The 72,089-nt window shown below is 45.0% G+C and overlaps 3 protein-coding genes across 3 annotated transcripts in view; all 3 read right to left on the reverse strand.

The window, feature by feature from the left end:
* Positions 1-2,619, reverse strand: part of LOC138769589 (phospholipase A2 inhibitor and Ly6/PLAUR domain-containing protein-like) — a 7,029-nt gene extending 4,410 nt beyond the window's left edge. The window contains exons 1-3 of the mRNA XM_069948162.1: positions 2,528-2,619; positions 895-963; positions 103-219 (exon numbers count right to left, since the gene is read on the reverse strand). Of these exons, the coding sequence (XP_069804263.1) occupies positions 103-219; positions 895-946 (169 nt within the window). The 5' untranslated portion in view covers positions 947-963; positions 2,528-2,619. The remainder of the gene's footprint in view (positions 1-102; positions 220-894; positions 964-2,527) is intronic.
* Positions 2,620-28,016: 25,397 nt separating this feature from the next.
* LOC138768821 (phospholipase A2 inhibitor 25 kDa subunit-like) lies at positions 28,017-36,234 on the reverse strand. Its single transcript, XM_069946777.1, has 6 exons — positions 36,185-36,234; positions 35,588-35,639; positions 31,170-31,275; positions 30,574-30,720; positions 30,192-30,329; positions 28,017-28,210 (listed from the first exon to the last, which is right to left on the reverse strand). Exons 1-6 carry the CDS (start codon positions 36,232-36,234, stop codon positions 28,017-28,019), a joined length of 687 nt encoding a protein of 228 aa, XP_069802878.1.
* A 30,021-nt stretch (positions 36,235-66,255) lies between these two features.
* LOC138768822 (phospholipase A2 inhibitor NAI-like) lies at positions 66,256-70,325 on the reverse strand. Its single transcript, XM_069946779.1, has 5 exons — positions 70,274-70,325; positions 68,645-68,764; positions 68,143-68,289; positions 67,714-67,851; positions 66,256-66,485 (listed from the first exon to the last, which is right to left on the reverse strand). The coding sequence occupies exons 1-5, from the start codon at positions 70,323-70,325 to the stop codon at positions 66,256-66,258; spliced, it is 687 nt and encodes a 228-aa protein (XP_069802880.1).
* Between the last annotated feature and the right edge of the window lie 1,764 nt (positions 70,326-72,089).

Genomic DNA, 72,089 nt, shown 5'->3' on the forward strand with positions numbered 1-72,089 from the left:
AAGTCTTTTTAAGTTACAGAACTTTATGCAATGATAAAGCTTTATATACATGAACCACCTGTAGAACATGGAACCAAGGCTGAAGTTAATCCTATGACTCACCAACAGAGGTTTTTGTGTATGCGGATCCGCACTGATGACCTGGAGAGCAAGACACACTGGGGCCCGAGCATGATGAGGATGAAACGGACATACACTGTGTACACGAGAGAGCGTCACCTAGAGAGACATCACACAGCACAGAGATCAGTCATCCTGTAATGTTACTGAGATCAGATGTATAATCCTTATCAGGAGGGAAGAGCTGTCCTACAGACCAGGCATTGTAGAGATAACAGTTCTTATTATTCAATTATTATTATTATTATTATTATTATTATTATTATTATTATTATTATTATTTTCGTTCAATAAATTTTTATTACAATTTTTCAAAATTTTTTTTTCATTGTAAACAGTACAAATGTACAAATATGTCATATCATGTATCCAAGTATAAATAATAATAATAATAATAATAATAATAATAATAATAATAATAATAATAATAATAATAATAATATTTATACTTGGATACATGATATGACATATTTGTACTGTTTACATTGAAAAAAAAAAGTTTTGGAAAATTGTAATAAATATTTATTGAACGAAAATAATAATAATAATAATAATAATAATAATAATAATAATAATATTAAATACATTTTTATTACAATTTTTCAAAACTTTTTTTTTTCAATGTAAACAGTACAAATATGTCATATCATGTATCCAAGTATAAATATTATTTATGCTATATTTATTATATTATTGTCCTTGTTATTTTTATGCACAATATTATAAATAAATACATAAAAAAGATAAATACTTGTAATTTTCTAAATAACTTACTTGTTGCTATAAGAGCTGAGAGAAGACTCAGGATTCCGGTCAGGGACGTCATGGTTCTGCTCCTGTAGACTGTGAGATGGAAACCTTGGCTGAAGCTCTTAATTTATTGGTTTTTATTGGGGCGGGACCTGGGGAGGGCTGAGGGATTTTTAAGAAATGAAACCTAGAGTCATCCCCACCCCACAAACACACCACCACCAGCCTTCATTTTTATCTTACTTTTTTTTTTTATTATTATTGATTATGTTTTTACATTTACAGAAATTCCAAAACCAGAAGAAATAATTTACTTCCAAGACGTGTTACTTGTCAAGACTTGTAGTTAGAGATGAGTGAAGCTATGTTTAACTTTGTAAAAAAAAAAAAAAAGCAGCCCTGGCATACAAACCCTACCAGCCCACATACAATATCCACCTCTGAATGTATCCCAAAGGGGTTATCCAGGGCTACAAAGACATGGCCACTTCCTTCGGGAGACAGCACCGCACATGTCTCCAGTTTGGGTGCAGGTTTTATAACTCAGTTCCATTGAAGTAAATGGAGCTTAATTGCAAACCACACCTGAGCTGGAGACAAGACTGGTGCTGTCTCTGGAAGAAAGCGGCCATGTTTTTGAAGTACTGGATAACCCCTTTAAGTACAAAACTGTTACCTCATGGGTAATACACAGGCGCACCATAACAGACAAGGTCAGTATAGGTGATTCATCCCCTATAAATTTAAAGCCCATGTTCAATGTGGACCAAGCTCCCCTAGGCGATTGCACCAGATACCCCATCAGGAGGCGCTGTCATTACTACTTTTTACTCAACAAATTTAGTGAAGGTGACATCTTGGACTCTTTCCTTTTCCCCAGTGGAAGTGTGAACCCAGCCTAACTACACAATACACTACACAATAAAGTGACCTGTCCCCCACATCCAACATGGGCCAAGTCAAAACACCCCCACAAATGCCCCCAAAAGCCCCCGCCAAATTAACCCTTTCAGTTTGTCAATAAACCGTATTTTTCGCTTTATAAGACGCACTTTTTTTCCTCCCAAAGTGGGAGGAAAAACTAAGTGCGTCTTATAAAGCGAAGACGGCTGCAAGCAGTGCCGAGCACCACCGCGTCCCACCCACTACTCTGTGAAGGGAAACAAGGAAGCTGTCCCGCCCGCCCAGCCTGCCCCCTCCATCGCCGCTCACTATGCTTATGCATAGTAAGTGGCCTAGAGCAACCCCCTCCACCTGCCCAGCCCGCCCCCTCCATCGCCGCTCAGCTGACAGCCGATCAGGAGCCCAGGAAAGTGCTGCTCATTGTCACAGTTTGGAGATAGCAGCAGTGGGATCGGGAGCCTGGGCTGAGGTGGATGGTAAAGCTCAGCCCAGGCTCCCAGCGCCATTTTTCTCCTCTAAAATCAGGGGTGCGTCTTATCAAAAGGTGCGTCTTATAAAGCGAAAAATACGGTACTAGTAATAATAAATTGATTCATCTGCACTATTGCCTGCTAATGGCGGACATATTCACTCACATATAAACACACATAGACAACTATTTACACATCACCCATAATCATTCACATCCATTACACTACAGCCCCCCCCCCCCTCCTCCTCCTCCTCCTCCTCCTCCTCCTCCTCCTCCTCATACCTTGTCTGCTCTTCTGTAGAAACTTTTCTCTTCTATCTCAGAGTGGGCTGGATCTGCTGCAGGACAGAGAGGCTGGAAAGAGCAGGTCATGTGTTTCAGGGGTCATGACCTCTTGGGCAGCAGAAATACACGTAATTTGTTATCAGTATACAGATAAAGCACTGTATGCTGAGGAATCCTGCTGCTGCCTGTGCACTGATCTATGTGAACGGATGGTGACTGCTCAGAGAGCCATAGTGTAGTTCCTGTATGTACTGCTGCTGACATGTGGAACTCTTAAGGGCAGTACCATCTGCAGAGGACAGGTAAAATAAAAACTAATTGCCAGGCTTTCTGTTTCCCTCTCCATCCTGCACCCTAGGCACCTGCCCTGGCGGCAGCTTCTCCACAGACCAAAGCAATGATAAACCGTGGTTTTACTCCCCATATTACCTGAACTATCAAATTCCCCATGCACTGCGATTATCACACGATTAGCTTCCTGGATGTATTGGTCATTAAAGAGCAGGGTCGGTCTTAGGGTAAATGGCGCCCTGTGTGAAACCTTTTTTTTTCCCCCCCCCCCCCCCCCCCTTAAGGTAACATAAAGCTCCTTCGGCCTCCCATGCCTCCAGCCAAAACCCATCACTTGACACCCCCCCCCATCATACACACAACTACCACCCCCAGCCTCCCCAAACAACTACCACCCCCAGCTCCCCTAACAACTACCACCCCCAGCCCTCCCCCCACAAAACTACCACCCCCAGCCCTCCCCCCACAAAACTACCACCCCAGCTCCCCACACAATTACCACCCCAGCCTCCCCACACAACTACCACCCCCAGCCTCCCAAAACAACTAACACCCCCAGACCCCCAAACTACAGCCCTCACCCAACTACAGCTCCCCAAACAACTACCACCCCCAGCCCCCCAAACAACTACCACCGCCAGCCCCCACCCAAGTACAGCTCCCCAGACAACTACCACCCCCAGCCCACCAAACAACTACCGCTGCCAGCTTTGAACCCAATTACAACCCCCAAACAACTACCACCCCCAGCCCCCCAAACAACTACCACCGCCATCTCCCTACCCAACTACAACCCCCAAACAACTACCACCCCCAGCCCTCCCCCCACAAAACTACCACCCCCAGCTCCCCACACAATTACCACCCCAGCCTCCCCACACAACTACCACCCCCAGCCTCCCAAAACAACTAACACCCCCAGCCCCCAAATTACAGCCCCCACCCAACTACAGCTCCCCAAACAACTACCACCCCCAAACAACTACCACCGCCAGCCCCCACCCAACTATAGCTCCCCAAACAACTACCACCCCCAGCCCCCCAAACAACTACTGCTGCCAGCTCCGAACCCAATTACAACCCCCAAACAACCACCACCCCCAGCTCTCCCCCCACACAACTATCACCCCTTAGCCACCCACAACTACTTCAAATTCAATCGAGTAGTGTGGTGAATACGCGGGAAACATTCAAAAGCCCTCCCATCGCAGTTGTCGCTTTTTTAATCCAATCACCATGCAGGGAGGCGGTGAGCGACCCTGGGAGTACGCACACAGCGTGAAAACGGCGTCTACCCTCATTGGATAGCTGAACCACATGACCTTGAATATTTAATACTTGACTTCCGCCGCTCGACCGCAGATGAGCTTTCAACCTAGCCAGGGAAAGATCTTGCAACAGGGAGAGATAGAGTAATCACCGGCGTATGGGTACCACTTAGGACAACCTAATACTTAACTTTTAATAATTCATTAAAAATTCTACAACAAAAAGGTCCACACTAACGACAAAAAGACATTCACTAATGTGCTCTATATACAGTGAAGTAACCTAAAGGGCCAAAATTGACATAGGGGAGATATCCCACGTTCCTGAAGGGATGCTACTACTTAGGGACTCACGTCCAGGTACAGAAATACCTAAGATACAATTTGATAGTCGGGGAGAAAAAGAGAGAGAGGAAAGTGGTGGTGCGTCCTGCTCTCAGCCCTAATAGCCTCTTGCCCTGCCTTTTGGGGAACCCACCTCCTTAACAGGGTGGCCCCAACCACGATGACAGTCCCTTCCTTATTGTACGTGCCCAGTAGGAAACAAGAAACACAGAAGACAGAAAAGAGTGAAAAAACAGTGTAAACTCAAAACCACCTAAAAAACAACCAGCAAGAGATATCATAATATATACACAGTACCTATTGTATAAGCTGTGCTCGTTCCTACACAGCGCCTATATCAGAAGCTGTGTTCGTTCCGACGCGTTTCAGCCATCCCAATTATGGATGGATTCATCAGGGAACACACATAGCACTCCAAAAGGATGTGCCTAAACCAATTCCTGCTGTGAGGGATATCCTTTCATCACAAAAAATACATGGACCTCTTAGGAATGGTAAAACATAATATAGTAATAAATGATTCGTACTCAGTATGGTGACAGCAAAATATGAGAATAACAAAAGAATGACCCCATATAGATAAATAGATGAATATAGCAAATAGTTGTACTTAGCTATATAAATGGACTGAAGTTGTGCTGCCTGCGAAGGTCCATGTTCACCCCACGATGAGAGGGTGACACTGAATCAGAGGCTGGTCAGGCTTATATACCAGTGATAGTGGTATTACTTCCGGGTTATGACAAGTGTATTGGTACGGTCATGTGATCTAAATGCGGTCACCTGACTGGATTAATGCGGTCACATGACCGAGATGCGGTCACGTGACTCTGCTATAGTCCTGACTAGATGTTAAATAGCCACTGCTTATATAGATGGCGCGCAAGCACCACTTACCAGCCTCCAGAGGGTAACACAGGGCGCCGAAAGTGTCAGAGATGCCACTGATAATACATATGGTGATATTCGGCGGCCACTTCCGGTTGTTGGAACGCAAATGCGTTCCAAACAGCGGAAGTGCGTCACATACAAGATCCAGGGCTAGGGGGTGGAGCGCAAATTGCGTTTCTCCCACAACTTTATTAAACAGGACACAATGGTGACAACCAGGGCAATACAGCCCATAGTGAGTGCCCTGGAAAACTCAATAGCAATACAAATGATAATCCTATATAAATACCTAATAGTATACATAAAGGCAGAAAAAAAAAAAAAAAAAAAAAAATTAAAAAAATATAAATAAATAACTGGTAATTCATGATTTATAAAATATAATGAGAAAACAGTAATAGCCCAACGTACACCATTCACACCCATATAGAATAATGTGATGAGTAGCGAGAACATATGATATAGATGCCATTATATGGGGTAACATTCACTCAAGATACACAATATGATATCAATAACCAAAGCCCAGTCACCAAGAGCACACAATATGGGCATTTTTAACCAATGAATGATGAAAACACAAGTGCTTCATTGAGGCCCCCTGGACTCACAGTCCCAAGTCTGTAAATCCACTGGGCCTCTTTTTGGAGAAGGCGTTTATCCAGATCACCCCCCCTGGGTGAGGGTCGTAACACCTCAATAACCTGGAACTTGACCGTCCATGGGTCATCTCGGTGGACCAATCGCATGTGTTTGGCAAGAGGTTTATCTCGACTATGGGAGATGTCTCCCATATGTTCCAATATACGTCTGCGTAGTTCCCGCTTCGTTTTGCCTACATACTGGAGGGGGCAAGGGCAGCTTGCCATGTATATGACCCCAGAGGTCTTACAATTAGCAAACTCTCGATTCGTGTAATGCTTCCCATCTGCCCCATGGAAAGAACGAATCTGCAAAATATACTTACAGGCCTTACAGGTCCCACATCTATAGGTACCCTCCATCCGGGCCTGTCTCAGCCACATGTGCGTAGATGGAGGAGAGTAGTGACTATGCACCAAACGGTCACCTAAATTTCTGCCCCGTCTATAGGTGACAGCCGGTCTGTCATCAACTAGTTGGGAAACCACCGGGTCAGATTTAAGGATTGGCCAAAAGCGATTAAGTATGTCCCTAATCTCGGTCGCTGATGAGTCATAGGTCCCTATGATTCTTGTTTTTGTCAATCCCTCTGTTGGTGTATCCCTAGGTACCAATAACGTCCGTCTATCACGTTGCTTAGCCTCCTTATAGGCGCTTTTTAGTACATGGTCAGGGTAACCACGATCGCGGAAACGCTTATACAGCGTTTCAGCTTCTTGTTTAAATGCACTCGGGGAGGAACAGTTACGCCGAGCCCTGAGGTATTGCCCCTTCGGGATACCTCGGCGAAGTGGTTGTGGGTGATAGCTTTCCCACCGTAACAGGCAATTGCCGGCCGTGGGTTTTCGATAGATGGCCGTATTCAGTCTGCCATCAGCCCCCCTCTTAAGAGTAACATCCAGGAAACACAATTCTTGTTCCTGGACCTCATAAGTGAACCTCATCCCAATATTATTGGTATTGAGGCACTGCATGAAATCCACGAACTCACTGCGCGTACCCGACCAAATTACTGCCACGTCGTCAATATACCTAGCCCATAATTGAATATGCTGCTGGTATTCCGATAGGTGATCACCGAAGACCATGGCTTCCTCCCACCAGCCCAGGAACAGATTTGCGTAAGTAGGCGCCACAGGGGCGCCCATTGCAGTGCCCCTGAGCTGGTGGAAGATGTGGGAAGCAAAAAGGAAATAGTTCTTGGTTAGAACAAATTCCAAGAGTTGTAAAATAAGTAAATTATGTGGTCTATCATGGGTGCTCCTGCTATTTAGGAAATGACCCACCGCTTTCAGTCCTAGTTCATGATGAATGGAGCTGTAAAGGGCCTCTACATCTATGGAGCAGAGCAGATGGTGTTGTTCTAGGATAATATCCTGAGTGCGTAGCAACAAGTCAGTGGTATCGCGTAGGTAAGATGGCAAAGAGAGAACGAACGGTCTAAGAATTTTATCCAGGTATATCCCTACATTCTGGGTAAGATTGTCAACACCTGAGACAATGGGACGGCACTTTAAGGGTGTCAGTCCCTTATGGACCTTGGGGAGTCCATAAAAGGTTGCCACCTGTGGGGAAATTGGGTACATAAAATTAAACTCATTCTGATCGATGAGTTTATTGTTTTTAGCTAGATCCAGAATATTCTTGAGCTCCTTTTGGAATGCTAGGGTAGGGTCAGATCGTAACAATGTGTAATTGGACCTATCCTTGAGGACCTGTTGGCACATCGTGACATAATCATTGTGGTCCATGATCACCAAATTGCCCCCTTTATCCGAGGGTTTGATGACCAAGGACCTATCTCTCTCCAAAGATACCAGGGCCTTCCTCTCCTCAAAGGACAAATTATGTCCAACATTAGGGGGGCTAGTGTCCAGTCGTTCGATGGCCTGTGTGACGACCTGTAGAAATGTATCGATAACATCATGGTCCCCCACTGGTGGCATTCTAGTGCTCTTGGGTCTAAGATCAGTGAAGGGACCCGTCCCCGGAGTCCTATGTTGTTCATTAAGGAGGGAAGACAACGTGTCGATATTGGCAAAATCCAGCATGTCCAATGTTGGATCCTGATGGATCCTTTGATTTCTCAACAGGAAGAACTTCTTCCACCTGAGTGACCTACTAAACATATGAAGATCTTTAATCCAACCAAAGGTATCCCTTCTGTTGGTGGGGATAAAGGACAATCCTTTCAGCAGAAGTGAGGTCTCTGCTCCTGATAAATTATGATGTGATAAATTAATAATTTGGTTATCAGCTGGAGTCCCTCTGTGTTCTAGCCCTGTGTGGGTGGTAGTGGACCCCTGTCCAAAAAAGGCACCATGGGAGTAGAGGAGGAGGCATTGGAGAAAGAACGTGTATTGTATCCCCTTCCCCAATTCGTGTTTCCCCTTCCCCTCTGTGAGTTCCATGTTCCAGACCCTCTACTTCTATTATAATGTGTGTACTTTTTATTCCCTTGTTTTTCCTTCCTTGACTCGGAGTCCGAGATATCCGTGTCCGAGGAGGTGTAGTCAGTATCGACACCCCTTTTCTGGTTAGATTGTAATAGATGGGTGTAGGCCCTGTTTTCTTTAAATTCGTTAATATCCTTAATGAAGTGCCGGTGCTTTCTCTCCTTCAATGTGTATTTAAATTTCTCAATCTTATTTTGTAATTCAGTCTCCTTCTTGGAGAAGTCCTGGGTGTCTCTAAGAGTGGTTGCTAAATTAATTGTTTCTTGCAGTTTAGTAGTCGTATTTATGAGAATTTGCTTCTCCCGATCCAATAAGAGATTCATAAACCTCAGTGAACTAATGGTCGCCTCCTGTTCCCATTTACGCATAAACTCAGGGGTTTGTGATCTTTCTGCCGGGACAATGTTGATCCTAAGGCCTTTAGGGACTATATTGTGCGAGATATAGCTTTCAAGTGATTTCACCTCCCACCAAGACTTGATGTTATCCTTATAATTCTGTTCTAGATCTTTGAACACATTGTGGAGGGTAGGTGTCGCCTGATTAACCAAATTAATGTTTTTATCTGAAAAAACTTCACGCGCCTCCTCCGTCCATGTGTCTGTGTTAAGACAACTGGACAGATAACTTGCCATGCCCAATGTAAATACAACACACTGTTAAATCAGTGGAAAACAGCATAAACATGAAAATCCAAATAACGGAAATACAGGTGCCGTTACACCATAGTAGCGTAAGGTCCAGTGGTCAAGACAAACTAGAGTAATCACCGGCGTATGGGTACCACTTAGGACAACCTAATACTTAACTTTTAATAATTCATTAAAAATTCTACAACAAAAAGGTCCACACTAACGACAAAAAGACATTCACTAATGTGCTCTATATACAGTGAAGTAACCTAAAGGGCCAAAATTGACATAGGGGAGATATCCCACGTTCCTGAAGGGATGCTACTACTTAGGGACTCACGTCCAGGTACAGAAATACCTAAGATACAATTTGATAGTCGGGGAGAAAAAGAGAGAGAGGAAAGTGGTGGTGCGTCCTGCTCTCAGCCCTAATAGCCTCTTGCCCTGCCTTTTGGGGAACCCACCTCCTTAACAGGGTGGCCCCAACCACGATGACAGTCCCTTCCTTATTGTACGTGCCCAGTAGGAAACAAGAAACACAGAAGACAGAAAAGAGTGAAAAAACAGTGTAAACTCAAAACCACCTAAAAAACAACCAGCAAGAGATATCATAATATATACACAGTACCTATTGTATAAGCTGTGCTCGTTCCTACACAGCGCCTATATCAGAAGCTGTGTTCGTTCCGACGCGTTTCAGCCATCCCAATTATGGATGGATTCATCAGGGAACACACATAGCACTCCAAAAGGATGTGCCTAAACCAATTCCTGCTGTGAGGGATATCCTTTCATCACAAAAAATACATGGACCTCTTAGGAATGGTAAAACATAATATAGTAATAAATGATTCGTACTCAGTATGGTGACAGCAAAATATGAGAATAACAAAAGAATGACCCCATATAGATAAATAGATGAATATAGCAAATAGTTGTACTTAGCTATATAAATGGACTGAAGTTGTGCTGCCTGCGAAGGTCCATGTTCACCCCACGATGAGAGGGTGACACTGAATCAGAGGCTGGTCAGGCTTATATACCAGTGATAGTGGTATTACTTCCGGGTTATGACAAGTGTATTGGTACGGTCATGTGATCTAAATGCGGTCACCTGACTGGATTAATGCGGTCACATGACCGAGATGCGGTCACGTGACTCTGCTATAGTCCTGACTAGATGTTAAATAGCCACTGCTTATATAGATGGCGCGCAAGCACCACTTACCAGCCTCCAGAGGGTAACACAGGGCGCCGAAAGTGTCAGAGATGCCACTGATAATACATATGGTGATATTCGGCGGCCACTTCCGGTTGTTGGAACGCAAATGCGTTCCAAACAGCGGAAGTGCGTCACATACAAGATCCAGGGCTAGGGGGTGGAGCGCAAATTGCGTTTCTCCCACAACTTTATTAAACAGGACACAATGGTGACAACCAGGGCAATACAGCCCATAGTGAGTGCCCTGGAAAACTCAATAGCAATACAAATGATAATCCTATATAAATACCTAATAGTATACATAAAGGCAGAAAAAAAAAAAAAAAAAAAATTAAAAAAATATAAATAAATAACTGGTAATTCATGATTTATAAAATATAATGAGAAAACAGTAATAGCCCAACGTACACCATTCACACCCATATAGAATAATGTGATGGGTAGCGAGAACATATGATATAGATGCCATTATATGGGGTAACAATCACTCAAGATACACAATATGATATCAATAACCAAAGCCCAGTCACCAAGAGCACACAATATGGGCATTTTTAACCAATGAATGATGAAAACACAAGTGCTTCATTGAGGCCCCCTGGACTCACAGTCCCAAGTCTGTAAATCCACTGGGCCTCTTTTTGGAGAAGGCGTTTATCCAGATCACCCCCCCTGGGTGAGGGTCGATAGGTTTTAGTAGCGTTTTGGTTAGGCAGGATTACTACAGAACCCAAAAGTCCTTTTCAGGGCTAAGATCCAGCGAAAAAGTCATCTCTGCATCCAAAGCTTCTCAGTGCTAAGAAATAGATGATATAACAGCATCAGCAGGTGTATTCATTCCAGTACCCTGTGTGTACAAGTGACTTATAGTGTCTCTGGTGTACGGATTTGCCACTGGGCACAAGATATAGCAAGTGTTCTTGTACCCACTGCGGGCACCTGATACATACTGTTCCAGAAGCCCACTGAGGGCACGTGATACCATTCAGTGAAAAAAATCATCTTTGAATCCAAAGCACTTCTCAGCGCTACTACATAGATCTTAGCAGCAGCAGCACATTGGAATCATGTATGTAACGCTGCACAAGAAATACGAAGGAAATGTGTGAACATTGCCATAAACGTTCGTAAAGCGTTCACAAATATTTTTCCTTTGCAACTGCGGAGAGTGGCATTATACTGCGATTTTGGGGTGTTGGGTGCACCCAAGCATGCTCCCCCTGATGTCCCAGTGTCATTCCGGAGGTGTTGGCATCATTTAGGGAGGGTTCATGGGGGACTTGGTGACCTCCAGATGGTCGAATTTGCAGAGATTTTTTTCCCCATAGACTTTAATGGGATTGAATATTCGTTCGAATAGTCAAATCTCGGTGACTATTCGATTCGAATTCTCGAAAGTCGATTATTTCACTACTCGCTCATCTCTAGTAGATGGAGGTTAAATACAGAAGTCACTGTCTATTCACTCATGGAGGCATGGACTTTGGGGGGCTTTGATAATGTAAGTACCCTACTATCTGGACTACAGTACGTATTTTTTAGATATCTTTAATCAATAATGGGCATCCCTCTCCAGGAATAATGAGTGACAATTAGAGATGAGCGAACCTGGAGCATGCTGGAGTCCATCTGAACCCGAACTTTCGGCATTTGATTAGCGGTGGCTGCTGAAGTTGGATAAAGCCCTAAGGCTATGTGGAAATCATGGATATAGTCATTGGCTGTATCCATGTTTTCCAGACAACATTAGAGCTTTATCCAAGTTCAGCAGCCCCAGCTAATCAAATACCGAATGTTCGGGTTCGGATCGACTCAAACCCGGTTCGCTCATCTCTAGTGACAATGCTCACGGACATATAATGTCACTCATGTAGACGTCTTTATAGCATTAAAGCTGTGGGATTATTAGACACATCCCCAGAGACACTCGGCTGCAGAAAGTCTCACTCCGCTGCGGCTTTGGTTTTAGATCAGATTCGTTTTTGGAGAAGTGAAACTCATCTTGGTGCAATGTATAAAGTAACAGCGGGTTTCATGGTTCACTTACTTGGCTACAATACATTGGGTGTGAATGGCGGATGTGGGTTCTTTAGAGACACAGAGCTGTAGAGGTCAATTATCTGCTACTTCCACTTCAGTTAATACCGAGCTGTTTCCTTTTCAGAGAATTGAAAGTGATTTTGATACATTTCTCACACAATCGAGTCTTGTCTCGTTCACCTTGGCTGCAGTACAGATTACAACACCGCAGAAGCCGGGGGATAGCTAGTCTTATCCTGCCCCAAGCAGTTTTTTGCACCTATAAACATGTCTCCCTCTCAGGAGTCTCTGGAGTTCTTAGTTCTCCTCTCCTCCTGCCTCCCATTATATTGTAGTTCTCATCTGGAAAGAAATGCCTAGTCATGCTCAAAGTTTAATACAATACAAGGGTGAGCCAAAAGTTTCAAGACCCCCCCTTTATTTCAGACCTGAATAACCCAGCAATTTATGGGTAAAGGACGCCATCTTTATGGTTTTGTCCGGATCATGACCGCCATCTAGAAAGCTGCCACACTGGATCAAGGGCGACTTTTTCAAGGTGGTCATGAAGCATATCCAAGAAAACTAGAAAGGACTCAGAAATTGATTGCTGCAATTTGATTTTCAATATTTCTCATGCTTTAAAAGTTATCAATACAGAAATTTGCTTTGCGGTTAGCGTCAACTCTGTGTTCCAGAGACAGCACATTGAACACGTCAAATAACTTTCTTTATTGTTAACCCTTTGAGGACCAAGCCCAAAAAATGACCCAGTGGACTGCGCCAATTAAAATTTTTGTTTTTTCCTCTAGCACTTTCAGTTTTCTACCTACAGGGCCATGTGAGCGCTTGTTTTTTCAGGACTAGGTGCACTTTGTAATGGCATCTTTAATTCTACCATAACATGTATGACGGAACCCCAAAAATATTATATATGAAAATATAAACTGGTAAAATCGTAAAAAACAATGCAATATGGTAACGTTTGGGGGGTTGCTGTGTCTACGTAATGCACTATATGGTAAAGCGACATGATACCATTATTCTGTAGGTCAGTCCGAACACAACCATATGCAGGTTACACAGATTGTTATATATTTTATTTGAAGAAATCCTTTTTTTTTCCCCGCAATTAATTATTAATAAAATTGCCCTATTGTGACTCCTATAACGGTTTTAGTTTTTCACCTACGCGACTGTATGGGGTGTCATTTTTTTGCGCCATGATCTCTAATTTTTATTAATACCCTAATTGTTTAGATTGGAAATTTTGATCACTTTTTATTATATTTTTTAAATATATAATGTAACAAAAACCTTCAATCCTGGCGTTTTTTCCCCTCTTTTCGTTTACGCAGTTCACTATACGAGATGGCGATTGGTATATTTTAATAGACTGGACAATCACGCACACTATGGTATATAATATGTTTATTTATTTAAATATTCTTATATGTTTCATTTATATAATGGGATAGGGGGGTTATTTTAATCTTTATTAGGAGAGGGGCTTTGGTGTATTTATAAAAACATTTTTATTTTTTATAAAAATCATTTTTTTTACACATTGTAAGTCCCCCTGGGCATTACTTAGATTGCATTCACTGATCACTGCTGTGCCATAGGCATAGCATTGATCAGTGTAATAAGCGTTCTGCTCATTGCGCCTGTCTGTGGCAGATTCAATTAGCAGAACGCCGATAGGATCACACGGAAGAAGGTAAGAGACCTCCGGCGGTACATTAAAATGACCGGGACCCGATCGGTAAGTAACAAAAGCTGCTACTATCACTTACACTTAAACGCCACAATCACAGCAAAGGGGTTACTGACAGGCTGCAGCGGGATCGATGCAGTCTGTTATTAATGGTAAGGGCCCGGCTACTGATTGCAACCGGCCCCCACCTGCTATGAAGCGTGCTCCACTCCGGAGCGCTCTTCATAGCTTCTTAAAGACCCAGGACGTACAGTTATTTCATAGGTCGTCTGGTGACAGGGGTTGAAGGGGTTATCCGGGTAACAGTATTCTAAACCATCCTCCTTCCCAATACCACCCTATGTCTAATATACATGTATAACCTATCTTGCATCCTCTTCCTGTTTTTTTCTCATATTTACCCACTTTGGGTGTCTAAAATCATCTTCTCTGTGTCCACTCTGTTAACACGCTGCTACCTCTTCCCCCTCCTTTTGTAGACACAGATCATGCGATCTCCTCTGGGGGGGGGGGGGGGGGGGGGCAGGTTAACTGTTGACTTGGTAACCAACCCTCCAGGAAACATTATGTGCATCATCTCCATGCACCCGTGCTACTTCCATAGACTTACATGTGTCCCTGAGCCTAGGTTTCTGTAATATGAAAAGTTATAGTTCTATCTCTGCTTGCTGTCAGTGAATGCAGGCATATGTACTTGTCTTTGTGTCACAGCTCTGTATGTTGTAAGTGTAATGGATGTTCTTAGAGTCTGGATAGAACTAGAATGTTTTCATTCACAGTCAGCAAGCAAAGATCTAAACCTACACTACACCCCCACCGCCTGGTAAAGAGATGCTCATCATGCAACACATAGCCATACCATGCGCATCAGCTCTGCTACACCATGTGCGTGTCAGCTCTGCAACATCATCAGCAGTGGGCTGGAAAGAAAGCTAAGGGGGCGAGTACGCAAATGGACCAATCAGGGAGATGCATGATGGGAAATGTAGTTTCCTGGCCGGCACCATCTTGGATATAGATTGGCTTTTAGAAAAAAAACCAACTTGTAACTCAGGCATGACAGCAGCTAGAATGGCAGAAGACAGCTCAAAATACTCAGGAGGACTTGGTGAGTAAGGTTCAGCTAGGTTTTAAAGCATATCATTTTTTAGCTCTTAGGCGGATAACCCTTTAACTTGTCCTTGATCCAGTATGGCAGTTTTCAAGATGACGGCCATGTACCGGACATAGGCTGAAAAATACCCCCCCCCCCCCACCCATTACTCTCTGGGTATACAGATTCTTTATTTTCATTATCTCTTTTGTTTCTGAAATAAGGGTCCTATTCCACGGGCTGAGCAACAATGTAAATGAGCACCGATCTGCTAGATTGGCGCTCGTTTACTGGGCCTATTTCACGGCCCCGATGATCGTTAAGTAAGGGGTGCAGGGACATCATTACCGATGTCCTTGCAGCCCTTTCAGCAATACATTACCTGTCCGGGCTTCTCCTGCACTCCGTCTTCCTCCCCGGGTCCTGTGGGACGGCCTGACTGAGCTACCAGACCGCTCAGCCAATCACTGGCCGCGGTGGTCCCGGACAGTGATTGGCTGAGCGTCTGACAGCTCAATCAGGCCGCTCCGGAGTTGCTGATGCTTTGCCACGGGACCCGATCCAGGACCCGGAACAGATCAGTAATTTCTTGGTCTGATGTGGACGGCTACTTTGTTATTTCATGACTAATAAAGGGGTTATCTCAATATCCATCCATGTACCAAGGGACCCCATCGGTCAGATACTTTACACTTATACTATGGATAGGTGTGCAGGGTCTGGAGTTGATTTCAGGTTCTGACTTTGCATCGAATAGTTGTTCATGAGAATTATTAATATGCAATTTAAAGAGGTGTCAATGCAAGTAAAGTGTTGTCATTTGTCTGTTCTCCCTGAGTTCAGCAATCTGTTTCTCTTATGGCTGTACTAGGCATTGCTCCCACCTAGCCAGAATCCTGCTCCACACTGTTGAGGGGCAACACCCCGAAACAGCTGTCTGTGGATGGTTACCTAGCCTTGGTTTATCCCTTGTCATTACACTGACTTATAGGGCCACTTAATATGGTGGATTTGGTGGTTTCCTAACAGGAGCTGCCACTTGGCTGGGTCCTTCTCGGAGGGATATCTGGCTAGTCCTGTGTTTTGAGACTCTTCAATGAGGCTCCACGGCTCTTCTTTTGCATACCAATGCAAGTAAAGGAAGACCTCTACAGACACAACAAATCCGAGAGGAAAATTAGAGCGATAACAAAGACTTGAGTAGTGGTGTATTCCTAGAAATTGCTATTGAGCTCAACACTAGTGATGAGCGAACATGTTCGTAAATGTTCGTATGTTTGTACAAACATGACGCTATTTGTTTGTGTTCGCCGATCATGAACAATTTGTTTGATGACCGAAATGGTTATAATGATCGTTTTTTAACATATTCGATCTTGCGAATGCTCACAACTGCGTAATTTACACTTTGCGGCTGATAACCTGTACGCATGTGCGTAATTCTAGATCGAAGCGTACGCTTCTACTGAGAGTTTGTTATTTGTTTGTGAATGTTCGGCGAACACGAACCAATCCGAATAATTATTTTTTTTATGTTCGTGTTCAAGAACTGAACACTGGGATTTATGCTCATCATTACTCAACACCAATGAAAGGCCTGGAAAAGCCCATAAGACAGCAAATGGGCGGTGTATTCATTCCTTGGTAAATAAAACTCCCTCCCCAGAAATTTGCCTACAAATTCAGTTTTTATTAAGGGAGAATAGTACAACCTACATACTGTAATTGGCACATGTAGCATTTTGCTCAGTATAGCACAAGAGTGGCATTACAGTAGATATACGATGCAATGTTGTAGCTTTTCCTGTAACTGTTGAGCAGAAAACATCCCCAGCTTTAGGGAACCTGCGATGCCCTGACCCATGAGGGTCACTTCGCAATGCAGGTGTTGTGAGTGGGCAGGAACTGGGGCAGCTGCAGGGTATAGGATTGTCACAGTATAGGGCCTGAGGATGGCACAGCTGAGGGACCGGTCTGCAGATACTGCGGTATAATTGCTACTGGGCATGCGATTCTTCGCTGTACCTAGTCAGGGCACCAGTAAACGGACACCAATGCCAGGGTTCAGTAACAGCGGTGGTTACACTTTTATTGTAACTGAGGTAACTGGTAGCAACAGTCTCTTCCAGATGCAACCGGGTATATAGCAGACTTATATAGACAGAGCTAAGGTGGTGCTGCATAGGCTGAGGTGAAACGTGCCGGATGATGGGAGTAGTAGTGAGAGAGGAATAGAGGAGCTGGGTGGATTTAGAGTACTTGCGGTATAAATCTTGATTTGATGAGGAGATGAATAACAGGAACGACACCCAGATGAGAAGATACTCCAGGCACTTGAGCAGACGGACAGCCAGGATCTGTTACAGCAGAGCACCAGGTCCACTCTTCCGAAGATGAAGAGAGACACACACACACGACCTCCTTACTTGGGAGCAGGGGCCGGAACTCACACGGACAACCTATCCCCTTTGTGGCAGGGAATAGACTGACTTGCAAGAGGAAGTCACATGGTAACCCCTGGCCAAAGTTCAACCGCCATTGGAGGAACCATGGTTACAGGGCACGGTCACGTGATCCTCAGCCTCTGCATACCACTGCACAGAGTTAAACACATATACAATATACATGAACCTGAGAGTAATAGGGACTACATAGTCACAGTTTCAGTGCAAATAGTTTCCAGAACAGGCATGGCTGTAAAAGCAAAAAGTAAACTAACAGTGAGAAACAGACAGCGTGTTCTGGGACACTGCATACCTCCCTAGCAAGTTTGAGCCGACCTCGGCGAATCTCGAGGCGTAGCAAACATGAATAGACTGGACAATTAGACAACAGGACTGAATGATGATTGTGACTGCTGAAGTGTGTGTTTCCCACGCTCAAGGCACAGGTGACAAAGTGAAACTAAGAAGAGAGAAAACCCTGGTGGCAGGCCTTCACCTAGGGGTGCCTAACGTACTCTGGTTACAGGTATTTAGTGCATGAACCATCTGACATGTAAGCCAGGACAACTTAACTGCTGGCGGGTGACCCTCAATATTCCAGCCAGTTAGACAGTAGGTTTTCAATATAAAGTGTTACCCTACTGAAAAAAGAGAACCGTGAAGACCTGTGTACTGCCTTGGGTGTCTGTGTGAAGTGTCTTGGACACCTGGAAGAGAAAGAATAAAATACCAAAAGCAAGCATACATTTGGGCGCCCATGCATACTGGTCAATCATACAACACACTTACTCAATAGGCCGAACACACGAAATGGTATCCAAGGTGCAATATGTATGAACCAGTGGGAATGTTAAGTAGGACTATGTGTAGCAACTACGGTGTGTAGGGACAAGACAGAGGTGAACAGACACCGGAAACAAAAGGAAGGGAAATATAAAAGACAACAAATACTGCGAGGTCTGGAGGAGAATTGGCTCACATAACTCTGAAGACATCTGAAGAAAACTGGCTCAAATAATCTTTCCAGCTGTAGATATAATACTGTAATGATAAATACAAGACTTGTTAAGAAAAGACACTCCTGCAAAACTATACTTTCTCTGAGAGGTATATAAACTGACTTCTCTTACTCAGAGGAGGAGCTATCTGACTCTGACACAAAAATATAGATAGATACTGTTTCCTTTTCAAAAGAGGCACTCTACTCTGAGGCTATCTCTGTGACCTTTTGCTTACTCAGAGGAGTAACATACACGAATAACCTTGATACTACTGGAATATGATACTAGAAATAAGTGCAATACTGACATAAGTGCAATGACAACCTGTTGATACCACATAATTGGACAAAAGTGCTTTAGGAAGGAATGGGTTAAGTGTCTCTGTTAGGTAGAGTCTCTTTTAGGCAATTGAAACCACCGTTCATGTAAAAGGATCTGGGACAGGCACAAGAGAACAGTTTTGTAATGGTAAGTGTCCATCAGCTCATGGCTGGTTAGTACAGGAAACTTGGTCAGGAGGACCAGGCACAAACCTTAAACGTTGCATAGCAAGAACTAGAACAGCAACAGTCAAACAACAACAAAAAAACTGTTTAATTACTCTGGTCTCTGTAGTGAATTGGAGGAATCCCTCTCGTAGAGCGCTCAGACCGTCTCAGCGGAGGATCCTCTTCAACAGTGATCGGTGCAGGTACGGGTTGAGGATCACCCCCAGTGGCTGGTTGTGGAGGTGGAGCTGTTGGAGGCACAATTGGAAGAGGAGGGCCCACTTTAATGTGCACAGGGACCGCTGAATAGCCTATGGGTAGGAGGAATGGTTCAGCTTGGAACATTTCTTCCAGAGAGAGAGGTTTAGCTGGAGCCGCTGAGGGAACCGGAGGTGTTGGTGCAGGTACCAGACACTGGGTTGTAAGGCCTTGTAGGTCCTCCTTAGTGCAATGCTTTATCCTATTCCGGTGCACTGTCTGTGGGGCTAGCCCTGGCTTTTTGACCTCATACACATCAGTCTCTGGGTAAGGGATAGAAGAGATGACATAGGGCTCAGGCTCCCAAAGACTCTCAAGTTTGTGAGAGCGATGATATTTCTTTAGCCAAACTTTATCTCCCACTTGTAGTGGTGTGGCATTCGCCCTTTGGTTGTAGACATCCTCTTGGCGCTGTTGATTTCCCCATCCTCTTGTCAACAATTTCCCGGGCATCCTGGATTCTCCTTTGATGCTCCTGAACCCAGTCAGTTTCAGGCAGGGTGTTGAAGGCGTCAGGAGCTTGGACTCCAAGAGCACGGTCCTGAAGAAGTTGGCCTTGGCTCCCGAACATCAGGTAGAACGGGGAGTAGCCAGTGGAACAATGAGTGGTATTGTTATAGATCTCCACCAGTTTATCCAACACGTGGGGCCACTCTACTCTCTTCGTCACTTCGGAGCCGTTCGGAGCATGTTGATAAAGACCTGGTTAACTTTTTCACATAGACCATTCCCTTGAGGATGATAGGCCATGGTACGGAGTTTCTTACACTTGTGGTAGGCACACAGCTCCTGGAAAAGTTGCGACTCGAAGGCCGGACCCCGATCCGTCAGCAGAGACTCTGGGCACCCATAGTGCTTTACATACTCCTTGTAGAAAGTGAGGGCGGTGGTTCTGGCGGTCAAGTCTCTGACAGGTACCACGACTACCCACTTGGAGTAATGGTCGACCATGGTGAGGGCGTAGGTATACCCGCATCTTGTAGGGGCCAGCTTCACATGGTCTAGGGCAACTAGCTGATTCGGACGGTGGGAGGTGAATGGATGCAAAGGGGCCCTGACTTCTCTTCCCCCAGGCTTGGAGATATTACAGGCAGGGCACTCAGCGCACCAGTTCTCAATGTCAGCCCTCATCCCGATCCAATAGAACCGCTGTCGAATAGTTGCTTCGGTCTTGTGTACCCCGAAATGACCGGACCGGTCATGGTAGGTATCTAGCACCATCTTAGCGTCTCGCCGGGGAATTAGGATCTGATGGCACCTTTCCCCAGAGACCGGGTCGAGGGAGTTCCGCAGGATCAGCCCCTTCTGTAAGAAAAGCCTCTTCCTTTGCCTCCAGAGTCGCCTTAGTTCGACATCGGGATAGGGCCTCTTGATCCGCATGGGGACCCGACCAGTAGAGAGGTAGTCATAGATCTCCCCCAGGACACGGGACTCTTCCTGGATGGTCTGCCACCTAGCCAAGTCTTGCGGGGCCCTAGGTGAAGGCGGAGGCGTTTCAGGCCTAGCTGCATCAATCGCACTCTGAGTGGCGAACCTTTGATAGAAGGTAGGCATTTCTACATCTTCCCAATCACTGTCCTCTGGGGCCTCTTCACCCTTGGGTAACCGGGACAGGAGGTCTGCATTGACGTTAGCTTTGCCACTGCGATACTTGATTTCAAACTGGAAGTTGGCCAGTCGAGAAGCCCATCGCTGTTCCAGGGCACCCAGCCGAGCTGTGTTGAGAAGCGCCAACGGGTTGTTATCCGTATAGATAGTAACAGGGGTGGCAGTGAGGTAGTCCTTGAACTTTTCAGTGATGGCCCATACTAGGGCTAGTAACTCCAACTTGAAGGTGCTATTATTGTTGTCGTCCTTCTCAGCGCCCCGCAGACTCTGGCTGGCATAAGCCACAACTCTCTCCTGGCCATCTTGAACCTGGGAAAGCACAGCTCCCAGGCCTTGGAAGCTGGCGTCCGTGTAGAGCCGGAAAGGAAGGTTATAGTCCGGGTAGGCCAGGACAGGAGGCGTGGTCAACAGGCGTTTCAGGGTTTGAAAGGCAACCTGCTGCCTTTCGGACCACTCGACGGGGAGTCGTCGGTTGTAACTTTCTCGAGGACAACCCCGGAGCAACTCATTGAGGGGCTCGGCCGCTTGCGCAAAGTGTGGAGTGAAGCGGTGGTAATAGCCGGCAAATCCCAGAAAACTTCTCACCTCCTTGACGGTTTTAGGAGTATCCCAGTGTTCCACAGCCGAGATCTTTTCTGGATCGGGTCGTATCCCCTCAGCACTCACAACATGCCCCAGATAGTTCACTTGGGGTTTGAGAAGGTGGCACTTGGAAGGTTTGATCTTCAGACCGTGATCGATTAGGACCTGGAACACTTCAGCCAGATGATGGATGTGATCTTCGTAGGTACGGGAATAGACAATCACATCATCTAGGTATAGCAGGACACTTTGGAAGTTAAGATGGCCGAGACATCTCTCCATCAATCGCTGGAAGGTAGCCGGGGGCGTTGCTCAGACCGAAGGGCATGTTGGTGAATTCAAAGAGCCCCATGGGGGTGGTGAAGGCCGTCTTCTCGCGGTCTTCAGGTGCCATGGGCACTTGCCAGTACCCACTGGTGAGGTCCAAGGTGGAGAAGTAGGCGGCTGACCCCAAAGCGGCAATAGACTCTTCAATCCGGGGTAATGGATAGGCATCCTTGTGGATGATTGTGTTTATCTTCCTATAATCCACGCAGAACCGGATGTTACTGTCTTTCTTTTTCACGAGGACAAAAGGGGCGGCCCACGGACTCTGACTTTCTTGGATGACATTAGTCTTTCATCTCCTTGAGCAGTTTCTTGACCTGCTGATAGCTGGCAGGGGAAATTGGCTGATGCTTCTCTTTGATAGGCAAATGGTCTCCAGTATTTATTCGATGCTGGACCAAAGTGGTCTTCCCAAAATCAAGGGAGTGCTTGCTGAAGGCCTCGTGGTACCGCTTGGCAACTTTGAGGATGCCGTGGAGATATCCGAGGGGAGTGTTGGCGTCGCCAATGTGGAGTTCATCCCACCAAGGGACAGGGGCCCTGTTTGAGTCTCTTTGGTTACCGCGGATAGACCTTTGATAGGCAATAGTCTCCTCACAGACAACATCCTCAGGATCAAGTTGATAAAGCTTGGCCACGGTAGTAAACTTAGGTAGGTCAGCGGCGGAGTCCCCAAGATTCACCAGGCGTACAGGGACCTGACCATTGGAGACAGTCACCAGGCTCCTAGCGGCTCTGACGAGGGGTTGTCCCTCGATCTCAATAGCATCCAACAGAGCGGCATAGTCAGCATTGTCAAGGCCTGGGCGGACTCTGCACCAGATAAGAAACTCACTGTTAGCCGGGATGGTGATCGGGCGAACGTCCTTAGTGCGGACATGGCAGATTTCTCCTCGCTGATTGGCAAACCTCCGCTCAGTGGTGAGCGTCTTGATTGTCTTCTGGACAGCTTGCCTGTATTGAGAGGAAGCATGAGACAGGGAGGCATGTAAAGCATCGAGTACTTCAGCAAACACATGGCGAATAACATTCATGCCTAACACAACAGTGCCGCCATCTCCCTGGGCCTCAGTGACAATGACACCCTGCCAAGGTAGTTCTCGGCTACCAATACAGATAGTCGGTTCCCAGTACCCTAGTTGCACAATAGGCCGGCCATTGCTAGCAATAAGCTTTAACGGTACTCCTCAACCGGGCTCAAGGCCTTTAGGTTCCAATGTTCCTCAAAAACATGTTGAGGTATCGTGGTAACCTGGGAACCAGTGTCTATGAGGGCCTCCAAGGGGACATTGTCTATCCAGAGAGTCACATGTGGGCATTGTGAGAGGAATTTGGAGTACCACTGTGCTTCTTGCGGGCCTGGGGTGTGACCTCCTGGGTGTTGGCCCTCGGACCCAGGGGTAGCCCATTTAACTGATAGCACTGGGATCGGGGTAGTGTCCATGCCACCTACAGTGGCGACAATAGGGTCGTTCAGGAGCTCTAAGTCTTTGTGGGCGAGGCCCATCAGACTCCCCGTAGTCGGGATAGAAGTCCTGAGGTACAAGTGCAGCAGAGGCCCCTTGCAGCCCCCTTAGGGCTTGGCAGAGAGAGTCAACCACCTGTGTGAGAAGGTCGGGGGCCACTGGTGGATTGGCACAGACCGGCTGTTGAGCAGCTTGTACAGCGGAAACAGGTGGGGCCACAACTGAGCCTGGAGGTGAGGGGGTGGGTCCCACTGGATCTGGAGGATTCGGACCTGGAGTACAGCGAGCACAGGGAGCGTCGGTGCCAACCACCCTTAGAGCCAGAGTCTTAAAGTCCAGGAAAGGCATTGTAAGGTTTTGGGCGGCTAGCATACGCAGTTGGCTCTGGATGAGTCTAGAATCCACCCCCTCTATGAAACGGTCAGTTATCATGCTCTCTACAGCCGAGGGGTCTATAGTGTCCACTTGCCTGAGGGCCCGATAGGCAGATTGGAAGGCTAGCGCATAGTCCCTAAGGGTCTCACCTGGCCTCTGGCGGCGGTCATAGAACTTGAGGCGGACCTCCGTGGGTGACTGTACCTCAAATTCTTTGCTTTGTCGGACCAGGATCTGTTGGACGTCAGTTTTCTCAGAGGGAGGCCAGGACCGTACTTCCTCAGCAGCGGGACCCTCGAGTTGTCCTAACAGTAACTGCACCTGCTGAGTGGGAGAGAGTGAGACAAGTTCAAGTGTGCGGGAGATTTTCTCCTTGAAAGCAGCTAGCGTGTGGGGTTCCCCTTTATAGCTGGGGAGATTGGAGGGTCCGATGAAGAACGGCACGGCTGCTGTGACTATAGTGGCAGGGGCAGCAGCACGTGCTGCAGGCGGACTGCCTGACCCATCAGAGTCACTATTGTGGCCAGTAGACATGATGATGGGATCCGGGGTGCTGCGCCTTTAAGGGAGCGGGACTGTGCTGGAGCGCCGGGCAGGTGGGCCGGATGATGAGAAGGTGCAGAGCTTGTAGGTGGCTGCCGGCGATGACAGTCTTGGAGCAGGAGGACCAGCAGACACAGCGGTCCAGTACACCCGGGGTTGAGGAGATAGGGCGGAAGTCGGCTCCAGAGCTTCCGGCGGTCCGGTCCCAATCTTCTTCCCCCTTGCAACAGAGGCTGGGGCACCGCCGGGGCGGAGCCCGAGCAGCATGCGCGCGCGCGCGGGAGACACGTCAGTCCACTTGTTTAACCCCTCCGTAGGCCGCAGCGCGGCAATGGCAAAGTCTCTAGGGGGGGGTAACAGTACAGTTCTGGGCACTTACAACTGGCACAACACATTCTGGATCCTGTTCGTGACGCCAAAATTTGGGATGCCCTGACCCGTGAGGGTCACTTCGCAGTGCAGGTGTTGTGAGCGGGCAGGAACCGGGGCAGCTGCAGGGTATAGGATTGTCACAGTATAGGGCCTGAGGATGGCACAGCTGAGGGACCGGTCTGCGGATACTGCGGTAGAATTGCTACTGGGCATGCGATTCTTCGCTGTACCTAGTCAAGGCACCAGTAAACGGACACCAATGCCAGGGTTCAGTAACAGCGGTGGTTACACTTTTATTGTAACTGAGGTAACTGGTAGCAACAGTCTCTTCCAGATGCAACCGGGTATATAGCAGACTTGTAAAGACAGAGCTAAGGTGGTGCTGCATAGGCTGAGGTGAAACGTGCCGGATGATGGGAGTAGTAGTGAGAGAGGAATAGAGGAGCTGGGTGGATTTAGAGTACTTGCGGTATTAATCTTGACTTGATGAGGAGATGAATAACAGGAACGACACCCAGATGAGAAGATACTCCAGCACTTGAGCAGACGGACAGCCAGGATCTGTTACAGCCACACACCAGTTCCACTCTTCTGAAGGTGAAGAGAGACACACACACGACCTCCTTGCTTGGGAGCAGGGGCCAGAACTCACAGGGACAACCTATCCCCTTTGTGGCAGGGAATAGACACAGAACTTGTCTCCTGAAGGTGGAGGACAAGACTGAGGTAGAACAGGAAGTCACATGGTACCCCTGGCCAAAGCTCGACGGCCATTGGAGGAACCATGGTTACAGGGCACAGTCACGTGATCCTCAGCCTTTGCATACCACTGCACAGAGTTAAACACATATACAATATCCATGAACCTGAGAGTAATAGGCACTATATAGTCACAGTTGCAGTGCAAATAGTTTCCAGAACAGGGATGGCTGCAGCAGCAAAAATAAACTGACAGTGAGAAACAGACAGTGTGTTCTGGGATACTGCAATACCATCTGCTATGGCACTGTATCTAATCCCACTGTCCAGTGTGTGTGATATCATCTGCTATGGCACTGTATCTAATCCCACTGTCCAGTGTGTGTGATATCATCTGCTAAGGCGCTGTATCTAATCCCACTGTCCAGTTTGTGTGATACCATCTGCTAAGGCGCTGTATCTAATCCCACTGTCCAGTTTGTGTGATACCATCTGCTAAGGCGCTGTATCTAATCCCACTGTCCAGTGTGTGTGATATCATCTGCTAAGGCGCTGTATCTAATCCCACTGTCCAGTTTGTGTGATACCATCTGCTAAGGCGCTGTATCTAATCCCACTGTCCAGTTTGTGTGATACCATCTGCTAAGGCGCTGTATCTAATCCCACTGTCCAGTTTGTGTGATACCATCTGCTAAGGCGCTGGTCAGCAGCCAGAGGATGGAGGGACCCAGCAAGATAAAAGATATGGAGACCACGCCCACTTTCAGACAGGAGGAGGCCACGCCCACTTTCAGACAAAATTTAATGTATTATTCTGAGCCACAAAACTGGGGATATCTCAGCAAGTGCAGAAGATATGAGCACAGTTTAAGGCTCTTTTTACAGAGTAACATGTGGTTTTTTTTTTGAGCAGTTTTATTTTTTGGCTGCTTAAGTAAGAGTTACGCTTTCAAACAGGAGCCTTTTCCGGCTTCCTCCACTCTGATTCCATCATCTCACTAACTTGTCCCTGACAAGGAACGCTTTAGGCCTAGAAGAAGACTCTGGTTGGTGTAGCTCGGCATGTACAGCCTTCGTGATTTCATGTATTTTATCAAGGAGGAAATAACCTTTAGATGAAGCAGCCCCATCCTCAGAGAATGAGGAGGAGGATGGAGGACGGGCTATACAAATTGTTATGTTTATTCATCAAATATTCCTTGTCCTAGAGCTCACTGGGGCAGGAAGGCTCATCATTGTGCTGCTAAGGGGACAACAGTGAATAGGCCAATATTCCTTGGGGATGTTCTCAATTTTCCTGAATTCGATGTCTGTGACCTTTGAAAAGATCATTCCACAGGGAGCTGCTATTGTCTCCTCTATCTACTGGTGTCACATGACGCTGTAATGCTGTACAGGTCGCTTTACAGCAGCCTCCTCTTATCACTACAGACACAACAGAATGTCTCGGCTTAGTTTTAGCCCCAGTGGTGAGAATGAAAATTGCAAGATATCAGGATTTTATAAAATAAAGATATTAAAAACATGGAAAATTTATTTTTAAAAAAGGCACCAAAAATTCTTTAAAATACACAAAATCATTGTTTAAACAATAAGTCATTTTCTGATGACACATTCTCTTTAAGATCATAAAATCATTGTGTGTGGAGTGTGTGTGGCGGTGGGGGTGGGTCTATTCGTCAAACACCCAGCTAGTTATCCAGTATCCCATGGAAAACCAGGCAGGCATGGGGATATGACCTTAAGGCTAAGTTCACACTACGTAAGTCTCCGGACATAGCGCGTTCTGTGAATAAGCGGCCGGAGATTTATGTAGTTTGCGTACAATGGAAAGTATACGATGTACGGCTGCACCGTTCACACTACATTAGAACTTACGCCCGGATCGTACGCCGCGCCATAAAAAATGAACCAGACCATTGTTTGAGGACGAAAATGCCGTAATTTACGCCCGTAGCGTAACATGCGGTCCTGTACGTAGTGGTGATTTCTTCATTTTTGCACTTTTCTTTGCCGATCCAAAAGGTTCTGTGGGGTGTCCGGGGCTAGCCGAAGATTTCCAAGTAAAAGACCGCTGTCAGATCACTACGTAGGGCGCTCGGGAAGCGTAAGTAGACTACTTGCGTAAGTTCGCGGACCGTGCGTAGCCGGCCGCAACTTACGTAAATCCCCGGCCGGAGTGTAACACGTAACACGTAACACGCGAAAATTTGCGGCCGGACATATACGTAGTGTGAACATAGCCTTAAGGGGTTATCCTCCAGATAGGGCGTTAATATCAGATCAGCTGTGAAGCAGCCTGTTCATTGTTTATCACCACCAGTCTTACAGTCACCATTTTGTTAGTTAAAGGAATTGCCGATAGTTCCATTCTAGTAAAGAGGTCTCCACAACTATATAATCGACAGATTTGATATTGATGACCTATACAGAGGAAGAACCATCTTAAAGGGTGGGGGGAGGGGGTGGGAGGGGGTTTTGGGGAAAATATTTTTATACACCTAGATGTTAAATAATGATGATTTACTGTTTTGTATGTATTTGTATATGTTAATAAAAATATATTTATTTAAAAAAAAAATACTGACCAAAAGACTGATGGAAATACTGTGTGTGAACATGGCCTTATTCTGTATATATTTCAGTAACAACTAATATGGCTGCCATTGTTTCTCTTTTTGTTTGTTATCCCATCGGTACACCATCCGGCTATCACTATGTATCCAGGATCTGTACTGGGAATCTCCTCAGTTCAGGAGCATCAGCATCACCAGTGCTGTAACCGTAAAGACCTCCAGCCCTCTGTACATGGCGCTGGCTCCACCATTACACAGATATTTCATTTCCATCTTCACTATTCCAATATCCATTTTCTGGCTTGCAATGTCACAGAAGCTTTTTGTGGCACATCCACGGTAGGATTCGACATTTTCAGCGGGTTCTGCAGAGAAGGAAAGAATAATGTATGATGATGATGCTACTATGAATCACAGGGAAAAACCATTATATCATTCACAGACAAAGACTAAATACAACAGATCTTATCCTCCGACATGTCTGAATCACCTGACAAATGGCAGTACCTCTTTGGATGGTATCCCTCATGACAAACCAGACGCCCTATTATCCTATGCCGGTGAGGACCAACAGACCAACAATGTGTTGTCCCTGCTGGGCTATGGATAAATACAGCATGCTCATCCTCATCCCTAAAGGTGTACAGACACAGCTAAAGCCAGAAGATTGGGTTGCCATGGATACGTCCTATAACAGCTGAAAATAAGCTCATGCACTGTACTAGGACGTATCCATGGCAACCCAATTTTATAACTCCTAACCGTCCCACCATCCTCGGACGGTTCTCACATGTGACGCTTCTTATTGAAACCTTTTCCCTTTAACTATACTCACAGGTAAATGTGGGAATAGGATTGACAGAGCGAGGAGCCTTTGACTCCCCAGCCTGTCAGTGGATCTTATCAGTATTATGTCTCTGTCCAAAACATGCCGCTCCCTCCCCCAATGCTCCAGCACTTGAGTGAAGTCACTTGTGCACTCAGAACAGGGAAAAGAGCTATTTATTTATGTATTTATTTATTTATTTATTTTGGTGGGGGGGGGGGGGGTCTATATTTTTTACAGGAAGATGCCTACCAGGGGAGATGGGGAATGGGTGCTTACTACCAGGAGAGATGCGTTCATGGGGGTGTTAACTAAGAGGGGCATTACCTACAGAATGCCTACTACATTGGGGGATACTACATACTGGGGGTGGTTAAATACCAGAGGGGTTGCCTATAAGGAGATCCCTAGATTGGGGCATAATATTGTCTGGGGGAGGCTATCCACCAGGAAATTACCTACAGGGGGTGGTTACAAAGAGGAAATATTACATTCCTGCAGGCTTTCTATTGACAGGGGTTATTGACAGTAAGGGTTCCTTCCTACCAGGGAGACTATCTATTTACTACCTACTGGAGGGGGGCTACCTGCATAGGATGGTCTGAGCACTCTATAGCTGCGCAGAGACTACTATAAGGACACAGTGGGGATTACATACAGATATATATATATATATATATATATGTATATATATATAGTGAGAGAGAGAGAGAGAGAGAGAGAGAGAGAGGGGGGGGGGCAGATGAGTCCTATCTTCTATATGGAGGCACAATGAAAGGTTATATTTTATAAAAGACCACAGATGGGGCCTTTCTACTATAGTAGAGTATAGAGGGGGGGGGGGGGGGGGCTTAAAGGTGTACTCCGGGCAAGTTCACTTTGAACGGAGCTCAGTCGCCATTCTGTGCAATGATGTCAGCTGCAGAGGGTGTCTCTTGCTTCTGGATGTGCTGCCCTCCTCTTCAGACATAGCTGTTTCTCTGGAGAGGAGGGCGGCACAGTATCCGAACTTGTCCTAAATACTACAGTACATGGGGCTGTATAGATGTGAGGATGGTGCTGAAGCAAAGAGCCTAAAAAATCTGTCTAGTAGATTCCTCCTTAACGAGTTGTGGCTTAGAAAAGTCTTCATGAGGGCCAAGACAGATGGAGAAGAAAGGAAAAGAGAGCAACTCTGATTAGAGAAGACGCCCCCTGTTAGTCACTGGATGTAACTGCACTGTGATCATTTATGTGCTGTACAGAGCCTGTGCACCATTGATATCTACCTCTATATTGGTCACTGTATGGGTGATATTATAAATTATATATATATATATATATATATATATATATATATATATATATATTTTACTGGATTTTATTTAGCCATGGTTTTGTGGTATTAGTCACTATGTGGTGGTAAAGGTTGTAGTCACTGTGTAGTGATAATATCTGTTGCTTATATACTGGAACAGATCAACCTATTGACAGAATCATGTGTTTTTGGACACTATTTCACAAGGTTAGCATTGACTTACCTGTAATTTTATTCACTAAGAGAAAGCATCTGTCTTCACTCCCAGCACACTCCATGGTTGTGGTTGCCTTACACGCTTCATTGGCATCTCCACACACCTGGCAAACTTTCCCATTTCTTCGGTTGTTGGTAGGAGGCACTGACAATGGGAAGATTATTATTATTATTATTATTATTATTATTATTATTATTATTAGGTTTTTATTATCCTTTTTTTTTATTCAACAATAATCTGAAGGACCAATAGAAAACTAGTAACAAAAATTCAGGGGGAAAAAATTTTATCTAGGAAAAACAGTCATAAATGATCCAATGTGGTTCATAAATCATACCACAAGATGGCACTACAAATGTATTCTTTTATGTAGATAAAAGGCACTTACCAGTAGGCAAGGGGGAGGTGCAGTTGTCAGTAGAACAGCAGGACACACCCATTCTGACACTTCTGTCCATAATCGAGTAACTCCCTGTCTTATTACAGAGGGATGTGGGTCCGCACCCTGTGAACAAGGAGTCATCCGTATTCCCATCTACAGATAAAATACACAAACAGTCAAGATGGACTGAAATTGTCTGTAATGTCCTGATAGATATCAGATGGGAGAGAAGGAAAGGGAAAGGAAAGGGAAAAGGGGAAAGGGGACAGGAAAGGAAAGGGAAAGGGAAAGGGGAAAGGAAAGGAAAGGAAAGGAAAGGGAAAGGAAAGCAAAGAAAAGGGAAAGGAAAAGGGAAAGGAAAGGGAAAGGAAAAAGAAAAGGGAAAGGAAAGGAAAGGGAAAGGAAAAAGAAAAGGGAAAGGAAAGGGAAAAGAAAAGGGAAAGGAAAGGGAAAAGGAAAACGGAGAGGGAAATGGAAAGGAAAAGGAAAGGGAAGGGAAAGGAAAATGGAGAGGGAAAGAAAAGGGAAAGAAAAAGGAAAAGGAAAGAAAGGGAAAGGGAAGGGAAAGGAATAGGAAAAGGAAAGAGAGAGGAAAGTCTTACCTTTGGTGGTCAGTATGTATGTACTGGTACACACTTGGCCAGATTGGCAGGTTTCTGCTGGCCCTTCTGTGCAGGTGTCAAGACCAAAGGCCATACACTGCGTGCACTGGAGAGAAAAAACTATTTATAAATAAAGAAAAAAGTATGTTATAATAAATGCTGCAAATAATAATAATAATAATAATAATAATAATAATAATAATAATAATAATAATAATGGTTTGTAATAGTAAATGCTATAATACAGTTTATTGCAGTTATCTGCCAGGAGACCTGAACACAGATAATAACTCCTAATATGTCACACTTTGGTTTATTTATTATTTATTTATTTATTATTTATTTTTATTAATATGTTTTAATGTTTCTTTACCTATTATCGCCATGTTATTCTATGTCTTATTATCAGGGCCGAATTAAAGGGAGGGCACCAGGGGCACGTGCCCCGGGGCCTCCACCACTTAGGGGCCCCCACCAGCAGGAACCCTTGTAGATCGGTGCTGCTTACCCAGGATATCAGGCTATGTAATAGGACCCTAAAACAGTGGGCAACAGCGCACAGAAAGTGCTGTGTTCTCACATTGCCTTATTAACACAAATACAATGTGGGAATACACTCTGATACTTTGCCCTCCCCGCTCTTGTCTCTAGGGTCTGTCATCTTCCTCTGCACTGCAGCCTCTAGTGACCATCCCGTGCGCAACAGAGGAGGATGCTAAGCAATACAGCCAGGAGCGAGGAGGGGCCTGTGCTAAGTCACCTACAGTAAGCTGCCATCTCTATAGATCGTGGCATAGTTTATTTTTTTATTTGGGGGGGGGGGGGTTGCCGCCCGGGGCCTCCACCAACCTTAATCCGGCCCTGCTTATTATTACACTGTATTATCACTTTTATATCTTTCTTCTCCCCAATAACAGAACCCGGGCTGTAATCCGCCTCTCAGCAGTTCTGTGGTTTACAGCTCAGAGCTTATGGCTGTGGTTTCTGTGTTTTAGTGTTTCCTCTCTATAATCACTTCTAGGTGTTTCCTTTGATGTTTGAGTTGTAGATCAGGACAGCTGGAGGCCATTAATTCCTGGTTGTAGATCACTATGGCTAGAGGCCATGTATTCCTGGTTGTAGATCAGGACAGCTGGAGGCCATGAATTACTGGTTGTAGATCACTACGGCTGGAGGCCATGAATTCCTGGTTGTAGATCACTATGGCTGGAGGCCATGAATTCCTGGTTGTAGATCACTATGGCTGGAGGCCGCAAATTCCTGGTTGTAGATCACTATGGCTGGAGGCCATGAATTCCTGGTTGTAGATCACTACGGCTGGAGGCTGTGAATTCCTGGTTGTAGATTACTATGGCTGGAGGTCGTGAATTCCTGGTTGTAGATCACTATGGCTGGAGGTCATGAATTCCTGGTTATAGATCACTACGGCTGGAGGCTGTGAATTCCTGGTTGTAGATCACTATGGCTGGAGGCTGTGAATTCCTGGTTGTAGATCACTACGGCTGGAGGCCATGAATTCCTGGTTGTAGATCACTATGGCTGGAGGCCGCAAATTCCTGGTTGTAGATCACTATGGCTGGAGGCTGTGAATTCCTGGTTGTAGATCACTATGGCTGGAGGTCGTGAATTCCTGGTTGTAGATCACTATGGCTGGAGGTCGTGAATTCCTGGTTGTAGATCACTATGGCAGAGGCCATGAATTCCTAGCAACTTTGAGTGGGATGGTGAAGGAACAATTATATAAAATTTCCACCATAAGGGTATGTGCACGCTATGAAGTCCGGACGGATAATCTTCTGCGGAACCAGAAACATGGCCCAACTTTCCTCTATGCGGACCCTAATTTTATAATCTGTGACATCTTATACAGCACATCACATGAAGGTAAAACATAGGGAAGGAATCTTCCCATCCCAAATAAACGGCTACTGATGAAGTTACCTGTTCTGGGCCCCTATTTGCCCAGTGCGAAAAAGTTAGGTATAATTTAACATTTTTAAATGTTTGAAATAGGGATGGTCCGAACCTGCCAAGGTTCGGGTTCGTATGAACGCGAACGTTCGGCATCAGATTCCCGCTGTCTGCCCGCTCCGTGGAGAGGGTGGATACAGCCGGAGGACCACCTTGAAAACTGGGATACAGCCTATGGTTATGGCTGTATCCCAGTTTTCCAGGCGGTCCTCCCGCTGTATCCACCCTCTCCACGGAGCGGGCAGACAGCGTGAATCATTACCAAGAGTTCAGGTTCATACGAAACCGAACCAGGTTCAGACCATCCCTAGTTTAAAAGTTAAAATGATTCGGGTTGACAGATTCAGGTTAAAACCTGAGGAATCTTATTTGGAATCCCTCTCTTTAATTTCTACTCTCTTCTTCCTGTTGCAAAACTACAATTCCCATCAAGCTTCAGCTTTGGTTGTCCAGGGATGATGGGAATGTAGTTTTGCAATAGCCCCAAAAGTTCCTTATTCTTACTTTAGGACCATATATTATCTCACACAATACACTAAAACTCACCAATACACCAATACAATGCAGCCCCACAGTCCACAAAATAAAATTATATATATATACAGTCCTGATATTTTGATATTTGGGGAAAACATTTAGAAAGCAAAGTGTTAGCCAGTAAATATAAATAAATAACACTTACCTTCCCTTGCAAGAGCTGAGAGGAGACCCAACAATATCCAGGGCGCGGCCATCTCAGCTGTGATCCAGAGAGTGAGTGCAGACTGCAGTGTAAAGGTGAAGAGAATGACCCCCTCATATATAGAGAGGGAGAGGAATTTAAACAACAGGATGGGGGTGGGGGTGGGGGGCAAACAGTGACCAATGAGAGGCAATGTAGATTACCTGGAGGCATACAAAAGGTGGTCGTAAAAAAAAGACCTATTTTCTTTTTCATAGACAATTAAACAACACTATATATATATATATATATATATATATATATATATATATATATATATATATACATACACTCACCGGCCATTTTATTAGGTACACCTGTCCAACTGCACGTTACCACTTAATTTCTAATCAGCCAATCACATGGCGGCAACTCAGTGCATTTAGGCATGTAGACATGGTCAAGACAATCTCCTGCAGTTCAAACCGAGCATCAGTATGGGGAAGAAAGGTGATGTGAGGGCCTTTGAACGTGGCATGGTTGTTGGTGCCAGAAGGGCTGGTCTGAGTATTTCAGAAACTGCTGATCTACTGGCATTTTCACCCACAACCATCTCTAGGGTTTACAGAGAATGGTCCGAAAAAGAAAAAACATCCAGTGAGCGGCAGTTCTGTGGGCGGAAATGCCTTGTTGATGCCAGAGGTCAGAGGAGAATGGGCAGACTGGTTTGAGCTGATAGAAAGGCAACAGTGACTCAAATAGCCAACCGTTACAGCCAAGGTAGGCAGAAGAGCATCTCTGAACGCACAGTACGTGGAACTTTGAGGCAGATGGGCTACAGCAGCAGAAGACCACACCGGGTGCCACTCCGCTCAGCTAAGAACAGGAAACTGAGGCTACAATTTGCACAAGCTCATCGAAATTGGACAGTAGAAGATTGGAAAAACGTTGCCTGGTCTGATGAGTCTCGATTTCTGCTACGACATTCGGATGGTAGGGTCAGAATTTGGCATCAACAACATGAAAGCATGGATCCATCCGGCCTTGTATCAACGGTTCAGGCTGGTGGTGGTGGTGTCATGGTGTGGGGAATATTTTCTTGGCACTCTTTGGGCCCCTTGGTACCAATTGAGCATCGTTGCAACGCCACAGCCTACCTGAGTATTGTTGCTGACCATGTCCATCCCTTTATGACCACAATGTACCCAACATCTGATGGCTACTTTCAGCAGGATAATGCGCCATGTCATAAAGCTAGAATCATCTCAGACTGGTTTCTTGAACATGACAATGAGTTCACTGTACTCAAATGGCCTCCACAGTCACCAGATCTCAATCCAATAGAGCATCTTTGGGATGCGGTGGAACGGGAGATTCACATCATGGATGTGCAGATGACAAATCTGCGGCAACTGTGTGATGCCATCATGTCAATATGGACCAAAATCTCTAATGAATGCTTCCAACACCTTGTTGAATCTATGTCACCAAGAATTGAGGCAGTTCTGAAGGCAAAAGGGGGTCCAACCAGTTACTAGCATGGTGTACCTAATAAAGTGGCCAGTGAGTATATATATATATATATATATATATATATATATATATATATATATATATAATTTAGCTAAGGGAAATAGTAATAATAATGATAAGAATAACAACCCTTCCTCTTCTCTCCGTAAGGATATCCAATCCTTCTCTACTATGCCTATTTCATGGCTGGGACGGGTTGCAATGACAAAAATGATATTACTCCCGAAGGTTTTATACCACTTTAGGAATCTACCTGTTCTCTGGCCTTGAGCACGTATACGTCATCTGCAGAGACTCCTAATGTCCTATGTGTGGAATGGGCAAAAAGCTAGGGTGTCAGAGAAAATCCTCTGCACTCCTCTAAAATTAGGGGGCGTTGGGTGCCCTAATCTACTGAAATATTACCACGCCACTATTTTAGACCAAGTCAAGAGCATGTGGATAGCAGATTCTTCCAAACAATGGGTGGAGATGGAAAGGGCATTGGTAAATCCACCAAACATTAAGATCATGTTTTGGCAAGCCAGACTTCCATATAGGCAGCTCTCTCCCACTTATCCCACACTTAAGGCCGTTATTCAGGTCTGGACTACAGTGGCGCATAGGCCCGAACTCCTTCCAACTCGCATTCATGACCTCCCTCTAGAGGTGGTTCAGTACTGCATCCCTGACTCTAACTTTAGTAGCTGGGTGGTGAGAAGGATAGAAACTGGTAAAGATGTACTAGACGGTGACACTCTACTTCCTTTCCATCGCCTAGTCCAGCAATTTGGCATCGCCAGCAGCGATTTCTTTAAATACCTCCAATTTCACCATTTTCTGGCCTCCCTTCCTTTTAACCAGAATTCACCGATAAGCAAATATGAAATATTCTTTAAAAGCGCTTCGCAGCTGCGACATGGTATCTCAATTGCATATACTGCTCTTACCCCTGTAGCCAACCACTACCCTTTTCAGGATAAATGGGAAAAAGACCTACAAACACCCATTACTGACTCTCAGTGGGCAGCAATATACACCTATAATCACAGATTGGGCTAGTCATATTGAAGCCTCAAGGAAATTATTGTATAGTTGGTATCTTACTCCACACAGACTTGCCAAAATATTTCCCTCCTGTTCTAATTTCTGCTGGCGATGCAATGCAGACGTCGGTACCCTATTTCATATATGGTGGACTTGCCCGAGGGTTACCCCCTTTTGGGACCAAGTGCATGCATTACTTGGCTCAGTACTGGGCTTTAGTCCGCAATGGGGTCCAGGGGTGGTTCTCCTACACCTGAATCTGGAAGATGTGAGAACATGTGATCTGTCTATTACAATTCATATATTAACAGTGGCCAAAACTAAACTAGCCCAAAAGTGGAAAAGTACCTCCCTTCCAGCAATGGCGGAGATTGCCCATACGGTTCAACTTAACTCCTCCATGGAGAAAACGATAGGAATCTCACTGGGTCGGAGGGCTACACCCAACCAGTACTGGGATAAATGGGATAACTACTACACCGCTAATTACTCTCAACGACCTACATAAGACGGATGTCTTGTGACTACAGTTGCGTCTCTGGCCCAGGGAGCAATAATCATTTATATTATCACCTGTGTGTAACTTTCTCCTCATGCTGTACATTTTTACCTTTTCATGATTTCTTTGAGTAGGAATTGATATGCACTGCCATTCTTGTTTTGTCTTGTTTTTTTGTTATGTTGTTTTGTGTGTTTAGGGACGTATTCTCGTCCTTTGTTAGTGTATTTTGGAAAATGTGAAAATCCCAATAAAAAATTGGTTATAAAAAAATAATAATGATAAGAATAACATGATATTTTACGTAACATAATAATGCGTCTATCATTTTTACAATTTCAAATATTTAAAAAAATACATGTAAGTTGACAAAGCAAATTGATTTAAAATATTTCTTATTTTCACAGTAACTTGCTCAGAATATTCTATGTCGCATATAATATATGATTGTTTCTATTTTTAATAAAACAACTTAAAAAAAAAATCATAAAATCTATTATCCAACAATTGTTTAACCCTTTCTCGACTCTCATTGTGTAAAGGGAAGGCTGCCATGATGATTGAAATGTTTTGGCCATAGTTAGATGTGGAACCATCACTTTAAGAGCCATGAAGTTCTTATAACAAAACAACATTAATGTGTATCTAGCAATATAGGATTTATCCATTATCCATCCCCCTCCCTTGGTTAAACTTAATGGACGCGTGTCTTTTTCAATCTTATCAGTTATGCAACTATGTAACTGAGATGAAAGACCTTTTCTACCATGAATCTTTACGGAATGTTCTCAGAATTTATCATAAATATCACTCATCCTTTGTCATTGATCATGTACTGTATGGCCGGTTTGATCAATTACAATAGCTGGTATGGACTAAGGGTCTTTATATGGAAAAGTGGGCAAAACCCAAACAATTTCTGCAGGACTGACTACTAGAGATGAGCGAACCTCGAGCATGCGTGAGTCGATCCGAACCCGAACATTTGGCATTTGATTAGCTGGGGCTGCTGAAGTTGGATAAAGCTCTAAGGTTGTCTGGAAAACATGGATACAGCCAATGACTACATCCATGATTTCCACATAACCTTAGGGCTTTATCCAAGTTCAGCAGCCACCGCTAATCAAATGCCGAAAGTTCGGGTTGGGATCGACTCGAGCATGCTCCAGGTTCGCTCATCTCTACTGACTACCTAATGTGCATGAGGACTTCCTTACTCTTCTGTAACAGATGATGTTGGATTTCAACAATCCTTTTATTTTCAGGGAATTAAGCTTCCACAGATGGTGTCTGGCAGCGGCTTACTTCCTCTCTTTCCATTCAGTACCCATGGCTACCCTCCCAGATGCTTCTAACCTCATAATTTCCCTTGATAAGAGTTATCCAGCACCTTTCCTGACTACACATCCAACTTTCTGTCATCTTAGAAGTATAACTTTCCATAAGATGGAGGGTCACCGCATTGGGATGATCACATGTAGGTAATACAAATGACCAATGTCTGCACAATGTTGACAACATTGCGGCATCTTTAGGCTTCAGAATGGTTAAAAGGGATTAGATGGTTGGATCAACATATAGATCTAAACAATGTACAAAGATAATGCAGATTTCGGGCCCTGTTAGAGTGGGCAATTATGAGTCAAACATGGAGAGGTCAGACCATGTAACGGGGCCAAAGATTAGCCAAACGTTTGTCTGTCTACTGATCCAGTTGTTTTGAAATTCTGAACAATTACTCCACCTTCTCTTCTGTGCAGCCTGCAGCCTCTGCAGGAGACTGCAGGAGGGATGGAGGGGGGAGACATGACTGCAGGAGGGATGGAGGGGGGAGACATGACTGCAGGGGGGATGGAGGGGGTAGACATGACTGCAGGAGGGATGGAGGGGGGAGACATGACTGCAGGAGGGATGGAGGGGGGAGACATGACTGCAGGAGGGATGGAGGGGGGAGACATGACTGCAGGAGGGATGGAGGGGGAGACATGACTGCAGGAGGGATGGAGGGGGGAGACATGACTGCAGGAGGGATGGAGGGGGGAGACATGACTGCAGGAGGGATGGAGGGGGGAGACATGACTGCAGGAGGGATGGAGGGGGGAGACATGACTGCAGGAGGGATGGAGGGGGGAGACATGACTGCAGGGGGGATGGAGGGGGGAGACATGACTGCAGGAGGGATGGAGGGGGGAGACATGACTGCAGGAGGGATGGAGGGGGGAGACATGACTGCAGGAGGGATGGAGGGGGGAGACATGACTGCAGGAGGGATGGAGGGGGGAGACATGACTGCAGGAGGGATGGAGGGGGAGACATGACTGCAGGAGGGATGGAGGGGGGAGACATGACTGCAGGAGGGATGGAGGGGGGAGACATGACTGCAGGAGGGATGGAGGGGGGAGACATGACTGCAGGAGGGATGGAGGGGGAGACATGACTGCAGGAGGGATGGAGGGGGGAGACATGACTGCAGGAGGGATGGAGGGGGGAGACATGACTGCAGGAGGGATGGAGGGGGGAGACATGACTGCAGGAGGGATGGAGGGGGGAGACATGACTGCAGGAGGGATGGAGGGGGGAGACATGACTGCAGGGGGGATGGAGGGGGGAGACATGACTGCAGGAGGGATGGAGGGGGGAGACATGACTGCAGGAGGGATGGAGGGGGGAGACATGACTGCATGAGGGATGGAGGGGGGAGACATGACTGCAGGAGGGATGGAGGGGGGAGACATGACTGCAGGAGGGATGGAGGGGGGAGACATGACTGCAGGAGGGATGGAGGGGGGAGACATGACTGCAGGAGGGATGGAGGGGGGAGACATGACTGCAGGGGGGATGGAGGGGGGAGACATGACTGCAGGAGGGATGGAGGGGGGAGACATGACTGCAGGAGGGATGGAGGGGGGAGACATGACTGCAGGAGGGATGGAGGGGGGAGACATGACTGCAGGGGGGATGGAGGGGGGAGACATGACTGCAGGAGGGATGGAGGGGGAGACATGACTGCAGGAGGGATGGAGGGGGGAGACATGACTGCAGGAGGGATGGAGGGGGGAGACATGACTGCAGGAGGGATGGAGGGGGGAGACATGACTGCAGGAGGGATGGAGGGGGAGACATGACTGCAGGAGGGATGGAGGGGGGAGACATGACTGCAGGGGGGATGGAGGGGCCCGGCTGATGCTTCTCTGTGCAGCTTTCTGCCTCTTCCTGCTGCCACATGTGAGGGTTTGTTTCCTGTGGGGACAGAGGGAGCATCTAGTGACAGGCAGGAAGAGAGCCAATCCGGGAGACCCCATACACTGTAATAATCCCCCCTATATCCTCATATACCATAGCAGTGCCCCCTCATACACTGTAATAATCCCTCCTATATCCTCATATACCATAGCAGAGCCCCCTCAGCCCCCTCATACACTGTAATAATCCCCCCTATATCCTCATATACCATAGCAGAGCCCCCCATACACTGTAATAATCCCCCCTATATCCTCATATACCATAGCAGAGCCCCCTCAGCCCCCCCCCCCCCCCACACACACACTCTCTCTCTCTCTCACACACACTATCTCTCTCTCTCTCTCTCACACACGCACACACACACACACTCTCTCTCTCTCTCTCTCTCACACACGCACACACACACACACTCTCTCTCTCTCACACACACACTATCTCTCTCTCTCTCTCTCACACACACACTCTCTCTCTCACGCACACACACACACACACTTACTCTATGCAGGGAAGCTCCAGGCCCGTCTTCTGCTCCTCACCCAGGGGCTCCGGACCCTTCCTCTCATGTTCGGACCTTGCAGCATGTGACAGAGAGGAAGGGGGAGGGAGCCCTGTGTCTCTACCTCTTCCTTCCTGTGCGGTACAGCTGTAAGGAGCCTGTATGAAGGGAGGCTGGATGGCCGGGCCCCCCTGGATCCTAGTTTGGGGCCGGGCCCCTTACAGCTGTACCGCCAATACTGCACTGATGGCGGCCCTGGAGGTAGAGATCCAGCTATACAAATGATCTATGATTAAGAGTGTGTTCAGACATACAGGATTTGCAGTAGATTTGATGAAGATTCTGTACGTGTGAACGCACCCTAAAAGTGATTATAGTGCAGTTACATCTAGTGACTTACAGGAGGCATCTTCCTACATGAATCATAAGTGACGTTTTTGGTAGTCACAGATGTCTGTTTTTCTCTTTTCTTTCCATCTGGCTCAGCCCATCATGAACATTTCTCTAGCCATGACTCGTCTCCCCAGAATCTGCGAGACAAATACTTTAGGCTCCACACTCCAGCATCATCCTAACCCTATACCTCACCATCCCCATTGCTTTACACAGTAACATTGCAGCTAGTAGTCAGGCAGCTCTGTGTGCCTATATAGTATTAGACCCTCTCTATGCTGTGTTATTATATAGGCGACTCTTCAATGCTCCCCTATAGTCGGCTCCCCTGTGCAGCAGTCTCCATATACTATATATGTCCCACTGAGCAGCAGAACCTTTATAGCACAGGTCCTCATCTGCAGCCCCTAAATAATATAGCCCCCCATGCAGCCCCCGCACAATATAGATGCCCTGTGTAGTCCCACATAGTATAGCCCTCCCCCCCTGTGTAGCCCCCATAGTATATACTCCCTGTGTAGCCCCACATAGTATAGGTCCCTGTGTAGCAAGCCCCCACATGGCATAGCCCTCCCCCTGTGTAGCCCCCACATAGTATAGGTCCCTGTGTAGCCAGTCCCCATATAGTATAGCAATCCCCCCTGTGTAGCCCCCATAGTATATCCCCCCTGTGTAGCCCCCACATAGTATAGGTCCCTGTGTAGCCCCCATAGTATGTCCACCCTTTGTAGCCCCCACATATTACAGGTCCCTGTGTAGCCCCCATAGTATACCCCACTTTGTAGCCCCCACAAAGTATAGGTCTCTGTGTAGCCCCCATAGTATATCCCCCCCTTTGTAGCCCCCACAAAGTATAGGTCCCTGTGTAGCCCCATTAGTATACCCTCCTTTGTAGCCCCCACATAGTATAGGTCCCTGTGTAGCCCCCATAGTATGTCCACCCTTTGTAGCCCCCACATATTACAGGTGCCTGTGTAGCCCCCATAGTATACCCCACTTTGTAGCCCCCACAAAGTATAGGTATCTGTGTAGCCCCCATAGTATATCCCCCCCTTTGTAGCCCCCACAAAGTATAGGTCCCTGTGTAGCCCCCATAGTATACCCTCCTTTGTAGCCCCCACAAAGTATAGTTCCCTGTATAGCCCCCAAAGTATATCCTCCTTTGTAGCCCCCACAAAGTATAGGTCTCTGTGTAGACCCCATAGTATATCCCCCTTTGTAGCCCCCACAAAGTATAGGTCCCTGTGTAGCCCCCATAGTATACCCCACTTTGTAGCCCCCACAAAGTATAGGTCCCTGTGTAGCCCCCATAGTATACCCCCCTTTGTAGCCCCCACAAAGTATAGGTCCCTGTGTAGCCCCATTAGTATACCCTCCTTTGTAGCCCCCACATAGTATAGGTCCCTGTGTAGCCCCCATAGTATGTCCACCCTTTGTAGCCCCCACATATTACAGGTCCCTGTGTAGCCCCCATAGTATACCCCACTTTGTAGCCCCCACAAAGTATAGGTATCTGTGTAGCCCCCATAGTATATCCCCCCCTTTGTAGCCCCCACAAAGTATAGGTCCCTGTGTAGCCCCCATAGTATACCCTCCTTTGTAGCCCCCACAAAGTATAGTTCCCTGTATAGCCCCCAAAGTATATCCTCCTTTGTAGCCCCCACAAAGTATAGGTCTCTGTGTAGACCCCATAGTATATCCCCCTTTGTAGCCCCCACAAAGTATAGGTCCCTGTGTAGCCCCCATAGTATACCCCACTTTGTAGCCCCCACAAAGTATAGGTCCCTGTGTAGCCCCCATAGTATACCCCACTTTGTAGCCCCCACAAAGTATAGGTCCCTGTGTAGCCCCGATAGTATACCCTCCTTTGTAGCCCCCACAAAGTATAGGTCCCTGTATAGCCCCCATAGTATACCCTCCTTTGTAGCCCCCAAAAAGTATAGGTCTCTGTATAGCCCCCATAGTATATGCCCCCTCTGTAGCCGCCACAAAGTATAGGTCCCTGTGTAGCCCCCATAGTATACCCCCCCTTTGAAGCCCCCACAAAGTATAGGTCTCTGTGTAGCCCCCATAGTATATCCCCCCTTTGTAGCCCCCACAAAGTACAGGTCCCTGTGTAGCCCCCATAATATACCCTCCTTTGTAGCCCCCACAAACTATAGATCCCTGTATAGCCCCCATAGTATACCCTCCTTTGTAGCCCCCACAAAGTATAGGTCTCTGTGTAGCCCCCATAGTATATCCCCCCTTTGTAGCCCCCACAAAGTACAGGTCCCTGTGTAGCCCCCATAGTATACCCTCCTTTGTAGCCCCCACAAACTATAGATCCCTGTATAGCCCCCATAGTATACCCTCCTTTGTAGCCCCCACAAAGTATAGGTCTCTGTGTAGCCCCCATAGTATACCCCCCTTTGTAGCCCCCACAAAGTATAGGTCCCTGTGTAGTCCCCATAGTATACCCCACTTTGTAGCCCCCACAAAGTATAGGTCCCTGTGTAGCCCCCATAGTATATCCCCCTTTGTAGCCCCCACAAAGTATAGGTCCCTGTGTATCCCCCATAGTATACCCTCCTTTGTAGCCCCCACAAAGTATAGGTCTCTGTGTAGCCCCCATAGTATATCCCCCTTTGTACCCCCCACAAAGTATAGGTCTCTGTGTAGCCCCCATAGTATATCCCCCCCTGTGTAGCCTCCCATAGTATACTCCACTTTGTACCCCCCACAAAGTATAGGTCTCTGTGTAGCCCCCATAGTATATCCCCCCCTTTGTAGCCCCCACAAAGTATAGGTCCCTGAGTAGCCCCCATAGTATATCCCCCCCTTTGTAGCCCCCACAAAGTATAGGTCCCTGTATAGCCCCCATAATATACCCTCCTTTGTAGCCCCCACAAAGTATAGGTCCCTGTGTAGCCAATTCCCACATAGTATAGCCCCAACACTAACACTGTGTAGCCGCTTTGTAGACCCCACACAGCCCCCACCTAGTATACCCCCCCCCCCCTCGCCCATTGAGGCTCCCACTGTAAAGGTGCATTTATGCGGGGGGGGGGAAGAATTCTCACCTCTTGCGAAGCCAGCAGGTTCTCGGTCCCTCAGCTGCTCCGGTGCCGATAGCTGCTTACACGTTCCGTGATCGGCAGTTCGATGCAGACCGGCCCTGGAGGCTTACAGCTCCAGCCCCGCGGCGCCTGCACATCTCTCCTCTCCTCCTCGGCGGCAGTGTGTGACGTCATCCGCTACTGCCCGCCACTGAACACAAGGGGAGATAGGTGCAGGCGCCACGGGGCTGGAGCTGTAAGGCGCTGAATGGGGGGGCCTGCAGCGTGCTGTGTGGTGTTACAGGTAGAGGATACAGCGTGCTGTGTGGTGTTACAGGTAGAGAATACAAGAGAAGAAAGCGGCTAGACTAACCAAAAGTAATGCACACTCAATATATCAAATTATCAAACATAGTTTATTTATAACCAACAAACAACAGCAAAATTGTTAAAACCACTTAAAAAGGCCTGAAAGGCCAAGATGTCAATACACAGGTGCCCTTACAATATTTAGGGCAACAAGTAATGTGCCAGACGAGGGAAAACCCTCACAATAAATGTCCTGCCAATAATGCACTGTACATAGAGAAAAACATTATGAAAGCAAAATATATCAAAATATACAGTATATAACACGTGTTCAAAGAAATTATATATATATAGATGTCAAATCGTACCACAATAACCTAAATCATAATGTAGAAAGTAATAACCGCAATGGCAGGACCTCCCCTGGCACACCGCACCTACACCCCACGCGTTCCGTTATGCCACCATAACTTCATCAGGAGTTGTGATGATCAACTGCTGGAGTCGGTATATATGTTACCACATAATTAGTTGAATAGATACCTGCTGTGGATCTCGCACGGCCATGGAACGCACGCCACGGTGGAACGCACGGAACCGGAAGTGACGTGCTGCCAAGTCCGGTCACATGTGCGCAGTGTCAAACAAAAAGAAATATGTAAAAAAGATCCAAAAAAATGCAAAAAAGTATATACATAAGCGACTTCACAACAGAGGCTACAGAATAATAAGATATGTTACCTTAATGTGTGATCTGATAAGTACAGTGCCTATTCTAAGAACGATCATATGATGTACACGTCATGTTTATCAAGATCACACGAGGAGTCAGTGATTACTGGAAGTAACATGATCACAAGGGCTCTGTTACATGATAAGTTATAGTGAAACTGTCATTTGGCCATCTTGATTTATCAGGTGTAGTCAGACCTCTTGGTCTGTTAATGTTTTTATAAATTCTTAATTGTATATACACGATTCCACTATAGCATCTGGGTAGTGGGGTTTGGTCTCTATTCACATATCTCTTTCACTTTATAATAATTTTTGGCCTTTTAACTATGTATATTTACTCTGTTGTATTGTCTTCTAATGTTTAATAGTGAATAGTTCTGATTGGAATGGGATGTATACTCACCTATCCCTCTTCGTCCACTCCATGGCCGTACTGCCTTCCTTCCAGCCACTACCATCTGATGGGATCAACAGGTGTGGTGGTCTTCTGAGTCGACATTCCGTGTGGTCTCGACATCAACATCTATATTGGGGAATTGATGGAACCCCTTCTTTGGGATCTTTGGACAGCCGACGCTTCTGGGATTTGTGGTCCATGCTCTTGGATATTTCCTCTGGACAGTTTCCATTTTGTACATTACTTATATGGACTTACCTGCCCGATGATAATTACTAGTAGCAGTGGTCGCTCTGCGTTAACTTATCATGGTTTACTACATTGTTTTGTATTTTTGTATCTTGAGTTCTTGACTTTCCCATTCTGCTTCCCGGCTTCCTTTGCGTAGTCTTATTCATTAGTTTATTATTTTTTGATCTTTAGTATTTTCTTCGGAATTATATGCATTAGTGTTTACTCATATTATATTGTTAAGGGTTTTTTGGAATTTGCCTGCTCGGATCCTGGCGACCATGGAATTGCGCTATTTTTGGTGGATAACACTCATTTATTTCTTATTTATCTCCTAACAATTTTTATTTTATAATTCCTATTTATTTTCTGGAATTGGATTTGGATACGACTTCACTCTTGTGGGACATGTGTAATCATTATTTACTTATTTATTTATCTATTTTTATATACAGCTTTATACGATGCACGGGCACTTTAAGGGATTCTTACATTATTATGTTTCCTTTGTAAGTAGGAGATAGTTTTACATGGATCATGGCACTTTTGGTAATTTTAAGATTGATTCCAGATGGAATACACTGTGATGGATATTGGTACATCAATATATGATTGAGTTGGCCTTTTGTATGCATTTGTCTTAGACACTTTAGGAATCTCAATTTTACCTAATAAATTTAATTTAAAATATACATATTTATTGCGGTTACCATGGTGACCGTTATAGTGTGTGGATTGGTAATGGCATTATTATGCAGCGTCATACATAATCATGTGACTTCTGACAGAATCAGGTGACTCTGACGTAATCATGTATTTATTTATGCGCATGCGCTATTGATTTTTGAAGATCGCGATTGTTATTATTTCTAAGGTGAATGCGGCGGGATGTAAGATTAATTGGTCACTTCAATTTTTTCCTACAAATGACCTATGTTTATATTATCATGTAACTATTATCATGTAACAGAGCCCTTGTGATCATGTAGTGATGAGCGAATAGTGAGATATTCGAATTTTCGATATTCGTACGAATATCCCGCGAATGTTCGAATATTCGATCGAATATTCGATCCCATTAAAGTCTATGGGAACAAGTATTCGATTAGTGAAAAACATCTATTTGACCATTTGGAGGGTGAAACCGGAAGCTGCGGGATTTGAACGCTTATCGAATATTCGCGGTATATTCGTACGAATATCGAATATTCGAATATCTCACTATTCGATCAAATATCTATTCGATCGAACAGTATTCGCTCATCACTATGATCATGTTACTTCCAGTAATCACTGACTCCTCATGTGATCTTGATAAACATGACGTGTACATCATATGATCGTTCTTAGAATAGGCACTGTACTTATCAGATCACACATTAAGGTAACATATCGTATTATTCTGTAGCCTCTGTTGTGCAGTCGCTTATGTATATACTTTTTTGCATTTTTTAAAATCTTTTTTACATATTTCTTTTTGTTTGACACTGCGCACATGTGACCGGACTTGGCAGCACGTCACTTCCGGTTCCGTGCGTTCCACCGTGGCGTGCGTTCCATGGCCGTGCGGGATCCACAGCAGGTATCTATTCAACTAATTATGTGGTAATATATATATATACCGACTCCAGCAGTTGATCATCACAACTCCTGATGAAGTTATGGTGGCATAACGGAACGCGTGGGGGGTAGGTGCTGTGTGCCAGGGGAGGTCCTGCCATTGCGGTTATTACTTTCTACATTATGATTTAGGTTATTGTGGTACGATTTGACATATATATATATATATATATATATATAATTTCTTTGAACACGTGTTATATACACTCAGCGGCCACTTTATTAGGTACACCATGCTAGTAACGGGTTGGACCCCCTTTTGCCTTCAGAACTGCCTCAATTCTTCGTGGCATAGATTCAACAAGGTGCTGGAAGCTTCCTCAGAGATTTTGGTCCATAGTGACATGATGGCATCACACAGTTGCCGCAGATTTGTCGGCTGCACATCCATGATGCCAATCTCCCGTTCCACCACATCCCAAAGATGCTCTATTGGATTGAGATCTGGTGACTGTGGAGGCCATTTGAGTACAGTGAACTCATTGTCATGTTCAAGCAGAAATCGAGACTCTTCAGACCAGGCAACGTTTTTCCAATCTTCTACTGTCCAATTTTGATGAGCTTCATCTGCCTCAAAGTTGGCCGTACTGTGCGTTCAGAGATGCTCTTCTGCCTACCTTGGTTGTAACGGTTGGCTATTTGAGTCACTGTTGCCTTTCTATCAGCTGGAACCAGTCTGCCCATTCTCCTCTGACCTCTGGCATCAACAAGGCATTTCCGCCCACAGAACTGCCGCTCACTGGATGTTTTTTCTTTTTCGGACCATTCTCTGTAAACCCTAGAGATGGTTGTGCGTGAAAATCCCAGTAGATCAGCAGTTTCTGAAATACTCAGACCAGCCCTTCTGGCACCAACAACCATGCCACGTTCAAAGGCCCTCAAATCACCTTTCTTCCCCATACTGATGCTTGGCTTGAACTGCAGGAGATTGTCTTGACCATGTCTACATGCCTAAATGAGTTGCCACCATGTGATTGGCTGATTAGAAATTAAGTGGTAACGTGCAGTTGGACAGGTGTACCTAATAAAGTGGCCGGTGAGTGTATCTTTTGATATCTTTTGCTTTCATAATGTTTTTCTCTATGTACAGTGCATTATTGGCAGGACATTTATTGTGAGGGTTTTTCCTCGTCTGGCACATTACTTGTTGCCCTAAATATTGTAAGGGCACCTGTGTATTGACATCTTGGCCTTTCAGGCCTTTTTAAGTGGTTTTAACTATTTTGCTGTTGTTTGTTGGTTATGAATAAACTATCTTTGATAATTTGATATATTGAGTGTGCATTACTTTTGGTTAGTCTAGCCGCTTTCTTCTCTTGTTCTCTTCATGTCATATTTTGGCTAGCTACTGTGTTGCACCCCTTTTTGCTATTGATATGAGATTGGCAGTGCCCACCACACTTACATACATAGACAGGTAGAGAATACAGCGTGCTTTGTCGGTGGGACAACAATGAAATACTGTACTGCAAAAGTACTGCAAATAATTCAGTAATACAATGAAACTGCGATGTGTGAACACAGCCTAGATGTTCTGCAACAGATTTGTGCGTGGGATGGGCAGGTTGGAGGACTGATGAACAGCTGAGGGAAAGCATTGCATTCTGGAACCAGTACTGCATTCTAGGAACTGCTCAACCAGGAAGTACATACACACAATACAGAACAAATCCCACCAAAACAAATGGATTTTTGTTAGTTTCAAAACTAGGATAGATAGGTAAGTAATTCTTTATGCTTCTGCAGAAATTTCATATTTTTTAACCTCTACCTGGAGTTCCCCTTTAAGGCAGTGTGAAGCCAACCTAAGGCTGGAAACACATCGCAGTTTTTGTGTCCAAACCAGAAGTGGATTCAAATATAAATGGAGGATTTGTACCTCTCTATCCTGTTGAACCCACTTCTTGTTTGGGCACAAAAAACTGCCGTGAGTTTTCAGCCTTAGGCCGTGTTCACACATCTTTAAAAAAAATAAAATACCATCCCCCAATTAACTTTAAAAAAAGAAAACGGCCATTGTTTTCCGTCTTTAATGATTCTCGTTGAAGTCTATAGAAACAACAGCTCTCAGTTCCCACAATGCATAGAATAATGGCCGCTGTTTGCGACATAACAGCCGTTATTCAATGCATTGTGTGAGCTGGCTGCTATTGTTTCCATAGATTTAAATGGGAATAAAAGACTGAAGTTTGTAATTAAATTAGCAGATGTTTAATAAAAAAATAAATAAAAATAAAATAAAATAAAATAACTAGAGGGAATAGAGCCCATGTCATTAACTTGCGGCCAATGTTTAGGGGAAATTGGCTGTTATTTTACATTCACACATAGGGGGATATTTAGGTTTCCTTATCATTAAGAGTCTGCACCCCCCCCCCCCCGTTACACCCCCTCTCCACCCCTTCCTCACTGTCCCAACAGGCGTAGAGGTGCCTTTGCGAAAATTTATTTGCACAACAAGCATGTCCAAATAAATTTCCAAGATGCCCTTCTATGCCAAAAACACAACTTAGATGAAAAGAAAAAAAAAAGAAAAATTATGGGAGAAATTAAGTTTAATGGGACTTTTAACTTAGCTACACCCTAAAGGGCCATCATTCAACCTGAACCTAAATGATGTAACCGTGTTCGTCATTGCAATGACCGCCCCCAAAGTATGCTAAACTACAGCCGTTATTTGATACTGAAAACGACCGTCTCTGAAGTGACAGGTTGCTTAGTCAATTATTGCTACCCACAGGTATTGAAAAGTCTGTTTAACATTAAAATGTATATATATATATATATAAAAAAAAAAAAAAATATATATATATATATATATATATATTATGATACTGTCCCTTTAAATGGACACTATTAACTATTCCTTCCTGCTCCCTGCAGTCTCTGTCAGCCCTTGTGTTTCCCATCCTCGTCATTAGGTGGATCTGCAGCTCCATCCTGTATCCAAAAACTGCGGCTGTTTTTCAGGTTTATGTTTGTTTCACATGTTACTCAGAATAAAAAATAAAAATAAAAAATGTGGGGGTGTGGAACCAATTGTCTGCATTTCAGTGATTTCTTATGGGACGTTTTGCTTTGGTATAAGAGTGGATTTGGTCCGGGAACGAATTATGCTCGTAATTCAAGGCACCATTGTACTTTAAATAGAACCCTATAGTGAGCACATAAAAGGGACATGCAGGCCACACCAAGCAGAAGAACTTTCTTTCGTACATGGAGGATTTCTAGGAAAGTCATAAGTAAAGCCAAAGTGTTAAAAAAACGACCAATAAAGTTTATTACTAAGAAAAACAGATTCCATTAAAAAAAAACAAGATTGAACATCATGATATGCAAAATTCATGGGAATATAATGTTTAAGGGGATTTTCACACTGAGTAAATTAGGCAGAATCCCGCCTGTCTCAGTGTGTCATTGCCCGTCTATGGGAGAGGGCGCACTCAGATTGAGCGTAGAGCGGCAGCAGTGGAGGAGCGCGCGCTCTCCCATAGACTGGCAATGACACACTGAAACAGGTGGGATTCTGCCTTATGTACTCAGTGTGAACATCCCCTTAGTGGTAATACTCCACATAGGACACCAATATCAGATCAGCTGTGAAGCAGCCTGCTCATTGTTTACCGCTGTCCGTCCTGCGCTGGCCATATTGTTAGTGCGAGTTACTGCAGCGTTGTCGCATTCAAATGGCCTTTTCAACCAGGTGATTGGCAGTAGTGCCGTGTTTCAGACCTGGACTGATGTGATGTTGTTGACCTATCCAGAGTATGAGCATCTTTAAAACAATATATCATACATTTCAGTCTGTGACAATTAGTACGGCCGCCATTACATCTCTTCTCAGGATCTGTACCGGGAATCTCCTCAGTTCAGGAGCATCAGCAGTAGCACCAGTGCTGTAACTGTAAAGACCTCCGGACCCCTGTAGGTGGTCACGGCTCCACTGTCACACCGATACTTGGTTTCAACCGTCCTGACTCCAAAACTGGTTTTCAGGTTTGCAATGTCACAGATGCTTTTTGTGACACAACCACGATAGGAGCCAACATATTTGTCTTGGTCTGCACAGAAGTAAAGAATAGTGTATGATGATGCTATGAATCACAGAGAAAAGCCATTATATATTTACAGACAGACTAGATACAACAGGGTCCCCAACATACAGGCCATTGGACAGTCTTCACTGTGGAGGTTCTTAGAGTGGTACTGCCATCTGTAATAACACATTGGCGGTCTGTTGGTCCCATCAGTATAGAATAGTAGGGGATCTCGGTGGATAAAGTGGTACTGTCATCTGTAATAACACATTGGGGGTCTGTTGGTCCCATCAGTTTAGAGTAGTAGGGGATCTTGGTGGATAAAGTGGTACTGCCATCTGTAATAACACATTGGAGGTCTGTTGGTCCCATCAGTATAGAATAGTAGGGGATCTCGGTGGATAAAGTGGTACTGTCATCTGTAATAACACATTGGGGGTCTGTTGGTCCCATCAGTTTAGAGTAGTAGGGGATCTCGGTGGATAAAGTGGTACTGCCATCTGTAATAACACACTGGGGGTCTGTTGGTCCCATCAGTATAGAGTAGTAGGGGATCTTGGTGGAGCCTCCAGCTCTGCCCTCTGACCGCCCTCTGTCCGGCGCCCAGTCATGGCAATGATTGCACATGCGCCGCCTCGTAACCCCCCTGGTGCCGACGCAATGACGTGTTTGAGTCATATGGCGCGTGGCAGAGGGCGGTGAGCGGGAGCTGGGGGAGACAGAGAAGACCACCACACAGGCGGTGCTGGCCTAGGGCACGATCGCTCTAGGCCACGTCTCTTAGACACGGTTCCAGCTACAGTAAAGTATGATTTTCGGGCACTGGAAAGCGACACCAGCGATGATAAACAGACCACCAGCAAGAACTTATCATCAGCTACAGGAAGGTATGAGTAGTTGTGGGGGGCACAAAATGGGTACAGAGTCGCTTTAACTCAGCATCTACTGGGGTAACAAGGGATTACACCAAGTGTCCTGACTGCTTCTTTGGCTCCTGGGTCACTGCTTAGCCAATCAGCGGGTGCAGTGGGTCAGTGCACTGATTAGCTGAGTAGGACGCCAGGGAGCCGGAGAAGCAGATGGGAGCGCTATAGGTAATGTATTAGCCTGGGAGGTGGGTTAAGTGGGAAGGGGCTTTACATACAGTGGCATGAAAGGTCTGCTGCAATATTATAAAGGCATAGAAAATGACAGTACTGGGTATCACAGCGGAATTCTGGAGCAATGTGGTAAGTGTGAAGCTATCCTTAAGATACCTACTGCCGTTGGGACTTTAGGGAGAGGTCAGGGATGCTCACAGCAGGACAGCCTGTACTGCTCAGAGGAGGCCTGGAAGCTGTCTGTAGAGCTGCCTGTGCCATGCCCCCCCCCCCCCCCTTTGCTCAGTAGAGTAGCTACCATGGAGGTGATCACCCCTCCCTGCCGGGCTGCCCTGCTACCTCTCGCCTGTCCATGGACCTCATTATTCTGCTTCTGCTGCTCATGTCACCCCATTACAACTGCTTCTCCTGCTCTGGCCTCCATCTTGGCTACTGCTGGGCCTTTACTGGCCTCATAATTGGCTACTGCTTGGCCATAACTGGCATCCATGTTGACTACTGGTGTGCCTGCCCTTGCCTCCTTGTTGGCTACTGCTGGGCCTTAACTGGCATCCATGTTGACTACTGCTGTGCCTGCCCTTGCCTCCTTGTTGGCTACTGCTGGGCCTTAACTGGCATCCATGTTGACTACTGCTGTGCCTGCCCTTGCCTCCTTGTTGGCTACTGCTGGGCCTTAACTGGCATCCATGTTGACTACTGCTGTGCCTGCCCTTGCCTCCTTGTTGGCTACTGCTGGAACTTAACTGTTATCCATGTTGACTACTGCCGTGCCTGCACTTGCCTCCTTGTTGGCTACTGCTGGGCCTTAACTGTTATCCATGTTGACTACTGCTGTGCCTGCACTTGCCTCCTTGTTGGCTACTGCTGGGCCTTAACTGGCAACTAGGTTGACTACTGGTGTGCCTGCCCTTGTCTCCTTGTTGGCTACTGCTGGGCCTTAACTGGCATCCAGGTTGACTACTGCTGTGCCTGCCCTTGCCTCCATGTTGATTACTACTGGGACTTAACTGGCATCCATGTTAACTACTGCTGCTCCCGCCTGTCCTCCATGTTGGCTACTTCTGCTCCTGCCCGGCTTCCATGTTGGCTACTGCTGATCCTGCCTGCCCTCCATATTGACTACTCTTGCTTCTGCCTGGCCTCCATGATGGCTACTGCTGCTCCTGCCTGGCCTTCATGTTGGCTACTGTTGCTCCTGCCTGTCCTCCATGATGGCTACTGCTGCTCCTGCCTTGCCTCCATGTTGGCTACTGCTGATCCTGCCTGCCCTCCATGTTGACTACTGTTGCTCCTGCTTGGCCTCCATGTTGTCTACTGTTGCTCCTGCCTGTCCTCCATGTTGGCTACTGCTGCTCCTGCCTGGCCTCCATGTTGGCTACTGCTGCTCCTGCCTGGCCTCCATGTTGACTACTGCTGCTCCTGTAATGGCCTCAAATGACTATTGCTGGACCTCCACTGGCCTCCAATGACTACTGCTGCTCCTTCACTGCAATTGTGACCTTTTTCCTGCATAGACCCTGTAATGGTGAGTTTCCTGCATAGACCCTGTAATAATAAATATTAAAGTCTAAAAAAAAAAATGACTTTGAGATATCAAAAAGATTATGATGTTACCGACACGTAGAGCCCTAAATTCAACCAAATACACTACCCCCGTATCATATAGATGCTTTAACCTCTTAAGAGCAGAGCCTGAAATGGCCTTAAGGACAGAGACAAATTTTATGAATATGACCTTTGTCACTTTAATCATTAATAACTTCAGGATGCTTTTACCTATCCGGCTGATTCTGAGATTGTTTTCTCGTGACATATTGTACTTCACATTTCTGGTAAAAATTATAACAAATCTTTATGAAAAACACCAAAGTAACATGAAAAATTCTGAAAAAAAAGCATTTTTCCAACTGTGAAACCTTTCTGCTTATACAGAAAGTGGTTATACCACATAAATTATATATTAAATAGCATTAGCAATATGTCTACTTTATGTTGGCGGCATTTATTAAACTATCTTTCATTTTTTTTAGACAATAGGAAGCTTAAAACATTAGCAGCAATTTTCCAAATTTTCAGTAAAATTTCAAAATCAGATATTTTTAGGGACCTGTTCAGGTTCAAAGTGTATTTGAGGGGACTGTACGTTAGAAAGCCCCACAAAGCACCCCATTTCAGAAACTGAACCCCCCCACACTCTGCAAAATCACATCCAGAAAGTTTTTTAACACTTTGGGGGAATCACATAAATAAAAGCTAAGTGTGTAAGAAATTTGAAAATTTTAATTTTCTGTGCAGAGATTATATGGTAATCCAATATTTTTCATAATTATAAACCTATTAGCAGAGAAATGCCCCCCAATATTGATTGCCCCGTTTCTGCAGTTTATAGAAATACCCCATATGTGGCCCTATTGCGCTATTTGACGCAACCACAAGCCTCAGATATAAAGGAGCGCCTAGTGAATTTTAACGCCTCCGTTATATTTGGTCATTTTTGACCGTACCACTTCAGGTTGGCAGAGGCTCTGGGGTGCCAAAACATAAAAAAAACACCATTTAGAAAACTTCACCCCTCAAGAAATGTAACAAGGGGTGCGGTGAGCATCTGGACCCCACAGGTGCTTCACAGATTTTCAGAACAATGTGGTGTAAAAAGGAAAAATTCTATTTTTTACACTAAAATGTTGTTCTAGCCTTCATTTTTCATTTTTACAAGGGGATAAAAGAAAAAAAAAAATACCAAACGTGTAGCGCAGTTTCTCCCGAGTACAGAAATACCCCACATGTGGACATAAAGTGCCAAGCGGGCGCAGGGCAAGCCTCCAAAGGGAAGGAGCGCCAATTGGCCTTTGTAAGCTGAATTTCACTGGAATGGATTTCAAGGGCCATGTCGCATTTACAGAGCCCTCGTGCTGCAAAAGACTGGAAACCCCCCACAAGTGACCCCATTCTGGAAACTACACCCCTCAAGAAATCTAACAAGGGGTGCAGTGAGCATATGGACCCCACTGGTGACGGGCACAAATGTGGAACAATGTGACGTGAAAGGGAAAATTTTAATTTTTTCACTTTCACGGCACAAATGTGGCCATCACCAAGGAGTCCATATCCTCACTGCACCCCTTGTTAGATTCCTTGAGGGGAGTAGTTTTCAAAATCATTTTACTTGTGGGGGTTTTCACTGTTTTGGCAGCACGAGGGCTTTGTAAATGCGACATGGCGTTCATCATCCATTCTGGCCAAATCCAGCCTCCAAAATCCAAATGGTGCTCCTTCCCTTCGGAGGCTTGCCCTGCACCCACATGGCGCTTTATGTCCACATGTGGGGTATTTACGGACTCGGGGGAAATTTCTCTACACATTTTGGTCGGTTTTTTTCTCTTTTAACCTCTTGTGAAAATGAAAAAATTAAGGCTAAACCAACATTTTCAAGTGACACAAGTCACACACAAGTGACCCCATTCTGGAAACTACAGACCTCAAGGAATCTAACAAGGGGTGCAGTGAGCATATGGACCCCACTGGTGACGGGCACATATGTAGGACATGTGGTGTGAAAATAAAAAATATCATTTTTTTTTCATTGTCACGGCACAAATGTGCCCATCACCAGGGGGCTATATCCCCATTGCTCCCCTTGTTATATTCCTTATGGGGTGTAGTTTCTAGAATGGGGTCACTTCTAGTGTCCTGGCAGCACAGACGCTTTGTAATTGCATCATGGCATCCTCTAATGGGAATGGCGGCCATACCTGTTTAGCTGGGGAAAAGGGACAATTTTAATTTATTTGGGGGTATTAGGCCAATTATTAGTTTATAAGGTTGAAAATGACAGGTGTCCATCAAATTCAACATGTGTTGATCCAGAGGAAGGCAAAAAACCCTTGTGAGGCAGACGACAGTAGCCTCATCACAGGGAAAAAATTCTTTCCCGACTCCATAATGGCAATCAGAATAATCCCTGGATCAACGTGACCCCTGAAATAGGAATAAGGGACAGAATTTAGATAACATGGAACTCCAATGACGTGTGGTGCGCCTTGAAGCGATCCAGTATGCAGAGGCCGGGGGGATCAGGACAGGTGTCACACTGGAAAATGGTGTCCTTCCTCATCCCCCTGTTACGCCACACTCTGCGCTTCTTCTGGGGTCTCCTGTTCTCCAGTGTGGGGGACGTCACCTGGAAAATGTTGCCCTGGTGCGATACGGGGTCCTTCATATCCAGAAGCGCTGGGTCAGCTCCATGGCTGCTAAATATTAGGGCTCTATTACTACCTCTGATATTTTCTGATCGTGCCGCAAGCTACAGTAGCTCGGGCAGCGAGGGACCGGAAGAGGGGGTGCTGATATAAAAGTTATCCCCGTACAGGTGGTAACCTTTATCCAGCAGTGGGAAGATCAGTTCCCAAACGATCTTTCCACTAACTCTGAGGATGGGGGGGGGGGATGCATCTGGGGGCTGGATTCGTGTGTTCCTTCCTTCATACACTCTAAGGGTACGTGCACACAGCGGAATGGCGAAGGATAACCCGCCGCTAGGGGGCAGTAGAGTGGAGCTGCCGAAGACCGCCGAAGATAGGGGCGACGGAAAAGCCCGAAGAGCCGAGGATTTCCGACGAAAACCGACCGAACCCGGAAGTGAGTCGACGAGGAGAAGAGGACACCGTGGGACCGCCGATGACCTGGAAAGCTGTATTCAGCTGCAATCGGCTGATCTGTATTGATTGGTTAACCACCCCCCATGCCGACGAGCAGAGATGGCCTGCTTTACATTATAGCAGGCCATCTTCCCCGATCGCTGTGTGTGGACACACAGCGATCGGGGAAACATAGGGCGTAAATTTACATCCTTTTGCGATAAGTACCAGGGAGCAGGGGTGTAAAATGACGCCCGATATCACTAAGGGGTTAAGGGAATGGGGGGGGGGTTACAGTACCAGGACAGGTTATCAAGCTTGGGGTTATTTACACTAGAAAAAAGACGTCTTAGGGGCGATCTGATCACAATGTACAAACATATGAATGGACAGTACTGTAACCATGACAAGGGGGCATCCTCTACGTCTAGAGGAAAGAAGATTTCACCATCAGCATCAACGCGGGTTCTTTACTGTACGAGCGGTAAGACTGTGGGACTCTCTGCCACATGATGTTGTCATGGCCGATTGATTAAATAAGTGCAAGGGAGGCCTGGATGCTTTTCTTGAACAATATAATATTGCAAGTTATGGGCATTAGATTTCCGGTGATACATTGATCCAGGGATTATTCTGGTTGCCATTGGAGTGGGGAGGGAGTTTTCTCCCTGTGATGGGGCAATTGTCATCTGCCTCATCGGGGTTTTTGCCTTCTCTGGATCAACACAGCAGGGTTTCCCTAGGTTGAATCTGATGGACTCTTGTCTTTTTTCAACTTTATTAACTATGTTACTATGTTACTATGATACATGGGGGGCATCTATAAGAGGGATACATTGGGGGCCATATATAAGGGGGACAACACAATGGGGTCAACTATAAGGGGGAAAACACAGGGGGAGCATCTATAAGGGGGATAACATGGGGGCCATCTATAAGGGGGACAACACAAGGGGGCCATCTATAAGGGAGATAACATTGGGGGGGCATCTATAAGGGGGACTACACCGGAAGTGTATACAATAGGGCATGCACAGAGGTATGCATGTACTATAGTGGTCTACACAGAGGGGGGCATATACTATAAGGGGGTCACATAGAGTCAGCCTACCCACTAAACGAGGGTGTAAAGGGCCAATGCAGATGTGCAGTTTGTAGAGAGATGAGGATGGTGCCGGAGTAAGGAGCCTAATATATCTGTCTGGCAGATTCTGTGGATTTGCGGCTCGGAGAAGTTCTCATAATGGCACAGGGCAGATGGAGAAGAAGATGAAAAGGGAAGAACTCTGATCAGAGAAGACGTCTCCTGTGAGTCACTAAACATAACTGCATTGTAATGTATATAGTGTACAGAGCCTGTGTAGAGCTGGGGCCATCTCTATATGACTGGATGAGGTGATAGAAATTGTTGTACAGTGGATTATTCAGTAACAGAGGCGGTGTTAGTCAGTAGGTGGCGGTGTTGGGCAGTATGTGGCCGTGTTGGGCAGTATGTGGCAGTAATATTTGTTGCTTGTAATCTGGTACTGTGCTTTATTGGATTTAGAATACAGGATTTGGTCAGTAACAATATGGTGGTGATGGTAGTGGTTGTGGTGGTAATATTTCCTCCTTGTATACTGGTATTATTGGCAATTTTGGTCTCAGTATACAGGATTTGGTCAGTAACAGTATGGTGGTAATATGTATGGTGATAATATTTCCTATATACTGGTATTATTGGTAATATCGGTCTTGAGATATACCAATAACATTACTTGGTCGAGGAAGGGGGGGCCCAAGTTGACCTCTTACACCAGCACCCAAGAGACATTAGCTACGCCCCTGGCCTCACCTCTTATCCCTCACTTAACCCCTTAGGCCTCCTATCCCAGCTGTCCTGGTGATGCTAGGCCCCCGCTCCCTGCTCTTTCTATATCTGCACAATGTTCCTAATATTGCAGCACGTTTAATGAGCAACTGGCCACACGTCTCATTCTAGAGAAAAAATATAGTTTCTCAATCAACTGGTGTCAGTGAATAGAAGCATTACCTGGAGCTGACACACACAGGGGGTGACAACCAAGTGCAGACTCCTCACAGAAGTAAGGAGACGCCGATCTATCCATCTGTCTGAGACAAAGCTCTGTGCAGGGCCGATTCTGGCTTTCCCGCCGCCTGAGGCAAACCTCAGGTGGCCGCCCCCTCACTGGCCGCCCCCCCCCCCCCCCCCGCGCACGTCCGTAACAACCCGAATACCGCCGCCAACACCGGCATCCGCCACCCCCCCTGCTGACCACACTCACCCCCTGCCGTCCCGATCGCCGCCCCGAAAGCCTGAACGCGACCTCTGCCGACCCCTGGCACTCACCACAGCCTGGAGGAAGATGAGAGCTGCTGGGTGACGTCACTGGAGCCCGGCGGGACATGGGGGACATCCGTGAGTGTGGGCGGCTGGACGGCTGCTGCGGGACATGTGAGCGGATGCGGGGCTGCTGTCATTTTAGTTAAGTGAAACTTAACTAAAATGACAGCAGGGGGAACATTTTGCCACCCCCTGCAGGACCGCAGAATCTGCCGCCTGAGGCGGAATGCTCATTCCGCCTCATGGCAGAAGCGGGCCTGGCTCTGTGTGATATCTCAGATTGATAAGCCTCAGCCCTTGTATCTTCTGATACAGAGAATTCCTCTAAGATGTCTGTCTACAAATCCTTGGGTTAATCAGATCTCAAGATCTCCGCAATTTAAAGGGGAAGGTCACATGTAACACTTGGCCACATTTCACTACAGGGATGAGTAAAAGTAATCAATTAATTACTGCAATGAACCTGCAATGTGTGAACACAGGCTCAGGAATCTTACCCAGCATTCCTCTCCTAATTCTCTCTCCCTTCTTTTACCCCTCAGAATACATGTATACCATATACTGGAATCTGTGTGGTGTACCCCCACCTTCTCCATTAGTCCTGTCATTTAGACATTGATGGGCCACTCTGTACATATGTATACAGAGACACACATGGACATCTCACCTTCAACCCCTTGAGGACCAGGCCCAAAATGACCCAGTGGACCATGCAAATTTTCATTTTTGCGTTTTCATTTTTTTCCTTCTCCCCTTCTAAGAGCTCTAGTACTTTTCTAGTTTTTTAGTTTTCTATCTACAGGCCATGTAAGGGCTTATTTGTTACAGGAATAGTTGTACTGTGTAATGGCGTCTTTCATTTTACCATAACATGTATGATGGAATCCCAAAATTATTATTTATGAAGATATAAATTGGTGAAATTGTAAAAAAGAATGCAATATGGTAACTTTTGGGGGGTTCCTGTGTCTACGTAATGCACTATATGGTAACAGCGACATGATACCATTATTCTATAGGTCAGTCCGAACACAACCACATGCAGGTTACACAGATTCTCTAATGTTATATATGTATTTTTAATTAAATCCTTTTTTTTTTTTGCAATCAATTATTAATAAAATGGGCCTATTGTGACGCTTATAACATTTTTATTTTTTCCCCTACCGGGCTGTATTTGGTGCCATTTTTTTCCGCCATGATCTCTAGTTTTTAAGAATACCAGATTTGTGAAGATATGACGTTTTGATCACTTTTTATTATTTTTTTTTATATATAATGTAACAAAAAAATTGGTAATCCTGGCACTTTTTCCCCTCTTTTCATCTACACCGTTCGCCATTAGTGATGACGATTGTTACATTTTAATAGATCGGAAAATTACGCAGGCTATGGTATATTCTATGTTTGTTTATTTATTTATTTTTATATGTTTTATTTATATAATGGGAAAGGGGGGGTGATTTGAATTTTTATTGGGGGAGGGGTTTTGGGGTAGTGTAATAATGTTTTTTACTTTTTTTTACACACATTTTAAGTCCCTTTGGGGGACTTTTACATACAAATATTTGATTATGCACACTGACCATTGTTATGCCATAGGCATAGCATTGATCAGTGTGATAGGCGATCCGCTCATTGAGCCTGCCTGTGGCAGACTTAATCCTCAGAGCGCCGATCGGACCACACAGAGGCAGGTGAGAGACCTCCGGTGGTCCGTTACTATGATGCGGGTATCCCGATCGTTAAGTGACAGGACTCCCCCTGTCACTTACACTTAAATGCCATGGTCGTGCCGCGTTTAAGAGCATTTAAGGAGTTAATGACATGCTGCAGCGCGATCGCTGCAGTCTGTCATTAACAGTGAGGGCAGGGCTGCTTACTACAGCCGTCTCCCACCTCCTATGAAGCTTTATAGGAAAGGACGTAATGTGTGTGTTGGGGGAGATATATATGTGGGCTGGTGGGGTTTGTGTGCCAGAGCTGCTTTTCAGCCCCCAGACTGCAGAGAGTCCCACTTTGAACAGTATTCAACTTTTACTGGAATTAATCTTCAATGCAAAGCAAAATGTGCTTAAGTACTTAGTTCAAAAATCAATAACAACAATGGTAATGTGGTGGCCGTGGGGGGGGGGGGGTGTGCAGTAAAGCCTGGTTATGAACGGCCGGTAACTTGCCAGATGGTGATGTGTCACGCCACTGATGTAGTGGTTGGTCGGGATATAGCTGAGCCAGATGGTAGTTTCTTGTAACGACAGGTATGGAGGCACACCTGCTTTTAGTTTAAGGGGGCTGGCTATATCCTTTGCCCTGTGGTTGGTGACCTGCCTAGGCTGTAAAGGGGTCCCTTGGGAATTTAGCACAGTGGTCCGAAGTGGAGTTGTGACCCACTCAGATCATTGGTACCGCCACCCACAGAAAGGGGAGATGACCCAAGGATGAAGGAGTGACTGTGTAGGTGCCGGAACAATAATCACTGAGTCCTGTTTTCATAAATAAAATCTTCTTTATTGTGAGAATACTTTGTACAAGAGCTGATCATAGACTGCAGAAGTGACAGAAGAGAATCTGCGCTAAGAGACTTTGGAGTAGAAGAGCTGAGCTGATTTGGTTGAGTGCCGAGAAGTAGAGTGAGCTGAGAATAGTAGAAAGGAGTTTGTGCTGCAAGTTCAGAGTAGTGGAGAGGAGTTTGTGCTGAGAGTCCCAACCCAGGGTAGAAATGTTCTCTGCCGGAACTTTAGAAGAAGAAGAAGTAGAATACTGAGGAATACTTGAAAGAAGAAGTCTATTTGTGTTTTGACCTTTGTTGTTGTGATACCACCTGTTGCCCTACAGTGTTGGGTGAACTATCCTATTAGGGTGACACAAGCCCCAGACCTTGTTACCCGAGTTGAGCAAGGTGGCCAAGTTTACCTGGTTACAACTGTGCTGCGAGATTACGTAGACTTGTAGCAAGTTTGCTCTATCTGGATCAGTTCCTTTTGTTTCAAGATACTGTCCTGCACTTTTAGAAATGTTCACAGTGTGGGTTGGGGTGACCTATGACTCATCCTCTCTCAAGTAGTTTAGCACTGCAAAATTGGACCAAAGATAGCTTTGTCTCTCTCTGTCTCCCATGTGCGTCCATCCACTACCACACTCCTGATTGGACTACATTGGACACTGACTGGAGGAGGAACCTTGCGAAGCCAGGGCCCAGCTGGACCACAGAAGGGAACATCTTGTCTTGCGTCCTCTGTTTACCAAGACTTGGATAAGACTCACTAAGTGTGGGCGTGCACTTCCTCTCCCCATGTGACAACTTCCTATAAGAGGTGTAATGTCCCCTGTGAGTGGTGGAGAAGAAAGAGAATAGAGATAGGTGAAAAAGAGGAGAGAGCTCTTATTGGTGTGCAGATCAAAAGCAATAACCCCTTGTTCACTACAGCTGTGCAATATAAGTGCTAAAGAGAAAAGAACAAAAGCTATTCCATATACAAATGAGTGGCACATCCACAATAAATAGACTATATCCTCAAATATAAATATAGAAAACTTTATTAGCGCAAAGCACCCTGACATGTATGAATGTACCGCCCCTTCTACAGCTCATTAAGTGGTACAGGCTAACTATGTCAAAAACCAAGCATGAAATGTATGAGAAGTGTGTGTGAGCCTATAACCTAATAAACACAAAGCAAAAAGTGACAGAAGGTAAATATGGCCAAATTAGGGCCAAACATAGTAAGTCAATATCACCATAGAAGGGAGTCCATGTCGGGGTCCAGTGAACCCCACGAGACTTTCGTGGTTGAAACGGAACGCATCTGTCCTGACATGGACAGAGGTGGCAGCAGAGAGCCAACTGTTGGAGGCGGGAGTGGATTCCTTTGCAGTCAAGACTTCCGCTGCTGTCTGATGTTCTAGATGAGCGCCCCATCCTGATCCTGAGGCATCTGTAGTGATGATCAGCCATTCTTCTAATTCTGCCCCATATTTTATCTCCTGCCACCAGGCCAACTACCTTCTGATGTTTGTTGATAGAACATGGACAACATCAAGGTCTCTTGGGTTCCTGGACCAGGCTTGCAGAGCCTCGTTCTGTATTTGCCTCATATGCCACAACCCCCACAGAACTCCCTCTGCTGCTGAAGAAAGAAGACCCAGAAATTTCCTTAGGGTCCGGGGTGTCACTTGCCTGAGGGTCATTAGAAAATGACATCCTTTCTGAATTCTTAGCATTCGCTGAGGAGATAAGTAGTCTCATTTGTGATGCATCCACGATAAACCCCTGGAATTTATTTGTTGTGGATGGTTCCAAGTCTGACTTTTCCAGATTCACCAACCACCCTAGATGAAAAAGTAAGTCGAGAGTGATCTCAACTTGTGACATAGCAATGATCTGCTGCCGTCACTGCAATAGGATCAGTGACAGTAGACCGCTACTATCTCCTATGGGGGGCAGGGCATAACCTCTTTTGACCACCTCCATGACTCAAGGATCTCTTATCCTTTCTCCCCAAGATTCTAAGAAAAATTAAAGGCGACCCCCTACAGCAGGAGTACTCAACAACTTTTAAAGAGGGTCCACTTACCGAGGTCTATTGTCTGGTGAAGGTCCGACCAGAACATCAGTAGTAAACGTGTTTCAGTAGTAAACTTTTCACAAACATTGTTGAACTATTTACATACAGAATTTATGCTTATTAGTGGAAAAACTGGCTTTTTTTCTCTCATCAGCCCTTATGTAGCCCCCCTGTGCGCTCCCCAGTAGTATTTAGCCCCCCCCGTTGCTCCCCCAGTAGTATATAGTCCCCCCAGTAGTATATAGCCCCCCTGTGAGCTCCCCCCAGTAGTATAAAGCCCCCCGTGCACTCCCCCAGTAGTATATAGCCCCAAGTAAGCTCCCCCCAGTAGTATATATTCCCCTCGTAAGCTTCCCCAGTAGTATATAGCCCCCCCATAGTATATAGCCCCCATGTGCGCTCCCCCCAGTAGTATATAGCCCCCTGTGAGCTTCCCCCAGCAGTATATAGCCTCCCTGTGCGCTCCCCCCAGTAGTATATAGTCCCCCTGTGCGCTCCTCCCATCAGTATATAGACCCCCAGTAGTATATAGCCCCCCCTGTGAGCTCCCCCCAGTAGTATTTAGCTCCCCCCAGTAGTATATAGCCCCCCCTGTGAGCTCCCCCTCAGTAGTATATAGCCCCCCTGTGCACTCCCCCAGCAGTATATATTCCCCCCTGTACGCTCCCCCTCCCATAAAGTATAACATAAAAAAAAAAAAAACACTTACACTCACCTGGGTCCGGGTAAATCAGTAACATTATGAACCTTGTAGGTTTATCGGGGATTGAGCAATGTGCATGATACTTGGCTTTCAGTACCTATCCATAATGCCAATCTAGCTACCATGGTAATATGAAAACCCACAGTCTGTCCAAAGAACAAATATATAGGAATGTGATCATATTTAGGTATATGGCACCTGAAAAATTTCCTCCTGAATGAATGGAATCCATCTGGGGCCATGGAGCTTCCATACATGAGAATGAATGAAGCAGCGGTGATGCATGTATAATCGGCCACTCCATTCTAACGGGAGACTGGGGGTCTCTTTACTTAAAGGGAATGTTTCACCTAAATTTTCTTTTACTGATTACAGTCAGATAATAAAACTTGTTCTTATTCTAATCTGTTTCTATTTTCTGACTATTTTTTTTTTCACATTTACATTCACTTTCACTGTACATTGTTATGGGTGCTGCCATATTGCCTGGGCTGTTCTTAACAGCATTTAGTGACATGCTTTACAGCAAGACTCATGGACATAGATGACAATAGACACAGTCTGTCCCCTTGAGATGAATGTGAAACATTACTGAGCCTGCTCTGTGACCTTCAAAAAGGTTATTCCACAGGGAGCTGCTATTGTCTCCTCTATCTACCGGTGCCACATGACGCTGTAATGCTGTACAGGTCGCTTTACAGCAGCCTCCTCTTATCTCAGCAGCCTCCTCTTACAGAATGTCTCAGCTTAGTTTTAGCCCCAGTGGTGAGAATAAAAATTGCAAGATAAATTTTCCATTTTTGAAAATCTTTATTTTAAAAAAAGTCACCAAAAATTCTTACACAAAATCATTGGTCATTTTCTAATGACACATTCTCTTAAAGATCATAAAATCATTGTGTGTGTGTGGGGGGGGGGGGGGGGGGGGGCTCTATTGGTCAAACACCCAGCTAGTTATCCAGTATCCCATGGAAAACCAGGCCGGCATGGGGATATGACCTTAAAGGGGTTATCCTCCCGATAGGACATTAATATCAGCTGTGGAGCAGCCTGTTGATTGTTTATCGCCGCCAGTCTTTTAGTCGCCATTTTGTTAGTTCAAGGAATTGCAGATGGTCCCATTCAAGTAAAGAGGTCTCCACAACTATCTAATCGGCAGATGAGCGACAGATGTCGGACCTGTACTGATATGATATTGATGACCTATACAGAGGATGAACCATCTTAAAGATAACCCCTTTAAAATAACAATATATGATACAATGTTTCCTTTAGGCTATAATTACACATAGTATTTTCGTCAGTCTTTTGGTCATTTTTTTTTTCTAATCAAAACACAGAAACTGTGCAAATCTTCCATTATAATTTTGCCCTGTAAACAAATACTGACCAAAAGACTGACAGAAATACTATGTGTGAACATGGCCTTATTCTGTATGTTTCCAGTGACAATCAATATGGCTGCTATTGCATCTCTTCTTGTTTGGTATCCCATTGGGACACCATCAGGCTATCACTATGTATCCAGGATCTGTACTGGGAATCTCCTCAGTTCAGGAGCATCAGCAGCACCAGTGCTGTAACCGTAAAGACCTCCAGCCCTCTGTACATGGCGCTGGCTCCACCGTTACACAGATACTTCATTTCCATCTTCAGGAATCCAATATTCATTTTCTGGCTTGCAATGTCACAGAAGCTTTTTGTGGCACATCCACGATAGGATTCAATATTTTCAGCGGGTTCTGCACAGAAGTAAAGAATAATGTATGATGATGATGCTATGAATCACAGGGAAAAACCATTATATCATTCACAGAGGAAGACTTAATACAACAATATGCGCAAAAAAATTCCAAAGTGCAAAATTGTGCATTTTTGGTCGCATTAAATCTAGAAAAATTGTAATAAAAAGCGATCAAAAAGTCGCATATATGGAAACAAGGTATCGATAGAAATGACAGATCTTGGCGCAAAAAATGACACCTCACACAGCCCCATAGACAAAAGGATAAAAGCTCTATAAGCCTGGGAATTGAGCGATTTTAAGGAACATATATTTTTTTTTAAAAAGGATTGAATTTTTTTAAAAGCCATCAAATAAAATAAAATTTATAGCTGCACAGAGACCCGACTACTATAAGGGGGCACAGTGGGCATTACATACAGGGGTAGGCCGAAATGAAGGATACTACATGCTGACGGTAACATACAGGGGGATGCCTACATGGGAATACATATATATATATATATATATATATATATATATTAGAGAGAGGGGTGGTACAGATGAGGCCTATCTTCTATATGGAGGCACAAAGAAGGGTTATATATTATATAAGACCACGGATGGGGCCTTTCTACTATAGTAGAGTATAGAGGGGACTTAAAGGAATACTCCGGGCAAGTTCACTTTGAACGGAGCCGAGTCGCCTTTCTGTGCCATCATGTCAGCTGCAGAGGGTGTCTCTTGCTTCTTGCTGTGCTGCCCTCCCCTTCAGACATAGCGGTGTCTCTGAAGAGGAGGGGGGCACAGGATCCAAACTGGTCCTAAATACTACAGTGCATGGGGGCTGTACAGATGTAAGGATGGTGCGGAAGCTAATAGCCTAAAAAAATCTGTCTAGTAGATTCTTCCAAAACGAGTTGTGGCCCAGAGAAGTCTTCATGAGGGCCAGGCTAGATGGAGAAGAAAGAAAGAGAGAGCAATTCTGATCAGAGAAGACACCCCCCTGAGAGTCACTGAATGTAACTGCACTGTGATCACTTATATGGTTTACAGAGCCTGTGTACCATTGATATCTACCGCTATATCGGTCACTGTATGGGTGATCTTTATATACTGGATTTTATTTAGTAATGGTTTTGTGGTATTAGTCACTATGTGGTGTTAATGGTTGTAGTCACTGTGTAGTGATAATATCTGTTGCTTATATACTGGAAAAGATCAACCTATTGACAGAATCATGTGTTTTTGGACACTATTTGACAAGTCCAGCATTGACTTACCTGTAATTTTATTCACTAAGAGAAAGCAGCTGTTTTCACTCCCAGCACACTCCATGGATATGGTTGCCTTACATGCTTCATTGGCATCTCCACACACCTGGCAAATTTTCCCATTTCTTTGGGTGTTGGTAGGAGGCACTGACAATGAGAAGATATTATTATTATTATTTATTTTAATTATTTATTTTTTATTTTTTATTGTTTATTATTATTATTATTATTATTATTATTATTATTATTATTATTATTCAACAGTATCCTAGAGGACCAATAGAAAACAAGTAACACATTCACCCAACAGCCGAACCAGATTCAGGGGGAAGAAAAAAAGTTTTATCTAAATGTCATAAATGTTCCAATGTGGTTCATAAATCATACCACAAGATGGCACTACAAATGTATTCTTTTATGTAGACGAAAGACACTTACCAGTAGGCAAGGGGGAGGTGCAGTTGTCAGTAGAACAGCAGGACACACCCATTCTGACACTTCTGTCCATAATAGTGTAACTCCCCGTCTTATTACAGTGAGATGTGGGTCCGCACCCTCTGAACAAGGAGTCATCTGTCTTCCCATCTACAGATAAAATACACAAACAGTCAAGATGGACTGAAATTGTCTGTAATGTCCTAATAGATATCAGATGGGAGAGAAGGAAAGGAAAAGGAAAGTAAAGGGAAAGAAAAAGGGAAAGGTAAGGGAAAGAAAAAGGGAAAGGTAAGGGAAAGAAAAAGGGAAAGGAATAGAAAAGGGAAAGGTAAGGGAAAGAAAAAGGGAAAGGTAAGGGAAAGAAAAAGGGAAAGGAATAGAAAAGGGAAAGGAAAGGGAAGTGAAAGGGAAAGGGAAAAGAAAGGAAAGGGAAGGGGAAAGGGAAAAGAAAGGGAAAGGAAAGGGAAAGGGAAGGGAAGGGAAAGGAATAGGAAAGTCTTACCTTTGGTGGTCAGTATGTATGTACTGGTACACACTTGGCCAGATTGGCAGGTTTCTGTTGGCCCTTCTGTGCAGGTGTCAAGACCAAGGGCCATACACTGCGTGCACTGGAGAGAAAAACCTATTAATAAATAAAGAATAAAGTATATGTTATAATAAATGCTGATAATAATAATAATAATAGTTTGTAATAGTAAATGCTATAGTACAGTTTATTGCAGTTATCTGCCAGAAGACCTGTACAAAGATAATATCCCTTAATATGTCACACTTTGTTTTAATGATCATATATATATATATATATATATATATATATATATATATATATATATATTCGCCATCTTATTCTACTAAGAACACACAGGGAGCTATGTCAAATTATTACACTGTATTATCACTTTTATATCTTTCTTCTCCCCAATAACAGAACCCGGGTAGTAATCCGCCTCTCAGCAGTTCTGTGGTTTACAGCTCAGAGCTTATGGCTGTGGTTTCTGTGTTTTAGTGTTTCCTCTCTATAATCACTTCTAGGTGTTTCCTTTGATGTTTGAGTTGTAGATCACTACGACTGGAGGCCGTGAATTCCTGGTTGTAGATCAGTATGGCTGGAGGCCGTGAATTCCTGGTTGTAGATCAGTATGGCTGGAGGCCATGAATTCCTGGTTGTAGATCAGTACGACTGGAGGCCATGAATTCCTGGTTGTAGATCACTATGGCAGAGGCCATGAATTCCTAGCAACTTTGAGTGGGATGGTGAAGGAACTATTATATAAAATTTCCACCATAAGGGTATGTGCACGCTATGGAATCCGGGCGGATAATCTTCTGCGGAACCAGAAACATGGCCCAACTTTCCTCTATGCGGACCCTAATTTTATATTCCTCTTTCCTCTATGCCAGGCATGTCCAAAGTCCGTCCGGAGGGCCATTTGCGGCCCGCGTTCCGAACTTTTACGGCCCCCCAGGTATCCAGCTTGCTATTATCTGCCTGTGTTATAAAGCATATAGCATGTAGCATGTAAAATGGTCGGCCCTCGCACATGTTCATTTCATCAAATTTGGCACTCTTCGAAAAAAGTTTGGACATGCCTGCTCTATGCGGACCCCTATTTTACATTCTTATATAGCACATTACATGAAGGCAAAACATAGGGAAGGAATCTTCTCATCTCAAGTAAAGGGCTACTGATGAAGTTACCCGTTCTGGGCCTTTATATGCCCAGTGCTGAAAAAGTGAGGTCAAATTTAACATTTTTAAATATTTAAAAGTTAAAATGATTCGGGTTGACAGATTCAGTTTAAAACCTGAGGAATCTTATCTGGAATCTATCTTCAATTCCTACTCTCTTCTCCCTGTTGCAAAACTACAATTCCCATCAAGCTTCAGCTTTGGTTGTCCAGGGATGATGGGAATGTAGTTTTGCAATAGCCCCAAAAGTTCCCTATTCTTACTTTAGGATCATATATTATCTCACACAATACACTAAAACTCACCAATACACCAATACAATGCAGCCCCACAGTCCACAAAATAAAATTATATATATATACAGTCCTGATATTATGATATTTGGGGAAAACATTTAGAAAACAAAGTATTAGCCAGTAAATATAAATAAATAACACTTACCTTCCCTTGCAAGAGCTGAGAGGAGACACAACAATATCCAGGGCGCGGCCATCTCAGCTGTGATCCTGAGAGTGAGTGCAGACTGCAGTGTAAAGGTGAAGAGAATGACCCCCTCATATATAGAGAGGGAGAGGAATTTAAACAACAGGATGGGGGTGGGGGTGGGGGGCAAACAGTGACCAATGAGAGGCAATGTAGATTACCTGGAGGCATACAAAAGGTGGTTGTAAAAAAAAAAGACCTTTTTTCTTTTTCTAGACAATTAAACAACACTATGTATATATATATATATATATATATATATATATATATATATATATATATATATATATATATGATTTAGCTAAGGAAAATAGTAATAATAATGATAACAATAACATATGATATTTTTCGTAATATAATAATGATAATATAACATGCGTCTATAATTTTAACAATTTCAAATATTTCAAAATTACATTGACAAAGCAAACTGATTTGAAATGTTTCTTGCTTTCACAGTAACTTGCTCAGAATATTCTGTCGCATATAATATATGATTGTTTCTACAATGTGAACTATTTTTAATAAAAATCATAAAATTTATTATCTAACAATTGTTTAACCCTTTCTCGACTCTCATTGTGTAAAGGGAAGGCTGCCATGATGATTGAAATGATTTGGCAATAGTCAGATGTGGAACCATTACTTTAAGAGCCATAACATAATAACATTAATATATAGGATTTATCCATTATCCATCCCCCTCCCTTGCTTAAACTTAATGGACGCGTGTCTTTTTCAATCTTATCAGTTATGCAACTATGTAACTGAGATGAAAGACCTTTTCTACCATGAATCTTTATGAAATGTTCTCAGAATTTATCATAAATATCACTCATCCTTTGTCATTGATCATGTACTGTATGGCCGGTTTGATCAATTACAATAGCTGGTATGGACTAGGGTCTTTATATGGAAAAGTGGGCAAAACCCAAACAATTTCTGCAGGACTAACTACTAGAGATGAGTGAACCAGGTTCGGGTTTGAGTCCATCCGAACCTGATTGTTCAGCATTTGATTAGCAGGGGCTGCAGAACTTGGATAAAGCTGTAAGGTTGTCTGGAAAACATGGATACAGACGATGACTATATCCAGGTTTTCCACATAGCCTTAGAGCTTTATCCAACTTCAGCAGCCACCGCTAATCAAATGCCAATCGTTCGGGTTCGGATCGACTCACGCATGCTCGAGGTTCGCTCATCTCTACTGACTACCTAATGTGCATGAGGACTTCCTTACTCTTCTGTAACAGATGATGTTGGATTTCAACAATCCTTTTATTTTCAGGGAATTAAGCTTGCACAGATGGTGTCTGGCAGCGGCTTACTTCCTCTCTTTCCATTCAGTACCCATGGCTACCCCCCTAGATGCTTCTAACCTCATAATTTCCCTTGATAAGAGTTATCCAGCACCTTTTCTCACTATACGTCCAACTTTCTGTCATCTTAGAAGTATAACTTTCCATAAGATGGAGGGTCACCGCATTGGGATGATCACATGTAGGTAATACCAATGACCAATGTCTGCACAATGTTGACAACATTGCGGCATCTTTAGGCTTCAGAATGGTTAAAAGGGATTAGATGGTTGGATCAACATATAGATCTAAACAATGTACAAAGATAATGCAGATTTCGGGCCCTGTTAGAGTGGGCAATTATGAGTCAAACATGGAGAGGTCAGTCCATGTAACGGGGCCAAAGATTAGCCAAACGTTTGTCTGTCTACTGATCCAGTTGTTTTGAAATTCTGAACAATTACTCGTCATTGGCC

This window comes from Dendropsophus ebraccatus, chromosome 12 (assembly GCF_027789765.1).
Source record: "Dendropsophus ebraccatus isolate aDenEbr1 chromosome 12, aDenEbr1.pat, whole genome shotgun sequence".
Lineage (NCBI taxonomy): Eukaryota > Metazoa > Chordata > Amphibia > Anura > Hylidae > Dendropsophus > Dendropsophus ebraccatus.

Coding starts and splice junctions, on each gene's coding strand:
- LOC138768821 (XM_069946777.1), bottom strand. CDS start 36,234: ATGTCGCAGCTGCGAAGCGCTTTTAAAGAATATTTCATATTTGCTTAT. Junction 30,721..31,169: donor ATACATACTGACCACCAAAG/GTAAGACTTTCC, acceptor TTTTATCTGTAG/ATGGGAATACGGATGACTCC. Junction 28,211..30,191: donor CTTAGTGAATAAAATTACAG/GTAAGTCAATGC, acceptor CCTTCTCTGCAG/AACCCGCTGAAAATGTCGAA.
- LOC138768822 (XM_069946779.1), bottom strand. CDS start 70,325: ATGGCCGCGCCCTGGATATTGTTGTGTCTCCTCTCAGCTCTTGCAAGG. Junction 68,765..70,273: donor CTCAGCTCTTGCAAGGGAAG/GTAAGTGTTATT, acceptor ATTTATTAATAG/GTTTTTCTCTCCAGTGCACG. Junction 68,290..68,644: donor ATACATACTGACCACCAAAG/GTAAGACTTTCC, acceptor TTTTATCTGTAG/ATGGGAAGACAGATGACTCC.